The 59,834-nt window shown below is 48.0% G+C and overlaps 4 protein-coding genes across 5 annotated transcripts; 1 reads left to right on the top strand and 3 right to left on the bottom strand.

The window, feature by feature from the left end:
• Positions 1-1,930: 1,930 nt before the first annotated feature.
• LOC120686862 (cyclin-dependent kinase inhibitor 3-like) lies at positions 1,931-3,259 on the bottom strand. The gene is made up of 3 exons (XM_039969056.1): positions 2,809-3,259; positions 2,538-2,672; positions 1,931-2,458 (listed from the first exon to the last, which is right to left on the bottom strand). Exons 1-3 carry the CDS (start codon positions 3,162-3,164, stop codon positions 2,389-2,391), a joined length of 561 nt encoding a protein of 186 aa, XP_039824990.1. The 5' UTR covers positions 3,165-3,259; the 3' UTR covers positions 1,931-2,388.
• Positions 3,260-12,117: 8,858 nt separating this feature from the next.
• On the bottom strand, positions 12,118-21,104 carry LOC120685957 (patatin-like protein 3). Of its 2 annotated transcripts, none has more exons than XM_039968107.1 (5): positions 20,955-21,104; positions 14,362-14,543; positions 13,522-14,162; positions 12,872-13,206; positions 12,118-12,561 (listed from the first exon to the last, which is right to left on the bottom strand). In XM_039968107.1, exons 1-5 carry the CDS (start codon positions 21,102-21,104, stop codon positions 12,325-12,327), a joined length of 1,545 nt encoding a protein of 514 aa, XP_039824041.1. In that variant the 3' UTR covers positions 12,118-12,324. The 2 variants fall into 2 exon arrangements, with proteins under 2 accessions (XP_039824041.1, XP_039824042.1); XM_039968108.1 differs by lacking the exon at positions 20,955-21,104 and adding an exon at positions 14,622-14,950.
• Positions 21,105-27,227: 6,123 nt separating this feature from the next.
• On the bottom strand, positions 27,228-29,439 carry LOC120684440 (L-type lectin-domain containing receptor kinase IX.1-like). The gene is made up of 2 exons (XM_039966302.1): positions 28,171-29,439; positions 27,228-28,056 (listed from the first exon to the last, which is right to left on the bottom strand). Exons 1-2 carry the CDS (start codon positions 29,331-29,333, stop codon positions 27,339-27,341), a joined length of 1,881 nt encoding a protein of 626 aa, XP_039822236.1. The 5' UTR covers positions 29,334-29,439; the 3' UTR covers positions 27,228-27,338.
• A 5,557-nt stretch (positions 29,440-34,996) lies between these two features.
• Positions 34,997-53,786, top strand: LOC120685122 (putative disease resistance RPP13-like protein 1). Its single transcript, XM_039966956.1, has 4 exons — positions 34,997-35,308; positions 35,460-37,354; positions 52,083-53,178; positions 53,267-53,786. The coding sequence occupies exons 2-3, from the start codon at positions 36,036-36,038 to the stop codon at positions 53,152-53,154; spliced, it is 2,391 nt and encodes a 796-aa protein (XP_039822890.1). The 5' UTR covers positions 34,997-35,308; positions 35,460-36,035; the 3' UTR covers positions 53,155-53,178; positions 53,267-53,786.
• Positions 53,787-59,834: the final 6,048 nt, after the last annotated feature.

Here is a 59,834-nt window from a genome sequence, read left to right as displayed (position 1 = left end):
AAAAAGGCGGCGGTGTAAAATTTTGGGCACATGTATTTTGTTGCGTGTCTTAGAGAAGAAGTGAAGAGTAGATGTGGATATTCCCTGTGCTTTTTTTTGAGCAAAGGATATTCCCTGTGTTAGGAAGCTGACATTCTTCCCCAAAGACTACACATCTGAGAATATACCATCACTTGATACCCCTGTCTTCTTGCTCCTACCAAACAAGCAAGCAAGCAACCAGGCACCAGCTGAGCTCCAGATCCAAAGCCTGCACCAACCCAACAACCAACAACCCTAGGCCAATCACCAGCACCACACCTGGGGTGGCTAATTGTTAAAAAATATAACTTTAAGCTCTTGTGTTGATCTTGCTTTTGTAGTACTCAAACGAGCTGGTTGATTTAAGTGTACTACTATATTGATCAGGCCGGGGAGGCAGGGCCCCACAGGTGCACCAAATGATTAGGGCCCGTTTAGTTCCCAAAATTTTTCATGCGCTACAGTAAATTCGAACGTTTGACCACTAATTAGGAATATTAAATATGAATAACTGACAAAACCCATTCCACAACCCCCAGGCAAAATCGCGAGACGAATCTAATGAACCTAATTATGCAATAATTAGACAATATTGTGCTACAGTAATCAATCTCTAATGACGGATTAATTAGACTTAATAGATTCGTCTCGCGATTTCCCATCCATCCGTGTAATTAGATTTACAATTAGATCATGGTTAGTCCTCCTAATCTTCGGTTGAAAATTGCTACAGTAATTTTTCACAAAAATTTTTGGAAACTAAACGCGCCCTAAGCACCAAGAAAAGTACAAAGGAAGGGCATATGCATCAAGATTCCATCTCCTTTGTGTTCTTGCTGCCTTTTGGAGGGTGTTTTTTTTTTCTTTTGGTTGCTGCTGCAATTATGAAGCCAACAACCAGCTGATGATGTGTGCCTTTTGACTTGTTTAACATGACTGTGCAAGTCATTGCAAATGGTCCATTTATTAGTCGCCCAAACCCAAATACTGGAATTTTCAAAGATAACACAATACCAAGGTCACAAATTCCATTACAAAAAATTTAAATATATGGTGCCTAATTTTTTAATTATTCCCCTTGGCTATGTAACATCCATTGTGAAATCTCGAGATGTGTAAAACTAAAAAGGGTGAAAATTGGCTAAGTTTGCACTACGCAGTTTCAAAAAGAAAAGAGATCGACAAAAGTAAAAAGGAAATATGAGCTCACAGGGTTTAGCGCCCTTATTAGATTCTAGAAACAAAGACTGCATGTGCCCTCAAAAAAAGAAAAAAGAAAGAAAGACTGCACGGAAAAGGACAGGACTGAGCACCGAGCAGGAAGGACATGGCAAATGTACCTTTGAGGTCGTCATAAATGAACTTTTGAACCTTTTCAACAAGCTAAGAAAATAGCATCTTTGACGGTACATGAAAGCGTACAAATCCTAAAAGCATCGCCAGGTTGAATACAAGGTGAAAAGGTTTGAATATCCTTGCAAAATTGGTAAGAAGGACAAAATTAAAGATCGATGAATGTTAATCAATAAAGAAATTGCCCCTGCAAAAATCCACTCACGTCTCACACATGTAAAATCCATAAAATTATCTTTAAAAGTAAAGATAAAGATAAAAACTTGATTTTTACACAGGTGAAAAAAGGGATAGGATCGGGTATGCATGCGCATGTGGCCTGTATGCGGATGAGGCAAGGTACCCTAGAACAAAAGCACTGGACCAGGCAATGCACGGCCGGCTTCAAGCCAAGGTACATTCACATGTCAGTGAGATTCCTGAGTTGGAAACGGCACGGCCGGTTTGGATCTTCCAGTTAACTCCAAAGCCAGTACTGTTGCTACATCACTAGCTTGAGAACAAAGTTAACCTGGAGCTATGTTTATATATATCTATAGCTCCCTGAGTAAGTAGCTTGCTTGTAATTAAAGTAAATTATGTATGAACAGAAGTCACAAATTATGCTGATTTAAAGATGCGAGACTAATGAGTTGAGTTGAAGTGAAAATGAGTAGAACAATGTCATGCTGGTTGAACGAAACTGATCAGCATGGGGAGCTCAGAAGCTTCCTCCAATGGATCACCTTATCCTATACACACTATATATGCATGGTTGTCAGAGACAGTACAGTGGTAGATCGATCGATGAACTGAACCATGGCGACTATTCCTAGCTACTAGTAGTAAGTAGCTAGTGACAGCTGATGACAAGAGGTACTGAAGCAGTGGAATTCTCTAAACGACATGAGTGATCAGTAGGAGAGTCAAGGACTAACTCCAATTTCCCAAGGTTGTAGCTAGAAGAAGAAGAAGAAGAAGAAGCATTCCTTGCGATCTACGGGTTGACAGTTTTGCCCCCCTTGCTCCGACCTCTCACGTGCTCACCGGCGTCCACTCGAACCGGCCTTCCAACGGGCGGTCGAGGGCGACGTCGTAATTGTACCTGCCAAAGCCAGCTTTTCTTCAGGCCCCGAATCGTGCGCAGGCCGGAAACCAACTGCGAGAGTGCGAGATGTGCTTACGTATCTGCGAATCGCCGGCGCTCGGCGAGCTCCGCCGCGGCGAAGAAGGCCTCCATCTCGGCCTCCAGCGGCCGTGACGGCGGCGGCGACGGCTGGCCTGCGACGCCGGCGGCCTTGCTCCCGGGCCGGCGGCGGCTGAATTTTATTTGAACAAAATTCAGAGGAAAGAAAGTAGTTAATTAACATTTGAGTCGCCGATGGCTTTTGTTTTTGCAACCTAGAAAATACCATTCTTTGTGCAGCAGTCAACAATTTTGAGTAGCTAACTTACTCGGAGCTGTCTCCACGGTCGCCGTCGACGCCGTCGCGGGCAACGGGGCTCGCCTGCGGCGGCGGCGGCGGCGGCGGCGGCGGCGGCAGCTTCTCCTCTGGCCGGGCGCCGCCGTTGAGCGCCGGCCTCGGCAGCCCCGCGCTCTTGCGCCGGCCGGGGCTGCCGCACGCGCGCTTAGCCGCGGGCTTGGCGCCGCACCCGCGGCGGCTGCTGCGGCGGCTGCCCGGCGGGCTGCACGCGGCGGCGCCCGCGGCCACCGCCACCGGCACGCGGCGGCCGCTCCGCAGCGTGAGGTACGCCGCCGCCTCGCCCGGCGACGGCGGCTTGCTGCCGCGGATCCTGACGCACTTGCCCATCGGCTGGCTGGCTGGTTGGCTGCTATGCTGGTGTGCACTCGGCTAGCTGCTGTGCGCTGTGTGCTAGTGAGAGCTACACTGAGAGAGTGAGTGAGATGGGCATGGGCGCATAAGAAGGCTTGCCACGTCACGGTAAAGTCAAGTTGGCGTGCAATGGTTGTCCGAAAAAAAAATCTTGAGCTGCAGTGATGCAGGTGAGAAGCGTAATTGGTGCCTGCAAAGGCTCGGGAGGTTTTGCAGCGACCTGATTAAACAGGCTTTAGAGCATCTCCATGAGCTCTTGTAAATCTATTTGAATTTGTAAAAATAAAAAATCATGAAAAAAACTCAATCCAACAGTATTTCCATCCACCTCTCCTCTGTATCTGATTTTGTATCCGCTCCTCTCCATTGGGCATTTTTGCAGTGGGGCACCCAAGCCATCTTCCTCATCGTGCATGCTCCTCTTTCCCCCTCCCGCGCGCCTGGGAGCGCCGACGCCGCGCCTTGGGGGGCACCGCGGCCGCGGGGCGAGTGCTGCCGCCACCCCAATTCGTGCGCAAGCGCTGAGCTGCGCTGGGGAGCACCGCTGCCGGGTGCGAGGGAGCTCAGTCGCCGCCTTGCTCTGAGGCCGCGAGCGAGCGCCGCCGTGGTCGCCCCTGGGGAGCTCTGCCGCCGGCCACATTCGTGGGCAGTGCTGGAGATGGAGTCCAGCTCGGCGCGGAGGTGTTGGGTGGCGGACGGTGTTGGAGGCGGAGCCGAGCTCGGCGCAGAGGTGCTGGAGGCGGGGACGAGCTCGTGTGACGGTGTTGGAGGTCGATTCGGCGGTGAAATCGCTCGATTTCGCCGGCGGGAGAGCTCGATTCGCTGCCGCTGCCCCTCACCTTGTCCACCACCGCCGGCTGCTGCTACTGCGGATGGGCGCGCCGTGAAGCAAGGGAAGGGGCGAGGCCGCGAGGGATTGGCCGGCCGCGGCTAGTGTTCCGCTCCCGGATGTCGTGGTGGCGCCGCCGGCTGTATCTGCTCCGGCTTCTGGTTCTGTCGTGGCATGCGACTGGTCGTCATCGGAGGCATGGGCAAGCGGAGGAGGAGGATGAAGCGAGGGGGCCATTTTACCTAGACTGTTGGATTACTCTTTAAAATTAGGTGCTTTTATACATTTACAAAGAGGTATAATTTGTAAATGTAGCTAACAAAATACAAGAACTCTTGGAGATGCTCTCATACCAGTATCTGGCTACCAAACTAGCTAGCCATTACCATTAGCTATTCTACCATCCAACCCCAATTTAAGACACTGTTTGTTTCGTGGCAAACCAATCGCGCGACCCACAAAATCGTGATGGAGATAAGCCTAGATTCCCACGCTTTTTGCATAAGCGGCATTCTAGTTAAAAAAATGAGCTGACGTCCGTGACTACTGCGATGGAGATGATGTGCTTGTCAAGGATGGATGGATCAACCCACTATTCCAGTCCTCAAACAAGCAAAAATGTGAGAGGCGAGGAGATGATGAATAAAACTTTGACCGAAGGGGTATGACGCCCCACCGTATTTGTTAAGAGGAAGCAACGGCCTTCTTGGTCGAGGACCCCCCCCCCCCCGCCCCCGAATGGTAGCCACGCCAGCAAGAGAGATTCTTTTAACCCCAACCTTTGCTCCCACATTGAGTCAAACCCAGAATCCAAGAAGTACTACTAGAGCCACCTAAATAATTCAACTAGACGTCCGTTCGCGAGCAGGAGATGATGAATTACCGTACCCTAACCAAACACCTGAATCCTCGCTCTTGTTATCTTTGGAGATCATGTAATTGTAGTTTGGAATTCATCTCTTGAGATAGCACAACTAGAAACTAAGAAGAAGATATTACCTAGAGGCGACACTGACAGCACAAACGTCATGTCAAACCGGATAGACCATCATGTGTGCAATGTACCACTAAGGTACGGTGTTGTTTGTTCCCTTTTAAATTTTCCTTCGGTACACGATGTGCAGACTTGGCAACAGTAGGAGCCACCAAGGCACCAACAGCAAACAAATGCGGGCACTCACATGCACAAAAGCCTTGGAACTCGCGACAAGTCCTAAGGAACGGACTCTGACGAGCGAACAGCACATGCTGCATTTGCAGAGGCCCGGGTTTTGTCTCCGTCCCCATCCAGGTTCATTTGATCGTTCCCGATCGACTCCAACTCCATGATGGGGCCGGCTGTTTGACGGTCACACTAGCTAGCAATCACCACTACTGAAACATCCAGAAACAATGGTGCCCCCATCTATCAGTAGGAACAATCTTTACCGAGGCACGTGAAAGCTAGCAGCAGTTCTGCCTGCCTGTTCATCATCGCGGTTCGATCACCAAGCAAAATCTGACCTTGTTGCCTGTGATCTCTCCAACGATCGACGACAATCCACGCTCGCTGTAGCAGCTTCAGATCATCTTCGTCGACCTCGATCGCCTTCAGAGACGCATGGGGGCCAGATGCAGGCGCCCCAGCGATGAGAACCCGTAGAAAGTAGCGGCAGCAATCATGGAGGAAGCAAACAGCAGCCGTGGGCCTGTCGCCTGTGGCAGGCATCCATGCATCAAAGTGTGGAGCTCTTACTGTGAGGCCAAGGTGCACTGGCAGCAAGCGTATGCAGTTTCAGTCATGGAGAGCAAAGCGGCGGCAGTAAAACTACTAAAGCACACACTGATGAACGATCATGAGGTGCCAATGCAAAGAGGCCGTTAACCTGATCAAAGCTAGCGTTATCATAAGCTTATTGGGGAATCTAAGGAGCTCCCAAAGCTTGTGTGCAAAAAGTGCATTTTGCCACCTACCTTGCTAGCCATTGGTGTCAGCAATGATCCATTTGTTCTTGTTCAGTACCCCAATGTTGGTACCAAACTAAAGCACTTTTGGATCAGGCGAGCGTAAGGTCTCTGGCTGCAGGCTGTAATTAGCATAGCAGGTGACGGTGAAACCTAGGATGGATCAAAGACCGGCCACTGAAGACTGATGAACCTCCATGCATGCATGGCCCAGTGGCCACTCTTCGTTCTGTTCCACTGATCGATCTGACCTGGTTCTGAACAAGATTCGATCAACCCCCGCATTGGGCCTGTTGCTGTGCAGGCTTTTCCGGACGACGCTCTTGGACGAGGTGGCTCTCATCAGCATGCATCAGTAGCAGCAACCGATGCTGTCACTTCCTAGCTAGCTAGCTCCTGCCCCTGCGGAACAGTGGAAAAACTTGCAGACGGATTGATGGATGTGACACTGGGTGGGGGCGGCTGCAGCTACCAGCTAGAGGTAGGTGCGGGAGAGCATCATGCCGCTGAAGAACGGATCTCACTTTCTTGTGTGGGGGACGACGTACGGCTTGGCGTACGAGAGGTGGAGGAGACGCGCGCGTGGGTATCTCGGAATGGCCGAAAGTCGGCTGTCGTCGAGCGAGCTCGATCGGTTCTGATTTTATTCAGCTGCGCAGCCAGGCGCATGGACATGTTCTTGTGAACCATGCACACTGATATCCTAGTATCCTGGCCCAGAAGTTCTTGCTGCTGCTGACACTGATTTGTTTATTGGTGAATATTCATGCCACATTCTGTGATGCAGCACAGATGTATATACTCTAATAAACTATGCATATATATATGTAATTGTAACCAACAGGCAGCACCGAAAGGAAGCAAATTTGCGCAAGCCAATAACCCTTAGAATCGGCCATTCTTGGATTTACTACAATGACAGGAAGCATCAGGAGCATGGAACTAGCTAGTTCCTAACTCTGTCCCTTGTTTCCCAATTCTAAGAGCCCCTTTGGTAGAGCTTTTGGAACGGCTCCTGCGATGGCTTCAAACAAAGATGTACCAAATAGGTATTTTGCACATACATATGAAGCATCTCGTGAAGCCCTTTCATTTATTTTGCACTGCGCCGGAGGAGCCCGAAATACCGGCTCCGACCGACTCCAAACCCAAGTCCATATGAACTGCTACACAAATACCCCAAACTTTGCAATGTGTACGCTAAAATTACCACCGCAGCCTAATCTTTTTCTCTAGATCATCATGAGAATATGTCTGCTTCGTGTAGTTAATAACGAATCTTCTGTTGGTTCCTATGGTACAATTAGTTAACAAATATTTTTATTTATTTTATATGATCTAAAATTGAAAACTGAGTTCAAACACACAATTCAGATGAACAAGCAAGTCAAATAGCTAGGGGCATATTGGATATATGACCTCTTCAATCCATTCATGGAAAATAGGAAGAAACTGTTTTGCCGAACGTTTATCAAAATGACTTCAGCTCTATCAGAGAAGTTGTTTCACCAAAGGGGCTGCAGGGCCTGTTTGGATGGGGTGGCTAAACTTTAGTCACCCTCTTTTAGTCCCTTTTTAGTCTCTAGGAAGCCGGACTAAGAGCACTTAAAGGTATTAGTCCTTTAGTCCCCAAGAGGGGGTGACTAAAGGGGACTAAAGTGATATTTTTCCACATCCTACCCCTCCACAACCCTATCCGAGACTGCCGATTCTATTTAATCCTAGATTGCTTATTCTATGCATTAAATAGAGGCAACATGGCCTTTGTATAGTTAATTTAATGATATTAGTCCCTAGGGACTAAAGGGATCCAAACAAGCTCTTAATCCTTTAGTCCCAAGGGGGTTGCTAAAGGGGACTAAAGTGATCTTTTTCCACCTGCAGCGGCCCCTCCCCAACCCTATCCGAGACTGCTGGCTCGGTGCATTAAAGAGGGGCAACATGGTCTTTATACAGTTGATTTAATAATCTTTAGTCCCTCAATCCAAACAGGATAGGGACTAAAGTTACTCTAGTAATAACTAAAGGGATCAAAACATGCCCTAAGTCCCAACTCCACGAGCCACGGGCCAGGCCGACTATCCTCGATCTCCTTGACATGGTTTGCTACTAGTCTACTGTACTACCGAATAATCTAAAAATATTGAACTACTGAAGGTCTAGAAACGATGCTGCCCTAGTTTCCGAGCCTCCAGCGAGAATCTTTATGAGACAAGAGAAAGCACTGTCTTTTCGACGATGTGTCGCCACTCACCAAGCAAAACCAGATCGATGCTGCTGCGGCATCATCTTCATCGATCTTGATAGTGGAGTGTACGGGACCAGCTACTAGAATCCACAGAAAGAGAGGAGCAAAACCTGCGGCGATGATGCAGGGGGCTAAATGTTTGTGGGGTGCTTCAATGCCTGAGCTTGAGATGCACTGAAAAGTATGAAGATACAGAGCAAAGTGACAGTAAACTAAAGCATGCGTTATTTAGGTACCAAAAAATTAATTAGCCTATCGAAAATGTTGCATGACATCCACAGTGTTAGATTGGTGGGCTAAAATGGTTAAACGAAATAGGTCTAGTGTACTTTAAAGGTAGAACCCCCTGCTTAACCAGCTTGTAGAAGTATGTTGGAGCCCTTTTCTGGCCTGTCTCTGCGTAATGGCATATGTGTGATCCTATTTGTCATGCATCCTGGTGATTTTTACCGTAACTATCCTTAGCCCCCGTCAGAAAAAAATTAAATGCCGGGTCATTGTACAAGCATGCACTACCTAGTCTCGATGACATATAGCATGCATCCACCCTTCAAGTACTGTGTGTGTTAACATGTTGGTGTGACCGTTACTTCCGGTGTACCGCAACTGACGACCTCGCAATATTCAGAACGAGTCTATGGTCCCATGGATTGCATGTATCTGTTAGCAATTGTGGGTGCTCTCACCACCGCTCATGTAAACATCGTATTGCCTATTTATAGGCTCATGTGAATTAATAAACATGAGAGTGCATTTGCTAGCAGCTTTCATGGTAACCAAAGCATCTCGACTCTAAATCTCTGATGATGGTGCAGTTATCTCCTGCAGCTTTTAATCCAGGCCACATCATCAGCCTCGTGCTCTTGATCAGCCTCGCCACACAATCTCACTGCTACATTACAAACCAGTGGAAGAAGATTCAAGACCTTCACCGACAACAAATTCAGCTCTGTTGTCTTCCTTGAAGCCGAGCTCCATATTCTTTGACATGGTGCTCTTAAAATAGCCGCACAGCCACCAGCGGCGGAGAGATCACCTTGTTGATCGAAGAGCGCGTAGCTCAGCTTCAAGGTGGACGGCACAGCTAGGTTTGTTGTCGGTGAAGAAGTCTTAAATCCTTTTTCAGATGCTACGGGCCGTTGTGTTCCTCCACACGACCATGTCATGAAGGTTTTAGGAGAGTAGCATAGAGACTAAATAGTTCCTCTTAGACCCAGATTGGATCGTCATGGGGAGGCCTGTTGCCATTGGTTGTAGATTGACATGGGCACAATCTTTAAGATCGCAACATAACAACAGATCATTTGGCTCCACAGCAAATAGTAAAACAAAAAAACAACACAATTAACCAAAAAGATCCTGACCACATTTTTTTAGATTAAGAAAAATATCCGGCCTCAGCTTTCACTGGGTGAGAGCTTGGAGCCAAGATCTTGACCACATAAGTTTGGGCATGGCAGTATCCCAACAAAAGAAAAACAGAATTGATGACAAAATAAAAATTCCAGCTAGCTAATATTTTGAAATTTCGTGTTTGCACCCTCCTTTTTTTCCCTTTTAAACCTTTGTTCTGCGTAATGGCATATGTGATCCTATTTGTCATGCATCCTGGTGATTTTTTTACTGTAACTACCCTTAGCCCATCAGGCGAAAAAATGACGGGTCAATGTACAAGCATGCACTACCTAGTCTCAATGACATATAGCATGCATCCACCCTTCAAGTACTGTGTGTGTTAACATGTTGGTGTGACCATTTCTCCCGATGTACCGCAAGTGACGACCTCTCAATGTTTAGAACGAGTCTATGGTCCCATGGATAGCATGCATGTCGTATCTGTTAGCAATTATGGGTGCTCTCACCACCGCTCATGTAAACATCGTATTGCCTATTTATAGGCTCATGTGAATCAATAAACATGAGTGCATTTGCTACCTTTCATGGTAACCAAAGCATCTCGACTCTGAATATCTGATGATGGTGCATTATCTCCTGCAGCTTTCAATCCAGCCCACATCATCAGCCTCGTGCTCTTGATCAGCCTCACCACACAATCTCACTGCTACATTACAAACCAGTGGAAGAAGATTCAAGACTTCTTCACCAACAACAAACCCAACTCTGCTGTCTTCCTTGAAGCCGAGCTCCACAGTCTTTGACATGGTGATCTTATAGTAGCCGCACTGCCACCAGCGGCAGAGAGATCACCTTGTTGATCGAAGAGCCTGTAGTTCAGCTTCAAGGTGGACGGCACGGCTAGGTTTGTTGTCGGTGAAGAAGTCTTAAATCCTTTTTCAGATGCTACGAGCTGTTGTGTTCCTCCACACAACCATGTCATGAAGGTCTTAGGGGAGAGTTTGGAGCTAAGGTTTTGACCACATAAGTTTGGGTGTAGGAGTATCCCAACAAAAGAAAAAACACAACTGATGACAAAATAAAAATTCCAGCTAGGTAATATTTTGAAATTTCGTATTCGCACCTCTTCTTTTTTTTTTCTTTTAAACCTTTGTCTCTCAGGCTCTTATCTATTTTGTGTGGAAGATGGTCAGCTTACATATCACACAACCTAATAGCCCACCAGGGTTAATTATTACATCTCATCAACAATAGAGCACAAAGGAGTAAGATATTATTTCCTTTTGTTTCATTGTTTTATCTTTTATTCCAATCTCTATATTTGACAATAATGTTTATTGGGTTTAATGTGGCTGATCTAGTACCCGAGTCTTATGGGTTTAATGTGGCTGATCTTTTCAGTGTAGGCCGATTGTTATTACCATAATAATATACCTAATGCGCTGTAACAACTATAATTAAAAATGTTTAAACGTAGGATGGAGGAAAAAGGCCACTAAAGGTTTCCTAAGGTCAGAGAAAAAGTAGGAAAAATTTGGGCCTGCGACACCGAAAGATGCGTGTTCTAGAAATTTCTCAACAAACTGTCTCAGTACACTTTAATGCCTATGAAAGATGTCGCTGTTCAGATATATACCATTCCGGCTTTTCAATGTATATGTCAAAAATTTTACACCAAAAAACATCACATCAAATGTATGGACACATGCATGGAGTACTAAATGAAATCTATTTACAAAACTTTTTGCACGGATGTGCTGTAAATCGCGAGACGAATTCAATGAGCCCACCTAATCTATGATTTGCAACAGTAACCATCCGCTAATTATATATTAATCATGGATTAATTACTATCATTAGATTCGTCTCGCGATTTACAACCCATCTGTGTAAAAAGTTTTATAAATAGACTTCATTTAGTACTTCAAATTAGTAAGATTCCGTTCCAAAAAAAATTTAGGAGAGACGGTGAACTGGTGATGAGTGAACTGGTGATGAGTGAACTCAGAATAAGTTTGTATAGTCCTAAGAAAGTTTTTTTTTTTGCGATAATCAGGCCCATTGTTCAGGAAGCCCCATGGATTGATAGTTTGCAAGGCTGAAATCAGGCCCATCCATGAATCCCCAGCCCAATACCACCTGCTTCCTTCCTGTTTCCTACTTCTCTCTCTGCATGATTGAACCTGCGATTCCATTTGTCTATCTTGGCGATTCTGTTTCATACTTTTTTAAATCTGCCCGTCAGTGTACAAGAATCCACAATGACTCTACCGTGCACAAGGCACAGTACACTCCTTCCACTCATGGCTGGGAGCTAGCCAGGGGCGGAGGCAGCACTGGGTGGTCTATCTAGAGGGGCTGGAGCCCCCAGACCCAAAAAAAAAATCATGGATCCCCTCCTAAGCCTCATCCCATTTTTTAGAAGAAAGGAGGAAGAAGAAGAGGAAGAAAAAAGAGCGAGGAAGAAGAAATCAGCCCCTCCCTTAATAAATTCTGGATCCGCCACTGCCTGTAGCTGAGATTGAGGTTGCATGCATGTACGCAAGTATCTGTGGCTTGGGCGCAATCTTTTAAGATCGAAACATAACACCGAAACATTTTTAGCCCAATAGCAAGCACAGGCAAAATTACAACTCCAGATACACATTATCAGTTCAGGTTTCTGATGAAAAGCAAGCAGAACTCTTTATTGATATGCACATAGTTTGCTGCTTTTGATCGAGGCCCACTCTGGTTGGCAATTAAGCAAGCAAGCTAAGCTAGTAGGAGTTGAAGTTTTTCTTGCGTAGCTTGAGCTCGTCGGAGAGCTTCCTAGCGAAGCGCTCGAGAGCCTGCTCGTTGGTGCCCTCGCCGGAGACAGGCTCGTAAACCCCCGTGTCGATGTTCACCCTCGCCACCGGCTTCTTGAGGAGCTCCCTTCCGATCCCGATCAGCGCCTCCATGTTCTTCTTGGTCGCGATGTCCACTGACGATGTGTGTCCTACTAGCGAATCATCCTACAAACAAACGTATGTCTATTAGATTAACCACAACCGCTGCTACGAAAACAACTTTTAGGGATGAGTAGAAACGTATTTTTAGAGGCGGACGCGATATCTGCTCCTAGTTTTCACCGCTACAAATACTATTTCCAGAAGTGGGTAATGCGACCGTCCCAAAAAAAAATGGATTTTGTAGAGACGGACAGCAGAGCAACCCGCCCCCTACAAATCAAATAAGAAACAAAAAAAATCTAGGGCCGTGTGCTTCGACGCCATGCCGTCGCGACGAAGGCCGGGCCCACGCCCCGCCGGCCGCCGCACGCACCGCTGCACTAGGCCGCGCCGCGCCAGGCCGCCGCCGTCGCCGCCATGCGAGCCAGAGGCCGGGACCGCGCACCGCGCCGCTGCCACCATGCGTGACGAAGGCCGGGTCCGCGCTCGCCATGCACCGCCACGCCCGGTCGTGCCGCGCCAGACCGCGGACCGCGCCGTTGCCATCGTGCGCGCATGAGGCCGGGCCCGCACTGCACCCCACCGGCGCCACAGGTCCTCCGTGCACTCCGCCTCCTCGCCACCTCCTGTAGCAGCGGACCGCAGCCCCCGCGCGCAAGTGCCGCTCGCAGGCGCCGCCGGAGGCCGGGCCCCTAGCTGCCAGGTGCTCTGGATAAGTGAGAGAGATAGAGGAGAAAGATGAGGGAGGATGCGTGAGAGACAGAGAAGAGAGATGGGAATAAGGGAGAGGTTGCCACCGAGCCAGAAGTAGATAAGGTGCCTTATGCCACCGCTTGAAATTTTTTTACCCCGCTCACACGTTTCAAATTTCACCCTGCTCTATTTGTAGCAACGGGTTACATTTTCGCCCGTCTCAGAAAAAATTGGGGTGTTGCTACTAATCGTTTTTTTAGTAGGAAACCTTGACTGTATGAGCTGAAAAGAAAAAACTTCAAGTTTTTGATATGGTTGCGAGTATTGTACCTGGATGCGGAGGTAGTTCTTCTCGCACCGAAGGGCCTCGAAGAGCACTTGGGATGTCGACCATGTCGGCGCTGGCATGAGTGAAGATGTCGATGAGCGGGGTGAAGCCACCGTTGTAGAGCCACCGGAGCAGGCCCCACTTGGCGCACTTGGGGGCGGTGTACTTCTCGGCCTGCTTGGGCGACCCGGTGCCGATGGAGACGATGAGGAAGTTGCCGTACTCCACGGGCCTGAAGGCCGGGTTGTGGCGGAGCACCTCCTTGGTGAGCATGGACATGGCGACCATGGTGGGGTTGTTGGCGGCGACGCCCCCGTCGACGAGGTGGAACTCCCGGCCGCCGGGCTTCTCGCCCTCGGTCCTGAAGAAGTGCGCCGGGAAGTAGGTCGGCGCCGCCGCCGTGCTGATGCAGATGTCGGAGAGGTGCGCGTTCTTGAGGGGCTCGTGCACCGCCTCATACGTCGAGAAGATGACCGGCTGCAGGGACTTGACGTCGAACGCCGGCACCACGACGTTGGTCACCGTGTCCGCGATCCTCACGTCGTGCGTCAGGCTCTTGATCTTGTCGTGCAGGAAGGCGCCGTCGTACTTGGGCCCTCTCATCAGGCTCAGCAGGTTCGCCGCCGGCTTCAGGAACCCGATCCTGCAGCACACAGTTGCTTCCATTATTACCATCATCAATGATACTTCTGATCAACCTTGCAGCAGCTGGTACGATTTCACTATCACTGTGTGATTCATGCAGCATGTGGCGCACCAGGACCAAAAGGCTAAAAGCAGCGTGTGGAAAGTGAAATGTTTGGTAGTGGCAGACACCAGATGGAGAATGGCATCATTCATACTTTCTTTGTGGGAAGATCTTGGGCCCGTTGTCGAGGTAGAACTGGCTGATGTCCCTGGCGGCGAAGAGCGGCCGCTTCTTCTCGTCCGGCGCCGCCAGCATCGCCGTGACCAGCGCGCCGGTGCTCGTCCCGGCGATCACGTCGAAGTAGTCGGCGATCCTGGCCTCTGGCCCGTCCAGCTCCTGCACCGCCCAACGGTAAGCAAGCGATGCTGCCACCAATCAATGGTAAGCAAAGCGTTGCTGCCACCAATCACGTACCTGGAGCTTGGCCTCAAGGCAGGCGATGATGGTGGCCGGGATGAGGCCGCGGATGCCGCCGCCGTCGATGCTCAGCACGGTGATCAGCCTCCCCTGCGACGGCGGCGGGGCCAGCACCGCCGTGCCATTGCTGTCCATGGTGAACTGATCTTGGTAGCAGCCTCTTACGTTGGATTGGAGTGAGCTGAAGTGGCAGTTGGGGTATTTTTGAGCCTGGGTAACCTTTCAAGAATATATGCACTAGTAGGCCAAAGATAAGGCTTGGCTTAGCTTGTATGATACATTTCCAGTGACGCCATTCGAGAGGGCCTACTTACTCGCCAAGATCCTGGAAGAACCTATTCCACTGGAATATAATGAGGTCAGATCCGGATACGGATAAGAAAAGCTGACACCAACAGCTTATGATGATCGCTTTTTGGTGCAGGGTGGTCTCCATTTTGCTTGGTAATTGTCGTTGCCTTTTGCCTTTAGAAATACTTATTTCATCTTCAGATTATGGGGCATGTGTTCAACCATTCAAGCTGGCTCCATTAAAAACACGAGGATCATACCAGAGATCCAATAGCTTTGGCAACGAGCACTACCGGAAACCGAGGGTATGCCGTATGCCACAGGGTTTGTCGAGTGCCAAACATCGGGCACTCGGCAAACAGGACCTTTACTGAGTGCCGGCTCTTAGGCACTCAGCAAACTAGGGGCACATGGTATATATCCTTTTTGCCATGTGCCGGCACTCAGCAAAGAGGTGCTACTCGGGATACCCCCTCTTTGCCGAGTGCCTTTTGCTAGTGCCAGACTTGCAGCACTCGGCAAAGCATGCCGGATTATACATGACCGTGTTACACTTCTAGGATCGACACAGTGCATAAATTGAGTGGGATTCCTTTTCTTTTCTTTACATCAAGTGCAAAAATCTCTAGTTCTATTGCATAAGCGGTATATAAAGGAACACAGTGAGAGAGTAGAGAGAGACCATCACCACCAGCGCTTGAGCTCGATCCGGCGGCCATCTCTGGTTCGCTGATGACGATCTGCTCTAGGGCAGCGACGAGTGGCGCAGTGGCGTCGTGAGCGTAACTTCGAAGTCGAGGGCGATGGCAGCGACGCCGGTGGATCAGCGTCGATGGCGGCGGCGGTGAGGCTTCCCGCTGCTCCAGCGCACCCTCTAGATCGGCTAGGGTTTAGAATGTGGGAGAGGGTACTGGCGGCGGGACGAACTTCGTTACCCGTGCACCGGCCCCTTCACCCCTCTTTATTTAGCGCTGTGCAGTGGGGGCCCACCAACCATTAAGGTTGGGCGCCCCCGATCAGGGCGCAAATCACTTATCAAGTTTCTTTGAAGCGAAGGAACAAATAAAACATCTTTTAATACAAGCATGAAACCATTAACTAGCTCGATGGAGACATCGCCAACAGCTTCAACATCTGCTTGTACTCTTTGCGTAGTCCTTGTCGAACGGAATCCCTGTAAAGAATTTGCAACATGCACAGTTGCACCAGAATCAATCCACCAAGTAGATTTAGAAAACTTTAAATACAGGGATTCATTAACAAATGAAATTACATTCTCACCATTCTTTGCCATTATCATCTTTAAATAAGCGGGACAATCTGCTTTACGATGCCCCTTGTCAAAGCAGTGGAAGCACTCATCTTGTGCTGGAGTGCGCTGTTGCTGACGCTGTTGCTGATACTTCTGTGGCATAGGGGCTTTGTCTTTAGCTTTAGAGGAGGAAGCAGCATGGAAAGGCCTTTTCTTGTTATTATGCACAAAATTGACAGACCCACCATTCTGTTTCTTGAGTCTATCTTCCTCTTGTGCACATATGGCAATTGCCTTTTCCATGTTCCACTTCTCTGGCTGTGAGTTATAGTTTACAACGAATGTTGCAAACTCTTTTGGCAGAGAGGCGAACACCAGGTGCACCATAAACTCTTCCTTGAGATCCAAGTTCATTGGTTTGAGCTTGGAGTTCAAGGCGCACATCCCCATGATATGATCTCTTATGGTACCGGCATTGCCATAGTACCTCTTTGTCACCAACTGCTCTATGATGTGTGTGGCATATGCCTTTGAAGAACCAGTAAACTGGTTCTTTATCTTTTCAAGGTACTCTGCAGCTGAATCACACTCTCCAATTGAACCCAGAATGTTAGGATCAATTGTGTTTTTTATCACTGCCACACATTTCTTGTTGGCATTATTCCACTTTATCTTTTGAAGATCATAATCCATCTTTATGGGAGCATAGTCCCTTTGCTTTTCCTGCCACTCAGCATCAGTGTCAGATTCCCCTCTCACTGGAGCCGGTGGCTCAGTGGGCTTTGGAGTGGTGATCATCTCATCCACCTCTCCACAGACGAAAGCAAGATCAACCTTCTTGATCCATTCGCCATAGTTGTCTCCTTTTAGAGTCAGGATGTGACTGATGAATCCCATCAAGTTCATCCCTGCTGAAAATTTCAAAAAAATAGTGAGAACATAATAACAACAATTGTATGTAATAATTCCAACGTTGGTCAAAAATAGAACATACAACTGTTTATGCAATTAAATCTTCTAGGATCGAAATTAAATTCTCCCCCTTGATCTCACTTTGTTCTTTTAACTTTATACTTTAACTTGAAACTTTTTCCTTTAGTTGTTCCATCACAGATTAATGAATAGAGCATGCTTTATCGTCACGGTCCAAGACCGATGGACTCAACAGCTACCATACACATCACTGTTTTGAAACAAATTCTTTATCTTTTGGGCCCTTTTGTTTTCTAGAAATCACAGGCTTTCCCTTAAACCCATGCCGGCTATGTGTTCCATGAACACATTGGGTGGTAAGCCTTTAGTGAGCGGATCCGCAAGCATTTTCATTGTACTTATATGCTCGAGTGTAATAGAGTGATTCTGGATTTTCTCCTTCACAACATAAAACTTTATGTCAATGTGTTTGGCAGCACCACTTGACTTATTGTTGTGAGCATAAAACACTGCTGGTTCATTATCGCAGTACATTCTGAGTGGTCTTTGAATGCTGTCTACCACTCTTAAACCGGGTATGAGTTTCTTTAACCATTCAACCTGCCCCGAGGCCTCATAACATGCCACAAATTCAGCGTACATCGTCGATGATGCAGTGACGCTTTGTTTGGAGCTTTTCCACGATATAGCTCCTCCTGCGAGTGTGAACACATAACCGGACGTGGACTTTCGGTCATCAATGTCCCCCGCAAAATCCGCATCTGAGTACCCTTCTATCTCTAGGGAATCGGATTTTCTGTATGTTAGCATGAGGCCTTTTGTGTCTTGCACATAACGTAATGCTTTCTTTACCATGATCCAGTGTGTCTGTCCTAGATTACTTTGATATCTGCAAAGTATCCCGGTAACAAATGCTAAGTCAGGGCGTGTACAAACTTGAGCATACTGTAGGCTTCCGACAGCTGAAGCATATGGAACCGCTTTCATTTGATCGATCTCATACTGGTTCCTGGGACATTGAAATTTCCCAAATCTATCACCCTTGACTATTGGAGCAGGTGAAGGCTTGCACATATGCATACTGTATTTTTTTAGAATCTTTTCTAAGTATGCCTTTTGTGACAGTCCTAATACCCCCTTTGTTCTATCTCGGTGAATTTCAATTCCCAAAACAAATGAAGCTTCACCGAGATCTTTCATATCAAAGTTTGAGGACAAGAATTTCTTTGTCTCCAGTAGCAGACCAACATCACTACTCGCAAGTAGAATGTCATCCACATATAGGATCAGGAAAATAAATTTTCCACTTCTGAGCTTTGCATAAATGCAATTGTCCTCCTCATTTTCTTTAAACCCAAATTTTCTTATGGTTTCATCAAACTTTAAATACCACTGCCTAGAGGCTTGCTTTAATCCATAAATGGATTTCTTTAAGCGACACCCCATATGTTCTTTTCCTTTCACGACAAAACCTTTTGGTTGTGCCATGTAAACATTTTCATACAAATCCCCGTTAAGGAATGCCGTCTTTACATCCATCTGATGTAACTCTAAGTCATAATGTGCCACCAATGCCATTATAATCCTGAATGAATCTTTACACGAAACCGGAGAAAAAGTTTCGTTATAGTCTATCCCTTCTCTTTGCGTAAAGCCTTTTGCCACGAGTCGTGCTTTGAACCTTTCTACATTCCCTTTGGAGTCATGTTTTATCTTGTAAACCCATTTACAGCCTACTGTTTTGGCTCCTTTAGGAATTTTCTCTAAGTCCCAAACACCATTGGAACTCATTGATTTCATCTCATCCTTCATAGCTTCCAGCCATTTAGATGAGTGAATACTTCTCATGGCTTTTTCATATGAAGTGGGATCACCCTCCATATGAACCTCTTCTGTATTATAAACTTCATAATCGCTAGAAATAGCCGACCTTCTTTCTCTTTGTGACCTTCTAAGGGCCACTGCTTGTGGCACATTATGTGCCTCAACTTCTAGCACATTTTCCATAGGGGGCTATAGCTCCTCCTCCTCATGTCCAATCGCGGGTCCAGGCGGTTCCTGGATGACAGGTTCCAAACCTTCGCTCACTGTTGGTATGGGTGGAGTTGCGACAGGTGTTGACACCGTAATAACTGGAATAGTTGGCGCAGCAACAACCGAAGAAGGTACTGGAGTCACTATTTCAGAAACTTTTGGTGCAGCATCAACATGTAGTGAGAAAAATGGCTCTTGAATAATAGGAGTAGGCACATACACCCGCTTCTCCTCAAGGTCTATTTCTCTAGGTACCATGCTCCCCCTGATCATTTCACTTTCTAGAAAGACAGCATGTCTCGTTTCTACAAACTTTGTATGTCTGTCTGGGCAGTAGAAACGAAAACCTTTCGACTTTTCAGGATAGCCTATAAAATGGCAGCTTACAGTTTTGGGATCCAGTTTTCCAAGATTTGGATTAAACACTTTAGCCTCAGCTGGGCTCCCCCATACCCGTAGGTGAGTCAGTGAGGGTTCTCTTCCTGTCCATAGCTCATACGGCGTTTTGGGCACCGATTTACTTGGCACTCTGTTGAGAATATGGATGACGGTTTTTAACGCCTCCATCCATAGACTCAATGGCAATGTGAAATAACTCATCATACTGCGCACCATATCCATTAGTGTACGGTTGCGCCTTTCAGCTACTCCATTTTGCTGAGGCTCCCCCGGTGTAGAGTATTGGGCAACTATACCATTTTTCTGTAAAAACCTCGCAAAAGGTCCAGGAACTTGTCCATAAGGGGTATGTCGACCGTAGTACTCCCCTCCACGGTCTGATCTTACTATTTTAATTCTTTTGTCAAGCTGATTTTCAACCTCAGCTTTGAATATTTTAAATTTATCCAATGCTTAAGACCTTTCTTTAATTGTATAAATGTAACCATAGCGGGAGTAATCGTCTGTGAATGTTATGAACGAATCATAGCCATCCACACTTTTCACAGGAAACGGTCCACATATATCAGTGTGAATTATTTCTAACGTTCCTGCACTTCGTTTGGCACCCTTTTTAATTTGCTTTACAAATTTTCCTTTAATGCATTCGACGCATTGTTCAAGATCAGAGAACTCTAATTGTGGAAGAATTTCACTCTTCACTAATCTTTCAATTCCCCCCTCGAAATATGGCCTAAACGACAGTGCCATAATTTCGATGAAGTATCTTGAGTTCTCTTTCTTTTCTTTGTTTCTTTCTCTGACAAGGATTCTTTCTCCGACGTGCTGATGCAGATGTCGGAGAGGTGCGCGTTCTTGAGCGGGTCGGCCTTGGCCTCGTAGGTGGTGAAGATCACCGGCTGCAGGTACTTGACGTCGAAGGCCGGCACCACGATGCTGGTCACCGTGTCCGCGACCCTCATGTCGCGCGTCAGGCTCTTGATCTTGTCGTGCAGGAAGGCGCCGTCGTACTTGGGGCCCCTCATCAGGCTCAGCAGGTTCGCCACCGGCTTCAGGAACCCCATCCTCCTGCAGCACATCGATCACTGTTGTTAATTTGGTAATGGCAGACACCACTGAAATAAACATGGCATGATGCATTCTTCAGACTTTCTCTGGGGGAAGATCTTGGGGCCGTTCTCCAGGTAGAAGGTGGTGAGGTCCTTGGCGGCGAAGATGGGGCGCTTGTTCTCGTCCGGCGCCGCCAGCATCGACGTGAGCAAGGCGCCAGCATCCGAGCGTCCGGGCCGTCCAGCTCCTGCAATGATCGATCAAATAACGACGTGCAACGACCAGAACTTTCAAAGACTTAATTATGAGCAAAAAACTTTTGAAGCAAAAAAGCTTTGTGCTTTACTGCTTATTATATATATGGTATGTACCTGGAGCTTGGCCTCGAGGCAGGCGATGATGGTGGCCGGGATGAGCCCCCGGATGCCGCCGCCGTCGATGCTGAGCACGGTGATGAGCCGCCCCTGGGACGGCGGTGGCTGCGGCACCTCGGCGGCGGCGTCCGTGCCGTTGCTGGCCATGGCGAGTAGCTAGCTCTAGCAGCCCGGCCCGGCCCTTGGATCTTGTGTGCCCAATCTGAAGGTAACGGCGATTTATAAACCCAGAGCGGGCCGCTTCTCGCAGCATCTATCACTGGATCTCAGCTTCTCTTTCTCTCTCCGATCCCTTGCACATGTTCATTCCAGGTTGGCCGTGATCCCGGAACAGATGAGTTGATTTCAGATAAAAATGTTAAGAGCTGTCTGAGCTTGATTGAATGGATCCAGGTGTGCATCACATGCTATTTTGAAAATATTTGCAGATACTTTGATGGAGACTGCAAATATTTTCACTTTGATAGAACCATTTGATGAATGGATCCAGGTGTGCATCACATGCTATGACGAACTTACGTGAAAACATGTGGAACTAGGTAGAGGGAGGTGAGAGTGAGTGTGTTGTGTCTTAGTTGTACCGTGTAATCGTTAAAAAAAACAAACCCGGATATCATTTTGTAAATAAATACTACTAAAAAATCGTTTTGCAGTAGTAACACCATATTTTTTTAGGAGTAGTTCAAAAAATAACACGTTCCTATAAATGGAGCGGGATTACTATAGCTTTTGACCCATCCTTGAAAATGTATTTTTACCCGCCCCTACAAATGAGCTCCATTTTCAGGGGCGGGTGATGGCGTTACCCGCCCTTAAAAAGTTTGAACTTTGGGATTATAGTTTTTTCTTGAAAACATAGTACAAGCGGAAAAGCGAAAATATTAGGGTTCATCCATGCGTCGGAACATTCCGCCAACCCACAGTACACAAGAAGAGTGAAAATGCTAAGATCTGACCATACGTTGGAAAATCCTCCTCTGGCCACATCCTTGCTCAAGCTCACAATACAGATGTAGAAGTAAAATGTTAGGATCCGAACATACGTCCGATAATCTTCCTTCGGTCACACCCGCCCTACACCGTTAAAACAACAGGGGTCAGGCACATGATTTTGCCACAGCAGAGGACCATTCAAACAATTCAGGCCCATAGCTGCTGCTAGTGCATTAGCCTTGGTGAAGTGGCGCCTCCTTTGGACTTGTCGGTGGAGTTGCTTGAGGTGAAGACGATGAACCGTCGGCTTCGACTTTTGGATCTACTAGTTCCGGCTTCCTTGATCATGCTTCTCGTCTCCTTTGCCTGTAATTTTTTTCTGGATCATCCACAAAATTTTCGGGTTTGTTGGAGAGGCTCCCGTCCATCTCTGGGTTAGTGAAAAGAAAAATATATACCAGATCTAAAAGATGAATATACAAGATCTAAAACATAAAAGAAAAATAAAGCAAACTCTAGATTAGATTGATTTTCGTGGAATAGACCCGTTTTTTTAGTTAGCTCAGAAAAATAAGAGATCTAAAAAGGTCAAAAAGAAAAATCAAGAAAAAGAAATATTTACGAATGCAGGTAAGATTGGATCTTAAATCGATGGTTTCCCGGCAACGGCGCCAGAAAAACTTGTTGACGCTCCTTAGCGCCCCCGATTTGTATACCGTAAGCGCACGGTTCGTGTAGCTTTTCCCTTAGAGTATTCCCCCAAGGTTTATCAATCCACAGAACCAAAGATACAAGAAACAATCTACTAGCATAGAGATTCCTTTGTGTTGAGATGGTGAAAACGAATCTAATCTACTAAAAATGACAAACACCGAAGGTAGCAAGAGAAAGTTAGAGATAACCAATCTAGATCACCTAGATCATGCATATGTTGTAGTTCCAGCTAGATGTAGTGAAGTAAGATAGATGTGAATCTCAATGAAAAGCATCTTTAAACTCAAAATCTCCAATCCGATCCCTCGATACCCCACCTACTCAGTGGCAACGCCCTGTCACGACGCCGCCCCTTTGGACGAAAGTACCCTGAAGCAAGTCGAACCCCCTTTGGTAGTTCCGCCATGAACCTCTAGCCACCATGACTACAAGATCATGCTAAGCGATCTATCTCGATAATAGATCTAGGATGAAGCAAACCCAAAGAAAAAAACGAAATCGAAAGAGAGAACATGGTCGCTAAACATTCGGAATCACAAATAACTTCACCATGAATGATTGTACATCACAAGATCACAACCGGGGCCCTACCTTGATCTTGATGATCCTAGCTCCAGAACTCCGACGTGGTCTTCCTTGCAAGGTTCCCACGTCGGTTAGGGCAAACCCTAGACAACTAGCACGACCCTCGGCTCTCCGAGAGGTGTCCCTCTATCTTCTATGCTCCTTGGCGTCGTCTCCCGAATTGATCTCTGTGTGAACCTTGGGGAGGGGTCTTTAAATAGCCTCAGGGAACCCTAGGTCCAAGGGGAGGCCGAACCACCTCAAAAAGGGGCTGAGCCGGCCGGCCTAATGGACCCAGGCCGGCCGGCCTGGCCCATTTCTTCGCCGCCTCGTGTCCTCCTTTCTCCCCAAGTCTCCTGGAGTCTTCTAGAGTTCATGCCTTTCACGATTGCACCCCATTAGACGTCGTTATCTTCGAGATTTCTTCGAGGAAAAGGATAGGATGAAAAATCCTTCCTTAAATCTCTCTTTGCTTTGCTTAGCCCCGAAGTATCTTGATCTTATCTTGTGGGCTTTGTCCTTTGAGCTTTATTGGAGGGTGGATGTGCACGAACGGACCTCTAATCATCATGGCCTTCGGTCCTTTGTTCGGGCTTTGGCCTTCGTTTTTCTTCGTGTCATCGTGTGATCGTGGGTCTCGTCATTTCATGCTCCAAAACTGGTCAAAAACCTGCAAAAACGAAGTACCTCCAAAATATAGGTGCAAACGTGAAAACGACCAATAATTGGGCCGAGGTTAGGATGGTTAGTGATTTTGATATTAAATTCATGCCATTATCAAAGTTAAACAGGGGATAAAATGGATACTTAAGGAGCGCCAACACACGCCACCGGTCAGACCGGTCACTCCGACCGGTCAGACCGGTCCCACCCAGACCAAAACCTAGACTTCCTTGGCGTGGCGAAAATCGCCCACAAATTCTTAAACCCTTATAGGCACTAGTCCAGGGATACATTTGGATGTTTTTGACCAGAGGGAACCACCTAAAAACATCTAGAACTAGAGATCGACCATCACAAGCTAAAATACCTTGGGTGAGTGTTTCCCCCGCGAAGAACTTGGATCCCCCGCTCCCCAGGGAGAGAATCGTGGAGAAGAAACTCCCCCACGCCGGTTTGATCCTTCCTTGGCCTTGGAATCAAGTGGAAAGGGAGGATTTGTGACTTAAGGTTTGGGTGAGAGGGGAGGGAGAGGGAGTTCGGGCTCGAGTTGGCTCTGGTGAGGGTGAGGGAGTTGGTGGGGAGGAAAAGAGAGAGTGATCTAAATGTTGTGGGCCCAACCAGTTGAACCCAGTTCAACCGGTCAGACCGGTAGCTCTGACCGGTCAGACCGGTCCGACCCAAACTGACAGGAAAAATTTTGGGTTTAGTGATTTGTCGTGTGAGTTGAACTAATGACCATGGTTAACTTAATTACCGAGGATTAAAACCTGGGTGTTACACTATTTTTGTCCTTCCGTTTGTCTCGATTTTTCTAGGATGGATGCAGTGCATTGTCTTTTATCCGTCTAGTATTTTCTAGACTGCTTCTCGTGAGATGTTAGGCGAGAGGACGTCGGTTGCAAGTTCCAATATTTTTATGATGAAATTTGATGCGTCGTTCATACTGTATCTATATAATCTAATGGATTAAGAGCATCTCGAAGAGTCTTTCGAAATTTCACACTCTAAATCATTATTTAGAGAGTCATGTACATAAAAATCGCTCTCTATACATCTTCACTCTCTAACAGCTTTTCTATATCTTGTTTACACTCTAGAGAGTCATTTTCGCTATCTATCTTTAGCTAGCGAGAAATCCTAAATAGGTTGGATAACCACTTAGAGAAGCTCTTGGAAGCTATTTTTCCATCAAAATCTCTATTTCTAATAATTAAGATTGATATAGAGAATCTCTTAGAATTGCTCTCAAGTTGGTGGCGCCGCGGCCCGCATGTTCCCCTGGGGCCTCCCCTTCGGCGCCGCTAGCGGACACTCCACCATGCAGCATAGCCCCGGTCCTCTTCCGCTGCTCTGCCCGCAGGTCTGCCGCTCCTCCACGGTGCAGCCCCTCCTTCGTCGCTCCTCGTGCGGGTCCGCCGCTCCTCCACAGTGCAGCCCCTCGGTCGCCGCTCCTACGCCGCGGGTGTGCCGCTCCGCCGCTTCTCGCGAAATGGATTTCAAAATGGAAACCACTAGATGCGGTTTGGGGTAGGATGGGATAACGGGCGGGAGGGAGGGAGCAGGAGACGCCCAGGTGTGTGCCTACTGGGCTAACCGGTCGTGCGGTCGCGCAGGAGCGCGGCCGGTTTGGGGATAGATTTAAAGAAATATATTGGGGGCTAAATGAGCTTTACGTTAAGTGGGCCATATTCCTGCGCAGCCGGTTTGGGGATAGATTTAAAGAAATGTATTGGGGGCTAAATGAGCCTTACGTTAAGTGGGCCATATTTATAATGTTAGGTGTTTCACCACGTCAACCGATTCAATCTAGCATACATGTTCATTTTGTACATCTCAATTTGATCTAAAATTATAATAGTACTAGCATAGTGCCCGTACGTTGCTCCGGATATTATAAATTTTACCCAAATCTACATGAGACCACCAATCTTTTGCTCTTTCACTTCATGTACAAGTCGTGCCGTGACCGCGCGAAGTATTGATTGTCTAGATTCCGATTGAGATTCAGATTAATTTGATGGGGTTCTGATTAGGATTCCAACTAATTTGTCCGAGTTCCCTTTAGGATTCTGATTGACTGATTAAGGAATCATTGCTTGCTTCAGAAATAGTACGGATAGTACTGATTTGATTTCTGTATGTGTTTAAAATTCAAATTTTGTATGTGTTTCAAATTCAAATCACAAATGAAATAAGGTTTTTTTATTTGTGAAAATATTAACAGAGGCAGTCAAACATAAAGCGACCGCCTCAGTTAAAAGAGTTAATAGAGGCGGTTGGATTATAGAAACCACCTTTTGTTAATCATTAACAGAGGTGGTTGCATTATGACAACTGCCTCTATTAATAGGCATTAACAGAGGTGGTTGCCCGACCGCCTCAGTAAATGCTCGATTAACAGTAACGATAAGTCTGAGACATTTGCTATGTCCGCCTCAGAAAATCAATTTTGACTGCTTCAGTTATGTTTACTATAGTAGTGTCATTTTATATATATCTACGCTCCATCATCCTAATTATTTAAGGATCATGTTCCACTCTTCGAACCAATTGTCTCAAAAAGGTATATCCTCCTCTGATCTGAGAACATAAAAAATGGAATTAGTCCCATCTCATTAAAGACCGAAGAAATTTTCTTGACTTTTGCATATAAGTAGTTTACCGGACAAATTGACAAGTCTGGCATTCCTAGCCAACCAAGCAAAGTTGGTGGTTTCTTGATCATGATTAGCTAAAATGAAAGTTCCACTAGAGTGTTTCCACGTGGTAGAACTTCCTCAGTTAACAAAAGATTTTCATGAGAATGATCCTGAGCTGCCATCCACGCACGAATACTCTCATTTAAAAGAATATTTTTGATGTTGAAAGTCTCAAATTCTAGATCTTCCGCTGCACGGATTAACTGGGAAATGAAGTCATAGGCACGTAGGTTCAGAGCCAGGCCAACTACGCCAATATCACTCGTCCATAAACCGGTGACAGGTACAAATAGCATCAAGAAATGTAACCAACGTTTATTGGAAAAATCAACACCAAAGATTTGGGACCAAAAGCGATCGACGTCCCACATTTCTCGTACCAATGTACCGAAAACTTTGTGATTATGCGTGCGCTGCTGGAATCCTGGGGCACTGGTTCACCGAGACGCTCCTGAAGCGAATGATAAGCCAACTATCTATCCTATGAAGCGTACAATTCTAGTCTTTTTCAAACAGATTAGTAGTGGTGTGAAAAGACTCCCATACCGTCATTTGTTTGTCATATGCGGTTAGCTTTTGTATGCAAATCAAATTTTACCACTTAATTAATTAAGCAGGTAGTTGAGATTGAGCCTCTAGAATTGCCATCTTTGCAGAAATACGCAGAAACGAACTTTTCATTGGACAGAGGGAGTAGTGTTTTCATCCTTTTTCCATGATTTTCATTGTGAACGGTTTTACCTAATAAAAGGCATGCAAGAGAGACATACATATACATGTTTCTTGTCTACTTAGTTAACCAAAACATTCATGTGCGTGTAGATATTTCGAGTCCTCGATCAAGAGAAAGAGAAAGGTATGTGGTGGAAGCAGATGAAATCGTCGACCCATCGTCCCCGTCCTCCGTCGACAAGTCGCCGTGGGCATGTTCCTCCAGGACACAGATCTCCCCACATCCACAGTGCGGACCAACCGCTGGTAGGACCGGCAGCTCCGATTTCGCGCCCCGCAAAACGTCCATGGCTTCCGAAATGGACGGCCGCTGGCTCCGGTCACGGTCCGCGCACCAGAGGCCAGTGACGAGCACCCGCTCCATCTGCCGCTCGACGAACGCGCCACCCAGCCTTCCGTCCGCCGCGTCGACGATAGCGTTGCCGTCATACATGCGGCGGACTTGGTTCAGCAGTTCTTTCCTTGGCTGCCCTGCCCCTGAAGAGGTCGGCTGGCGGCCGCTGGCGATCTCAAGGAGCACGACGCCGAAGCTGTAGACGTCCGACTCGGCGCCGCGCCTCTGGTCGCCGATGAACTCTGGGTCTATATATCCCAAGGTCCCCGCGACGACCTGTGTTGTGCGCGGCTCGGCTCCGTGATCGACGAGCCTCGCTAGGCCGAAGTCGCCGAGCTTGGCGTTGCCGGACGAGTCGAGCAGCACGTTGCTCGGCTTGATGTCACCGTGCACCACGCACTGGTCGGACCCCGTGTGGAGGTAGAGTACGGCGGCGCCCAGGTCAAGCGCGATCTTGTACCTGCCCAGGGAGCCAAATGAATCCCGCAGGTGCAGAATTTTGTAGATGAACAACGAATCACAAAATTTCACTCGAGGAAATGGTAAAAAAGTTAAACGGAGTTACTATTACTACCTCTCGGGCCATGTTAGAAGCCTGTCAGGATCATGAAGCTGCTTATGAAGGTTGCCACCTGGCACGAGCTCGTAGACAAGCAAGAGCCCTTTGTGGCCATCGGACCAGCCAACGAGCTGGACTACGTTGCGATGGTGGAGCTGGCTCATGACCAGGACCTCGGCCTCGAACTCCCTCCTCCCTTGCTCCGGCGATCCGGCCGCTGAGAACGTCTTGACCGCGACATGGCGGTCCTGGTCGCCGAGGTGCCCGCGGTACACCGAACCGAACCCGCCTCGCCCGATCCTCTTACGCTCCGCGAAATTGCTCGTCGCCGCGGCGAGCGTGCCGTAGCTGTACCGTCGAGGCCCAGCTGGTGGCCGGAGTAAGCCAGGTCGTCGGGCTGCTGGCCTGTCCAGATCCCTGTCGTCGTCATCCTCTGGATCCGCAGCTGCGCCGGAGATCTCACTCTCCCCTCGTCGCTTCCTGTGCACGCACCGCACGAGCAGTCCGGCAACTGCGACGGAGCAGAGCAAGACGAGCAGCGCGGCGCCGGCGACCACGACGATTACTGCACCACTACACTCAATCCGATCATGCAGCAAACTCGCCTTCCGACGGTAAAAACACAGTGGTTTCCTTGCTTTAGGCGAGGCGCTGCCGCTCTTGCTGTTCCTTCTAGGAGCGAGAGGTGGCTCCTGCTGGCGCTGACGCGTCGGCTCCGTGGCGTTCCCGTTAGAATCCACGGAAGCTCTGCCCTGTCTGTCCGCGTGGCTTGTGGGATTGTTGCTGGAAAGGTCCATGACAAAGAGGTCGCTGACGCCGCCGCTTTTGTTCTTAGGAAGCTTGCTCGGACTGAAGCTGCTTCCAGTGTCCGGCCAACTGAACTTGGCCTTGCTCCATGACGGGGGCGGTGATCGGTCGAAGAAGCTCACGGATGGGGCGGCGTCTTCTTTTGCGGTAGTGGACGTTGAGTTGACATTGACAACGCCGTCGTGATGGACATGAGATGCAGGGAGTGGCCGGCCGAGAGTGGCGTCGGAGGGCGCAGGTGTGCTGGGGGCGAGGAGGCCATGGTGTTGGCAGCAGGCGCTGAACAAGAAGAGGGCGACAAGACGGGCACCAAAGCTCGAGGCGGCCATGGCGCTGTTGGTTTGATTATATTGGAGGAGCTCAACTGACATATTTGTAGCGTGTAGAACCTGGAAGGAGGAGAAATAATAATAAAAAAAAGTGACTCGTCGGAGAAAGCAGACTTGGCTCCAAGTAAGGTGAGTCACTGCCGTATGAGAAGTGCAATGCAAGCTTCACCAATCACCACACGTCAAATTAAGACCATTTGCGCTTTGCGCGTTTTGCGAAGGGCGCGACACCAACTTGCACGTTCACACGATCACACCAGGCAGGGCATTCTAGAGTTCAAATTTTATACTCAAATGTAAGACATTCTAGATTCAAAGTGGATCAAATTATTTTAATTATACATCGTTTTCATGTCTTTCCCAATAGAAAAACATGCATGCAACTATGTAGGGGAAGGTACATGTGGAGAAGGTGCATTGGAAAGAGAATGATACTTTAATTAGTACATATTTAAGTACTTAAATAGAGTCCCAATGCTAAATAATTAGGGATAGGAGTGTCTTTTTTCAATCTTCATAATCTGTTGAAAATAATCCTAAAATAATTTATATTTCAGGACGGAGAGAGTACAACTTCCGGCTAAATCCTTGTGGACGTACTACAAGGGTTCCTGGAACCCACCCATTCAAATTTTTTATTTCTACTTCTCGAGACAGTTGTTGGCAACCAATTGTCATCGGCGTGTGAATCAGTGAGACTGATGTGCACAAACTGGTCAGTATTGTTGGTTCTTAAATAGTATAAACTATAAACTAGTGAGGTGATCCGTGCATTTGCGCGGCTAGTAGTGATATTTAAATATATCTTGCATTATTTTTCTAATTATTATTCATAAACTCAAATCTTTCTCATCACATGCAACTTGCTTCAGTAATCAAGAGTGCTTCTTCTCTGTTGCTAGTGCAGTATTGTCTCCTTTTGCCTACATATTTCTTTTGTCAGTGATATGGCCGCATGGCAAGTGCACAGTCCTAATTCTGTCACGACTGCTTATCTTCTCGATCTTAGCTACTACCATTCACTAGTAGTAGTAACATGTTTCTTATCTGACAGCCCATGCAGTAATGCTTCTCACTGCTCAGTTCAATTGACTCAGTTGTTATTTTGTTAGCTTTCCTATTTTATAATCCTCTAGGTCGTCTGTTGCTACTATGTTTAATTCTATCATCTGTTGCATGGCGTCTAGCCTCAATGGCCTAGTTTCTGTTGGGGAACAATCGATCCAAGCTTCTTGCTTTTTGGAAGCCAACAAATCTCCATAGTGTAGAGTATAAGATTCTGTTCAGAATTTCAGCAACCTATGTTCATGCTCAAGCCTGATGAACTTACTATACCGCTTATGGCCTTGTTTATTTTGACTAATCTTATTATAACTAATTGTAGGCTCTTTTGGAGCCTCCATATCAAACCACCTAGGATCCTAGGTGGATACTTTAAAATATAAAAAAATTCTATAAATTCTTACAAAAATTAGAACCATCTAGCCATTAATCCAACAACTCTAATTGTAATAACCATCGCATTTGTTATCTTTCCTAACAAATTACCCACCTCTGCCATTATAAAAATAGACTAAAGTAACCCCTAATCTTTATGTAAATTACCCATCTATGTCATTATAAAAATAATACAAATACCCTCCTAAATTTATATATTATTTTATATTATTATTTATATAAAAATATTATCCACGATAATTGTCACTATATATTCATATATGATGGAAGAGATAAAAATACTAATTAAAAAAAATAGTTCAACTAAATATATATCGAAAGTATATGGAGATGCGATGATAATGATAGAGGTCAAGGTCTTGGCTGGGTCAAGGTCAAGGTCTGGCCCATCGTCCTCCGTTCATTTGATTGCGACTGCTGCCGGTGGGAGGACCGGAGGACGGAGAGCCCGATGGTACGCAGGGGACGCAAATAATGGACGAGAGAGAGATACAGCCGTGATGGTACCAGGGTTTTATTTCCCAACCGGAAACCGGTTACCGCCGCCCTCCGATACCGGTTTACCGGACCGATTAGGCCGGTAACCGGTGGAAACCGGTTGAATTCAAATTCAAATTCAAATAAATTCAAATTTTCCCGTGCAACCGGTTCCGACCGGTTTACCGGCCGGTTTTACCGGTTTACCGGTCGGTTTGACCGGTTTGAAATTCAAACGCTCCCGTGCAACCGGTTTACCGGCCGGTTTTACCGGTTTACCGACCGGTTTGACCGGTTTACCGGCCGGTTTGACCGGTTTGATCGGTGGGCCTTCATGGGCCGGCCCATTTTTTTTCTTTTTCTTTTTTGATTTAACTTTAAATTCTCACAAACTATACTAAATGAATGAATTTTTGAGAAAATTTGACACCATTAGATTCATCACACCTTGAAGTATTTTTAAGAATTTTTTGAGAATTTTTCATTTTTTGAATTCAAATTTAAAATTTGAATTTTGGCCGGTTGGGTACCGGCCGGAACCGGAACCGGACCGGACCGGTTTGACCGGTAACCGGTCAAACCGGACCGGTTCCCACCGGTTAGGTTAACCTTGGATGGTACGCAGGGGACGCAAATAATGGACGAGAGAGAGATACAGCCATTGGATTCCTGCTGGTCCTGTCCTACACCTAAGGCAATTCCTGCAGGTCCAGGATGAATTCCGCGTCCTGTCGTGTGCCCGCTGGAGGTGAAGGGTGTGTTTACCTGGAGAGCGAGGTAGAATGGAATGGTTCTATTCTAGTAATTAGGAATGTGATGGTTCTATACTATGTGTTTGGTTAGAGAGATGGAACAGTTCCGTTTCTTGTTTGGTTAGAGGTATGAGCCTGAATCTGTTATTAGACCGTTAAAAACCGTTAGTGGGGCCCATCTGTCAGTCGCACTATTCCACTGCCTCTCTCTCCCTGATCCCCTCTTCTTCCTCTCTCCCTCTCTCGTCGATCCTCTGCGCCGCTGGTGTCGGCCGTGCCTCGCCCGAGCTCCGCTGGCGGCCGCCCTCACCCGGGCCCGAGCTCTGCCGGCGGACGCCCTTACCCCTCGCGCCGCCTGGCTCCGCCCCTAGCGCTGCCGGACCCCGCGCTTCGCCTCCGCCCTAGCTCCTCCATGGTCGCACTCCGCCCGCGCTCCTCGTCGGCCACGCTCCGCCCGAGCTCCGCCGGCGGCCACACCCCGCCCTAGCTCCGGCGGCGGACGCGCTCCCTCTGCCCAAGCTCGCGGGGAACAGAGGAATGCGGGGAGAAGAAGCGCCTCACCGTGTCAGCCACGCTCCGCCCGAGCACCGCTGGCGGCCGCACTCGCCCCGGCCTGAGCTCCGTCGGCGGACGCGCTCCACCTGAGCTCGTGGGGAGTAGAGGAACGCGGGAAAAAAGCGCCTCGCCGTGTCGGGAGCAACGGTGTTTACGGGAGCGAACTGGTTCGATGATTTTGGAGGAGCGGGCTCATCCCGCATATTGAGTGAATATTCGCTCGCGGGGTCTGCTCCGCTCATCCGTCCGCAAACCAAATTGAGGATGGAGCCGCTCCATCCCATCCGGCTCTCCAACCAGACACACCCCAAAGGTCTTGCCCGGGTACCCATGGATCTGACGGGGGCAACTTGCACGCGTCAGTAATAATGGAATAGAGAAGGATATAAGAGCGTTTGTATTTAGAAATATTTAATCTTACACCCCTAAATCTTTGTACCCCGGTTGGTGCAGTTCTGATCACATTTGAAAGGAATGAAAAGGGGGTAACTGGTGGAGCAGCAAAATACTCATGTGTTTTTTTTTCTTCAGGTTTAAGCATCACAATGAGGCAACAAGTATTTGATTTGCCAACTCCGTCAGTGGACAACCGGAGAAGAAAGGGATAGGAGAGGATGGCGTAGTTTTCTCAGTCTTGTCATGCTAAACAGAACCTGCAAGCTTGATGCGCCAAGCTATTGCAATTGCATTTTTATGTGGGCCAGTCCACGCGAACTGATGCCATTACATCGCAATCTCAATCCACAATCTAACAAAGATAGGAGATTAAGGGGAAGGAAATGATAACTTGGTGGAACAAGAAAGCAAGATATACTTACTCCTAAAGTAGCTAGCTCTGTTGATCTATGTACTAATTAATCCAAGTACCCGTACTTATAAAAGTCTTCTATTCTGCTTCTAATCTCACCAGTTTTACACGTACAGTTCTACGGAATTCGTGTTCTAGCAGTTAGCAGAGTGATATCTATCTTACTATTACTAATTGAAGGTTTTTATGGAGCCTTCACATGAAGCCACTTAGGATCCTACATGGACATTCTAAAAAATATATAGAAATCCTATAATTTTTCATAAAAATCAGAAATATCCAGCCATCAATCCAACAATTCTTATTATGATAACCATTAGATCTGTTATCTTCCCTAATAAATTACCCATCTCTACTATTACGAAAATAGACTAAAATGACCCTTTAAATATGTATCTCAATTACCGGACTCTGCCATTATAAAAAATCTAAAATGATCCCTTAATTTTTGTGTAAATTACCCTCTATACTATTATAAAAATAATACAAATACCCTCTAAATTTGCATATAAATTATCCAATTATGTCATTATTACTACAAATTAAATTCCTCTTAAATCTGAATCTAAATTATATAATTATAATAAAATATTAAAGTGTGCTAATATAAATTTTAAATTACTATTTCTATCATTATTAATATATTATTTATATTATTATTTATATAAAAATAATACTCACGATATATGTCACCATATATTCATTTATGATGGAAAATATAAGAATACCCATTCGCAAACAAATAGTTCAACTATATGGAGGCGTGATACAAAATGAAATTTATTGTAACTAGATAATGATAAATATATATTAGAGTATGTGTTAGAATATTTAATAGATGAGAAAATGTGTGAGATAGATAATTATAATTATTGACCTCATCATATATTGATTCTAATTAGCCAGCGCGGGAGCACTGATTGATTGACTAGTAGAATATTGAATTATGGCCCTGTTTGGGGGAGCTGTTGCTTCTCCAAAAGCGCTTTCCCAGGAAGCCCAACTTGCTTTTCGAGGAAGCAGCTTTTTGGAGAAGCAAAGCAGCCTGTTTGGCGTCCGCTCTTTTGGAGAAGCGAGGTCTCCTCCCTCCTTCCTTCTCGGCGGCCTCCGCCACCATCACTGTGCTCGCCCTCCTCCGTCGCCCTGCTTGCATCCCACCCGACATGCTCGCCGGCGCCCGAGCTCTACCTGATGCACGCTACCCCTACCGCGCCCTGGATCTGGAGGCGGGCGGTGACCTCGAGGGAGGGGGAGAGGAGGCCATCGACGGCTGATTTCCCCGGTCGCGCGGGTCGCCGGCGGTGGGGTGATGGGCGGCGACGGATTTGGGGGCGGCGACCTCGAGGGAGGCGGAGAGGAGGTCACCGGCGGTCGATTTTCCCGGCCACGCGGGTCGCCGGCGATGGGGCAGTGGGCGGCGACGGATCTGGGGACAGCGACCTTGAGGGAGGGGGAGAGGAGGCCACCGGCGGTCGATTTCCCCGACAGCGTGGGTTGCTGGCGGTGGGGCGGCGGGTGGCCGGCAGGAAGAAGGTGAGGGGCGGTGCGTGCATGCGGGCTGGAAGAGGATGGAGGGAAAAAGCTTGGGAAGCAGCGCGCGGCGTGCTTCTTGCTTTTCAGTGCAACCACGAGCTTCTAGAGCTTTTCGCCGCTGGGAGAAGCGACCCGGTTTGGGAGAGCTTATAGCTTTTGGAGCATCCTGGAGAAGCAAAAGCTGCTAAAAGCCCCCCACTCCGCTGCCGGCAGCCCCCGCGGCCGGCCCCAAGTCCGCGCCCGCGGTGCGCCTGCTCCGTCGCCGTGCTGGATCAGATCTGTAGTTGACTGGCTGTTCATTTTATTGAGTCCTGCGTCTCATTTCTCTTGCAGCACAGCGCTTGCTCCATAGTCCAGAGGCAAGGCAAGCCCACTGCTCCGGCGACCTCGCATCCCTGTTCGTTTCTGGCCCTGGCAACTCTGTTTCCGCCCGTGTAAGCTCTCCCATCTCTTCACTAACCTGTTAGCTATTTCTTCACTCTTCCTTCTGTGCATCCATTGACTGCTTGGTAGCTTGTAAGATCTGTTTCTTATCTCGGCTGTAATAATGCAATTCACTAATTTACCTCGTATTTACTCGAGCAGGTTTGTTTCTCCAGCCGCATCACTGTCGTTCGCTCTTCACTCACTTCCATTGCTCCTCTGCTCAACCACATATCCATCCATACTACTACAAAAAAGAATCCAAAAAAAACACACCATAAAAGAAAAAAAACAGTAGTCTTCTCTAGCTTCTTATTGTTTACCTAGTATTCCATTCCTTGTGTTTACTCTTACATTTTGCCCATTTTTTTCTGCCCCCTCCTTGTCGGTTCGCACCCTTCGTCATCATTCATTCATCGTCTTAATCCCCTACGAGGGCAAAGAGAAGTAGAAAACAAAAAAAAATATCTGAGTTTTTGCTTATTTCCCTTCATTTCCATATCTAGATCTCTGTAAACTTCCAGACATCTCGTGCCAGTACCAATTTATTTCATCTGTTCTTTTCATCTGCCACACTTTCATCATCCAACATCTCTTCACTTGCATAAGCGCGGGGCAACACAAATACTTCAGATCCATGGCGGATGTGCCACTGGCCGGCTTACGGTGGGTGGCTTCGCCGATCGTCAAGAAGCTCCTCGCTGAGGCTTCAACATACCTGGGCGTGGAGCCGTGGACATGGCGCGTGAGCTCCAAGAACTGGAGACCACCATCCTTCCACAGTTTGATCTGGTGATTGAAGCGGCCGAGAAGAGCCGCAACAGAGACAAGCTGAAGGCATGGCTCCAACAGCTCAAAAAAGCCTTCTATGACGCCGAAGACTTGTTGGACGAGCATGAGTACAACCTTCTCAAACGCAGGGCCAAGAGCGGGCAGGATTCCTCACTGGAGAAGAAATCAACTATTCTTCGTGCTACAATGAGCAGGGCACGGAACTTGCTCCCTGAGAACAGAAGGCTGATTAGTAAGCTGAAGGAACTCAAGGCCATCCTGGCGGAAGCCAAGCACTTCCGTGAACTTCTTGGCCTACCCGCTGGTACTACTGCAGGATGCTCCACCGTACCAACAACCGTTGTTACTCCTGCCCCAACGACATCACTTCCCCCTTCAGAGGTATTCGGTCGTGACACAGAACGCGATCTTATAGTGGATCTTCTCACCAAGACGCCTGCTGCAGAATCAAGTCAAGCTAGCTACTCGGGCTTGGCCATTATTGGGGTCGGAGGCATGGGGAAGTCAACCTTGGCACAGTATGTCTACAATGACAAGAGGATACAAGAACATTTTGATGTCAAGATGTGGGTCTGCATCTCGCGCAAGCTCGATCTACGTCGTCACACACGGGAGATCATCGAGTCTGCATCAAAAGAGGAGTGCCCACGTGTTGATAATCTTGACACTCTTCACTGCAAATTAAGGGACATACTGAAAATGTCAAAGAAATTCCTTCTCGTGCTGGATGACGTATGGTTCGAGGACTCTGACAATGTGACAGATTGGGAGCAGCTTCTAGCTCCTCTGATTTCCCAGCAGGCGGGGAGCAAAGTTTTGATAACTTCTCGACGAGACACATTTCCTGCTGCTCTTAGATGCAAACAAGTCATTCCCTTGGAAAATATGAAACATGCTGAGTTCCTGGCACTCTTGAAACATCATGCCTTCTCTGGAGCAGAAATCGAAGACCAGCTGTTGCGCATGAAGCTGGAACAAATCGCAGAGGATATTGCTAAAAGGCTTGGACAATCTCCTCTGGTAGCAAAAGTTATGGGTTCCCGGTTGAGCAGGAAAAAGGATGTTACTGAATGGAAAGCTGTTCTTAAGATCGGAGAGGATTTGAGTGAGCCCAGGAGAGCTCTGATGTGGAGTTTTGAGAAGTTAGATCCACCTGTGCAGAGGTGCTTTCTATATTGCAGCTTATTTCCAAAAGGTCACCAGTTTAGAATAGATGAGATGGTTCACCTTTGGGTGGCAGAGGGCCTTGTTGATTCGTGCAAGCTGTGGGACCGAAGCCGGCGACCAGAGGGGGGTGAATGGGAGCCGATCAAAATTTCTTCGAAATTCAAATCGTCGGCCTATGTCCCAAAATCACCGAAGCCCTCAAGCGTTCTGACCGAAGTTTTGGAGTAGCTATTGAAAAGCTAAACCAACACAGAAGGCCTCGAACGAGCGAGTGAAAACCCAAGGCAATTCGGAAGTGATTCGGGAAAATCAGCCAATCTGATCAGCCTGGACCGGTCTGACCGGTGCACTGGACTGGTCTGACCGGTCGGGGCTGTGCAAAAGAGAGCAGACCGGTCTGACCGGTCTTGCCTACCGGTCTGACCGGTGGCACCCAGAAAACCCCCGAAAACTTAGATTCAAACGGTGAATCTCAATCAAACGATCACAAAAACCGATGAAACTTGGGGGATTGCTTCGCCCCTACCCCGTGGACATATCCCTAAAAGATCTCGTCCCAAAGATCAACGAATATTGAGAATTATGGGGGAGATCAAAAGGGATTGGGGTTTTCTCGAACACTCAAGAACTCGAATTCGAACACGCCAGTGATTTCAGAGGGTTTAGGTCAGAGTTGTGAGCACGGGAATCACAGCAAAGAACTCATGGACTCCTCGCAATCAAGTGCACCAAAAACGAAATCGAAATTTCATCAAACAAGGCACAAAACGAGGAGATGGATTGATTCAAATCGCCCAGACGGCACGAGGAGGTTAGGGCCTCCTTTCCCAATCAAATCCACAAGAGTTCTCACACAAACAACATTCAAATCTACCCTAAAGAGATGAACTGAGGAAGAGGAACACAGGGGCGGCGGCCTGGGGAAACAGAGAATTCACGGACGAGTTACAAAAGCCGCCATTAACCTAACACAAGTGAAGGGGTATTTATACCCGCGGGACCGGTCAGACCGGTACGCTAGACCGGTCAGACCGGTTGGTTAGACCGGTCAGACCGGTGCCAGGGACCGGTCAGACCGGTTGGCCTGCAGCACCCCCTGTACAACGATCTCATCCGACGGCCGAGGTTCTTTCTTCGAAACGAAGTCTTCAAAGCGATGCCGCCGTCTTGATGAAGATCCAGTCCGCGGTTTTGGAGGGTCCACGAAACCCGGGTAGGTGGCCGGTTTTGAGAAAACCGCCAAAACCTCACGCGCGGTAAGATTCCTGCCTCCGCGCCGTGGCCCTAGACGTCGTTCCCGCCTCGGCCTTCTGACGGCCCTAGACGCCGCCCGACGCCCGTCACCTCCTCGCCCGCAGCGAGGCCCTAGACGCCGTCGACGCCCGTCGCCTCCGTCAGTCCCGAGACCGACGCCCGTGCCTCCACGACTCGGCGTCTTCAACCGCCGTCCGCCTCCTTGGTTTTGTGGCGCAAACCAAGAAACCTGCCTTCCGTCGCCGCTTGCGCCCTCGATCCAGGAGTGGACGCCACAGCTGCCGCCCGGTCCGAGCTCCGGTCCCGGCTGCCCTTCACCGCCGTCCACCGCACGGTCCATCGGCCACAGCACCTCCACGACAGCTCCCCGTCGACACTCGACGCCCGTGTACCTGCAATCCAAAGACCAAGCGCACGATCACACCGCACGGTTGACAATTCACTCATCACAAGCAGGATAGAGTACTCAACATTCCTCAATCTCCCCCTTGATGAGTGCATTGTCAACACACCACAAACGAACCAAGAGAAGTGAAACCAAAGAAGAACAAAGAAGCACGAAAGAGAAGAACTCAAGCAAGTGACAAAAAGCTCAGAAAGGCAAGAACAGTCACTTACTCAAGCAAAGATCGATCCCCTAAGACAAGGGCAACGGCTCGACGCAATCGATCAAAAGCCAAAACATGACTCCTCAAAGACAGAGGTAACGCTCGACGCAGTCATGCAAGCAGCAGAGGGAAAACGAGAAAACCAGGAGCCAAAACCAAAGCAGAAACTCCCCAAGCAAAGTTTTTCCCTCTCACAAGTGCAACTCTCCCAAAATGATGCACTCTCAAAGCCCTGTGCACAACAAGTTTTTCAAAAATCAAACAAGTCTCCCCCTTGTTCGATCACTTCTCTCAAAATTCTCCCCCTTGTTGGCACATGCACACATCAAGCCTAAAAAGACCTAAAGCTCCCCCTGAAGCAAAAACTCCCCCTGAACAGATGCTATGCCATGAATGCAATGCAGGAGGTGTAAGTGAAAGCATTCAGGGATACAAGGATATAAGCAACATCTAGTCACAAGCATGTGTGCATCCATAAACAGGACCTGCATCTAGCTCAACAGGGTATATCAAATCAGTCTAGAGCTAGGCAAGTTCAGTTTAGGAGAAATAAAAGCATCACCCATGATCTAGTACTAGCAAGTAGGAAATGGAAAGCAGTGCTACTCAAACTCATACAGGTGAGCCAAAACAGCCAAAATAAGTTGCCAACATTCCTTTTTCAATCAACTTTATCTCAATCAATTCTTAATGCCAGGGGTTGAAAGCTTGTCATGCTTCACTTAGCAACGAGGCCAAGCCTATGCCAAAAGACAATCAGAAGCTTAAAGCACTCGTTTCAGTCATGCACAGCCTTGCCCGGGTTCTCACAAGTGCAAAGTGAGCCGTCCCGAAAGCTCGATCAGTGCGACAAGCAATCCCACCTGGATCTTTTCAATCCATTTCAAGAACAGTTCAAGTAATTTTATCAGATTTAGATCATTTCAAGTGTGAATTGCTGAACAGAAGGCTATACTAGCATGAATAAGATAGCAAAGCACATCAACACGCCCTAACATGCTAGTAGCCAAAACAGGGTGATCATGTTTTCAGATTTTCAAAACAAAATAGCTTATCTCAGATGATGTCATATACACAATGGAGCAAGCTATACATGATCAAGTTTATCAACTCACACTAGCAGGCACTAGAAGATCATAGCAATGTATTCAAGAATGCTAGTGCAAGTGAGACAATGCAAAATGCAAACATGTACAATACATATGCACAATGCAACTACCAAACCTACAAAGCGAAGAGAAGCAACACAAAGACCTACCAAGCTAACCAAAACAAAAGTCAGCGATCAAAAGGGGTAGCAAACCCCAAGCTCCCCTCGCAAGCGAGCAAAGGTGTCCTGCTCTAGCGGTTTGGTGAGGATATCTGCAGTTTGCCTCTCTGAAGGGACATGGATCAAGTCTATGTGTCCTCTCTCATGGTTGTCTCGCAGGAAATGGAATCGGATGTCTATGTGCTTGGTTCTGGAGTGTAGGACAGGGTTCTTTGCAATGCTAATGGCTGACATGTTGTCTACAAAGATGGGAACCCTACCGAAACTCAAGCCATAATCCTGCAAGGTTTGTTTCATCCAAAGTATCTGGGAGCAGCAGCTAGCAGCGGCAACATACTCAGTTTCTGTGGAAGAAAGCCCTACGCTAGCCTGCTTGCGAGAGGACCAAGACACCAAAGATGTACCGAGAAATTGACAAGTGCCGGATGTCGACTTGCGATCCAACCAACACCCACCGAAATCGGCATCAGAAAAGCCCACCAAAACCAGAGAAGAATCCGCAGAATACCAAAGACCAAATTCAGGGGTGAATTTCAGATACCTGAAAATGCGTTTCACCACCTGCCTGTGGGAGGTGCGCGGCGAAGCCTGATACCGCGCGCAGAGGCAGACGCCGAACTGGATGTCCGGTCGCGTCGTCGTCAGGTACAGGAGCGAGCCGATCATGCTCCTGTACTCCTTCTGGTCCACCGCCTCACCGTCCAAGTCCTCATCAAGCGCCGTAGCTGTGCTGATCGGAGTCGGCTGAGGAGACAAGTCACTCATGTCGAACTTCCGCAGCAAGTCTCTAGTGTACTTGGCTTGATGGACAAAAGTGCCCTGAGGAGTTTGCTTGATCTGTAGCCCGAGGAAGAACTGCAACTCACCCATCATGCTCATCTCGAACTCCCTGGACATCTGCTCAGAAAACTTGGAGACAAGAGCGTGAGAAGAGCCACCAAAGATAATATCATCCACGTATATCTGAACCAAAAGGAAATCAGTACCAGATCGCATGAGGAACAAAGTTTTATCCACACATTCCATTTTAAAACCCTGAGCCAGCAAAAAGATTTTCAATCTATCATACCAAGCTCTAGGTGCCTGTTTCAAACCGTAAAGAGCTTTCTGGAGTTTATAAACACGGTTTGGAAACTTTGGATTTTTGAAACCAGGGGGTTGCTTCACATAAACCTCTTCTTCGATAAAACCATTCAAGAAGGCAGATTTAACATCCATTTGGAAAACCTTAAAACCCTTGGAAGCAGCAAATGCAAAAAAGATTCGAATAGCCTCCAAACGAGCAACATGAGCAAAGGTTTCCTCAAAATCAATACCCTCTTTTTGGCAAAACCCCTGGGCAACAAGACGAGCCTTGTTTCGAACAACCAAACCATCCTCACCCTGCTTGTTTTTGAAAACCCACTTCGTTCCGATGGGATTACAAGCAGGTGGAGGCTCGATTAAGACCCAAACTTGGTTTCTTTCAAAATTTTCAAGTTCCTCATGCATGGCATTGACCCAATTAGAATCAGAAAGAGCGTGTCCAATATCTTTGGGCTCAAAAGAAGCAACAAACGTTGAATGAGCAAAGCCAGCGATACTTGTTACCTTGGACCTGGTGACTCGCTCGTTGAGATCACCTAGCATCTGTTGAGGTGGATGGCGACGCTGAATATGTCGCGGTGCTTCCCGTGTCGAAGTCGCCTCCTCCTCAACCAAAGCTGGTGCCTCCTCAGGTGCAGCTAGTGTAGCCTGAGTCACCTCCTCGAACAGCCCCCGGGAAGTAGATGTAGTCGGATCGGGGCCGTCGTCGTCGTCCGAGCTCGTAGCAGAGATAGCTGGGTCCACAACACGCGTGGTAGCCTCAGCCTCGCCATCTGCAGCTTCTTCCTCCTCATCTTCAAAGATGGAGGTGCTGAGCTCATCATCTCCTGCAACTTCAAAGACAGAAGAATTGCACGGTGCAGTCTCGTCGAAGGTGACTTCACAAGTCTCTCTGACGATGTTAGTATCAATAATCAGCACACGATACGCTCTAGAGTGAGAAGCATAACCGAGAAAAATACCGTCAGACGAGCGAGACTCAAATTTATCAAGATTTCCATCTTTCAGCACAAAGCACCGGCAACCGAAAACTCTGAGATGGTCAACACAGGGCTGGCGTCCAAACCGCAACTCATAAGAAGTCCTGTGCATGAAAGCACGCAAGAAAATGTGGTTGGACACGTAACAAGCGGTGTTAACCGCCTCAGCCCAGTATTTGCGAGGAGTCCTATGCTCATCGAGCATCGTCCTCGCCATCTCAACCAGCGTCCGATTCTTCCGCTCTACAACTCCATTCTGCTGTGGAGTGTAGGGAGAAGAATACTGGTGTTCAAGACCTTGATCACTGCAAAAAGCGTCAAAACGAGCGTTTTTGAATTCTGTGCCATTATCACTGCGAATCGCTCGCATGGCCTGTGGTAGCTCGTTTTTCAACCTCAAGATTAAGTCTGGAACAAACTCAAAAGCCTCATCCTCGGATCTCATGAAAAAGACCCAAGAATAGCGAGAAAAGTCGTCCACAATCACAAGCACGTACCACTACCCACCAACAGACATCACCCTAGAAGGACCAACTGTGTCCATGTGTAGCAACTCTCCAGGGTGAGCGGTCATCACCTGATTAACAGGCGGATGAGAAGCGGCAATCATCTTCCCGTGGCGACACGGATGGCAAACAAGGTCCTTTTCAAACTTCAATTTGGGCAAGCCTCGGATCAGGCCAAGTGAGCTCAGTCTCGACAACAAATCGAAGCTCAAATGTCCTAGTCTCCTATGCCACTTCCACAAATCAGAAGAAGGACCAGCCATCAAGCAATGAGAAGGGCCAAAAGGAGTTCCAGAGAAGTCAACCAAGAAAACTCGATCGCGAGGTGTAATAAGGCAAACCAAATCTCCCCTGGAATCCAAAACATGCGAACAGCCCTCCTTGAAGCGAACCTCAAACCCCTCATCAAGAAGTTGCGAGACAGAGAGCAAATTAAAACCAAGATTCGAAACCAAAGCAACTTCTCTCAGGGTAAAACGATCAGAAACTCGAACAGCGCCAAGTCCACATACCTTTCCTCTTCCATTATCCCCGAACACAATGTACTCCTTTGAGCGCATCGGGGTGAGGCTGGAGAACCATTTGTCATTTCCGGTCATGTGGCGCGAACAACCGGAGTCCATGATCCACCTGTTCTCCAAGCCTCCGACCTGCACATCAGTAGTGAGACAAAGGGTGAGCAAATGTCTCAACATTGGGGTTAGCAAAGTGAGAAGCAAACCAGTGTCGAGCCATTTGCTCTACAGAAGGGTTAGCAAAACCAGACAAAGCGTATCCCTCGTCCCGTCTACCGCGTGACTGACGAACACCACCGCGAGGAAAGCGTGGAGCCTCAAAACCTCCTCCAAAGCCTCGGTCCCGTAGTCCATAGCCGTACTGAAAATGACCAGGAGCACGGCCGGCATAGCGACCACCCGCTGGAGCACGGTAACCACCACCGTCTCCCTGACCTCCACCTACACGGCGCGCCCTAGCAACTCGCCTATCACCACGCCGAGAAGGACCATGCACCCGAGCAGAGTACATGTCCGCGTTCCGTCTCTCCTGCTCTCGCCTCACAGCCCGCTTCCTCCTGAAGCAAAACTCCTCCAGGTGACCTTCCCTGTCACAGAACTCGCAGTGGTACCTCACCTCACGCTTGGGAGGTGGAGGCCTAGCCTGCGGACGGGGAGGAGCGGCCCTCTTCTTCTGGGCAACCTGGGCTGTGGCAGCAGGGAGCGTGTCGAGGGGGTTCCTCAGCACATTGGGCTTTGGAACCCAAACCTGCTTCTGCGGAGGTGCTTTCGGTGGTTCTTTAAGCACACCATCCGCGGGGTCAACAAGCGAAGGCTGCGTGCTCGTGCTAGCAGTGTTTCCAGCAGCCTTGCCAATCTTACCGTACAACCTGTCAAAGTGTGACTTCGTGTACGTGTAACCGACCCCAAACCCATCACCACGCTTGAACTGCTTGATCATCATGCCCAACTGTGGCTCACTAGCAGAAACCCAACTAAGAATCGCCCTAAGATAGGTATTCTCATTCTCCAGGTTGGCTTTCTCTACCGCAAGATTATCCAAATCAGAAATTAAACCAGGGCAAACAGAGCAGTCAATAGGTGGGCTAGACTCTATGACCTTAGTCTTTCCAAAAGACTTGATCAAAGCGTTCTTCTCCTCTAGCTCCAACCTAAGCGTGGGACAAAGCTTACAAGCACCAAGCAAAACTGGCCTAGACTTCATCTCCTCTAGCTCGCACACAACAATAGCAAACTTAGACTGCAATGAAGCTAGATCAGACTTAAAGATAGGACACTCCTCGCATTCAAGCACATCGCTAACAATAGGAGCATCCTTAACCAGTTCTAGTTCATGCTTGGCCTTAGCGAGCTCATGAGACACGTCAGCAAGCAAAATCTTAGCAACATCTAAGTTCGCGACGTTCTCATCATGCTTGGCACGGAGAGCAACAAGATCATTCATGTGAGATATGTAGCTAGCGCACTCATCCTCACTAGACTTCTCCCTAGCACAAGCCAGCTCAGCCCTAAGCTTTCTACGCTCTCTAGCTGCTTCCTTAAGCAGCCTTTTCTGGTTGTCGAGAGCGGTGTACAACTCCCTAACCTCTGTATCAAGCAGGTCGATCATGGAGTTTACCTCTGAATCGCTCTCGGATCCAGGAGAAGAGCCGGAGTGCGTCGGTGTAGCATGTCCACCCGAAGACGCACGAGCACCATTGGCTTCGCCCGCCATGGTGCAGAAGCTCTTGCGTCGACCGGCCGCCAAGCAAAGGCCGATGAAGCCGGTGGCTTCCTTGTCCCGCTTCTTCTTGTTATTGTCATCATCATCGGAGGTCGGTGAAGAAGAGCGGTCGGTGTCGGAGCTCTTGTCGAGGTCGCTGAGCTGCACCAGGAAGGTCTTCTCCTGCTTCTTGGCCTTGTACTGGAAGCGCTTCTTGAGTGACTCCTTGTCGAAGCGTCCTCCCCGGTCACGACTGCGGTGCTTGTGGCGCCGACGCTCCTTGTTGGAGCCTCCCTCGTCGCGGTCGCGGTGGCGGTAGTTGTCGAAGGAGTTGTTCTGGCCACCGCCGGACTTCTTGGGGCAATCGGCGATGAAGTGGTTCAGATCGCCGCAGTTGTAGCACCCGGGGTTCTTCTTCCTCTGCCTGTTGTGGTAGACATGCTGGAACTTGCTGATGAGAAGGCACAAGTCGTCGTCGCCCAGCGTCTCCAGCTGCTCTTCTGAAACAGAAGGCAAAGAGGCAAGAGAAAAGCCAAGAGCAGAGTTAGCGTAAGAGCTCGATCCACCTGGGCCAGTCACAAGAGCGACGCTCTGTAAGGATCGATGGACCAAGAGGGGGGGTGAATTGGGCCTTTTTCAAATTTCTAAGATAGTTAAAACAACCTTAACCTATGCAAAGCTAGTAAGGCTCAATTCACCAACCGGCTAAACAAAGCAAACTACACAAGCTAACTAAGAAAAGAAACTAAGCAAGGTAGAGCTAAGCTATGATCTCTAAGGTCAAGCACATGAAAGATTGCATGAAAGTAAGTGCTTGAAATGTGAGAGAGTGCAAGAGACAACCGGATTTTTTCCCGTGGTGTCGATGTGTTGGCACACACCCCTAGTCCACGTTGTGACACTCACTAAGAGTCTTGTCACCTCCCATGTCACCGAGACTTGGGCGCTCACTAAGAGTCTCCGTTCACCATCCCGGCGTGGTGGAGCTCAAGCCACGTACAATCTTCTTCTCCGGGCTCCTACAATCCTTGGCAAGCTCCGTGAGAAACACCCCGATCACCAAGATCGCCTAGGTGATGCCAATCACCAAGAGTAACAAGCTAAGGCCTTCACTTGAGCAAGAACCGATCACCAAGAACGGAAGCACACAAGCTTCTCTCTACTCAAGTCCTTAATCTTGCTTCTTGATTGATTGAATGAACAAATATGTGAAGGATGAAGCTCAAGGTGGCTCTTGACTATAGTATGAGTGTTTGGATGTTGCCTGGTGTCAAGAGTAGCAAAATGACCCATTGGAGGGGTATATATAGGCAGCTCACACGAATAGAGCCGTTGGAGAAAAGCTGCCAGAAAACTGCGTAGCGCCGGTTAATCCGACGTACCTCCAATAGTCAACGTCGGTTTAACCGGCGAATGTAAACTGCCCCTTCTGAAAACTAGCCGTTACAACTTGGGCAGATTAACCGACGTATCATCGGTTTAACCGGTGAGTGCAGTTGTCAACTGATCAACTTAAAAACCAAGTCTCTGGACAACTGCACCGACGTTAACTCAAACCTATTGTCGGTTTAACCGGTGAGTACAACTTCTGAAGTCCTTTGAAAAATCATCTCACTGGTCAATTGCACCGACGTCTTGATTCAAACAGCGTCGGTTAATCCGGTGTATAGAACTTGAATTGCCCTGGAAAAACCAACTCTGGACTAATCCACCGACGTTAATTTCAAACACGTCAGTTTAACTGGTGTATTGAATTGTCCAGACTCTGCTGACTTTGTTTAACCGACGTATAGAAAATTGAGAGCGTCGGTTAAACCGGTGTATAGACTTTTTCTGATTTTGTCTTTTCTGTTTTGAGTCTTGAATGAAATCCAAATATTCTTGAGATATAGTTTGAGAACCACTTATTTGAACTTCTAGAAACCTGAGTGACCATAGTGTGCATCCATTTTCAAATGACCATGTCCATGCTCAAGTTACTTAGCCTTAACCCCTCTTAATAGTGTGATCACTACAAAACTATAAAACCTATACTAACCTAAGTGTCCTTCTCAACCTTGTGACACTTAGGACTAGAAAGATCCTTAGCCTTGACATATATATTTGGATTGGATACCGAGATCGCCTTTTTGGATAACGAAATTAGGGGGCCTCTTTTGACATATGACCAAATGAGCGATAATGATCTATTAAGCTGCATAAACTCATTAGTCACAATAATGGTTGTCATTAATCACTGAAACATACCTTGAGGGCCTAGATGCTTACACGCTCTTGGAAGGAGGGGCACCATTGAGCTTGGCTCGTGTCTGGTTATCCACCTCCGTGGCCTTGAGCTTGCTAAAAAGCTCATTCACCGTCAGAGTCTCATAGCCAGCAGACTCAATGATGGTGTTCACCTTGAGATCCCACACAGAGCGATCAAGTGCGTAAAGCAACTTGAGGGCCTTCTCGTGCTCTGTGTACTCAAGGGCACCAGCAGATCTGTTCGCATTGACCTTGTTCACAATCGACTGAAAACGACTGAACATCAGGTCAATGCTCTCACTCGGCTCCTGTGTGAAGTTCTCGTACTCACGCCGGTGAGTCTCGAACAGTCTGGCCTTCACCTGAGGTGTACCCTCGTGGTAGTTCTCAAGGCACGTCCAAATTTTGTGGGCTTCCTGAAAACCCTGGACGCGTGAGAACTCTGCACGAGAAACGTCAGCGAACAAGGCATTGACGGCCTTGGTGTTAGCCTCGTGCTGGGTCACCTGAAGAGGCGTGGTCCGAACAGCCAGCACCTCGTAAAGCTGGTTCTTGGTAATCTCCCAGACCTCGGCTCCCATGCTCTGCAAGAAGGCTCTCATGCGAACCTTCCAGTAGGCATAGTCCTCGCCGGAAAACACCGGGATCTTACCAAGACTCGCCATGGTCGCCGAGTGGTTTTCGAACCGGTTAAGGTACTGAAACCCTCAACCAAGCTCTGATACCAATTGTGGGACTGAAACCGGCGACCAGAGGGGGGGGGGGGTGAATGGGAGCCGATCAAAATTTCTTCGAAATTCAAATCGTCGGCCTATGTCCCAAAATCACCGAAGCCCTCAAGCGTTCTGACCGAAGTTTTGGAGTAGCTATTGAAAAGCTAAACCAACACAGAAGGCCTCGAACGAGCGAGTGAAAACCCAAAGCAATTCGGAAGTGATTCGGGAAAATCAGCCAATCTGATCAGCCTGGACCGGTCTGACCGGTGCACTGGACTGGTCTGACCGGTCGGGGCTGTGCAAAAGAGAGCAGACCGGTCTGACCGGTCTTGCCTACCGGTCTGACCGGTGGCACTCAGAAAACCCCCGAAAACTTAGATTCAAACGGTGAATCTCGATCAAACGACCACGAAAACCGATGAAACTTGGGGGATTGCTTCGCCCCTACCCCGTGGACATATCCCCAAAAGATCTCGTCCCAAAGATCAACGAATCGTGAGAATTATGGGGGAGATCAAAAGGGATTGGGGTTTTCTCGAACACTCAAGAACTCGAATTCGAACACGCCAGTGATTCCAGAGGGTTTAGGTCAGAGTTGTGAGCACGGGAATCACAGTAAAGAACTCATGGACTCCTCGCAATCAAGTGCACCAAAAACGAAATCGAAATTTCATCAAACAAGGCACAAAACGAGGAGATGGATTGATTCAAATCGCCCAGTGGGCACGAGGAGGTTAGGGCCTCCTTTCCCAATCAAATCCACAAGAGTTCTCACACTAACAACATTCAAATCTACCCTAAAGAGATGAACTGAGGAAGAGGAACACAGGGGCGGCGGCCTGGGGAAACAGAGAATTCACGGACGAGTTACAAAAGCCGCCATTAACCTAACACAAGTGAAGGGGTATTTATACCCGCAGGACTGGTCAGACCGGTACGCTGGACCGGTCAGACCAGTTGGTTAGACCGGTCAGACCGGTGCCAGGGACCGGTCAGACCGGTTGGCCTGCAGCACCCCCTGTACAACGATCTCATCCGACGACCGAGGTTCTTTCTTCGAAACGAAGTCTTCTCCGCGATGCCGCCGTCTTGATGAAGATCCAGTCCGCGGTTTTGGAGGGTCTGCGAAACCCGGGTAGGTGGCCGGTTTTGAGAAAACCGCCAAAACCTCACGCGCGGGAAGATTCCCGCCTCCGCGCCGTGGCCCTAGACGCCGTTCCCACCTCGGCCTTCTGACGGCCCTAGACGCCGCCCGACGCCCATCACCTCCTCGCCCGCAGCGAGGCCCTAGACGCCGTCGACGCCCGTCGCCTCCGTCAGTCCCGAGACCGACGCCCGTGCCTCCACGACTCGGCGTCATCAACCGCCGTCCGCCTCCTTGGTTTTGTGGCGCAAACGAAGAAACCCGCCTTCCGTCGCCGCTTGCGCCCTCGATCCAGGAGTGGACGCCACAGCTGCCGCCCGGTCCGAGCTCCGGTCCCGGCTGCCCTTCACCGCCGTCCACCGCACGGTCCATCGGCCACAGCACCTCCACGACAGCTCCCCATCGACACTCGACGCCCGTGTACCTGCAATCCAAAGACCAAGCGCACGATCACACCGCACGGTTGACAATTCACTCATCACAAGCAGAATAGAGTACTCAACATTCCTCACAAGCCAAGGACAATGGAAGATATGGGGACTGATTACTTCAATGAGATGGTCTCTGTATCATTCTTTCAATTGGTTTCTAACAGATATTATGGTCCATGCTATATCTTGCATGATCTCCTTCATGATTTGGCAGAGTCACTCTCTAGAGAAGATTGCTTTAGATTGGAGGATGATGATGTGACAGAAATACCATGCACTGTTCGGCAACTATCTGTTCGAGTTGAGAGTATGGAAAAGCACAAGCAAATTATCTGCAAGCTACATCATTTACGCACTGTTATCTGCACCCACCCACTAATGGATGAAGCACACATTCTTTTTGATCAGATATTGCAAAACTGTGAGAAGTTGCGTGTACTATATTTGTCATTTTACAACAGCAACAAATTGCCTGAATCTGTTGGTAAGCTGAAGCACCTTCGATATTTGAACCTCATCAAAACTTCAGTTTCGGAATTGCCTAGATCAGTATGTACTCTTTACCACTTACAGTTACTTCAGTTAAATTGTGGAGTCAAGAGTTTGCCTGACAAACTCTGCAATTTAAGTAAGTTACGGCATCTTGAAGGGTACTATGATGATACAACACTTGAAGGGCCTCTTCCGCAAATTACCAACATGGGAAAGCTAACTTCACTCCAACACATTATTGAAGTTTCTGTGCAAAAGAAGGGATATGAGTTGCGACAATTGAGGGACTTGAATGAACTCGGTGGCAGTTTGCGTATCAGAAATATTGAGAATGTGACCACAAGGGATGAAGCTTCAGAGTCAAAGCTAGATCAGAAAAGTCGTCTTAAACGTTTGCAGCTTGTATGGAGTTGTGAGAATGACATGGATGCAGAGGATAGTTCACATTTGGATATCTTGGAAGGTCTCAAGCCACCGTGTCAACTGAATGGCCTCGAAATCAATGGTTACAAGTCTTTGTCATATCCGAGGTGGTTACAGGATGGTTCCTATTTTGAGAATTTGGAATCTTTTCGTCTTGCTGATTGCAGTGTTTTAGAAGGCCTACCACCTGAGCTCCTTTGGCATTGCTCTGAGCTGGACCTTACTGGTCTTCCGAAACTTAAGACATTATCTTGTCTGCCAGCGTGCCTAACAAGCTTATCAATTGTAAGGTGCCCACTGCTTATGTCATTATCTTGTCTGCCAGCGTGCCTAACAAGCTTATCAATTGTAAGGTGCCCACTGCTTATGTCATTATCTTGTCTGCCAGCGTGCCTAACAAGCTTATCAATTCGAAGGTGCCCACTGCTTATGTTCATCACAAAAAATGAGCTGGAACAGCCTGATCTGAGGGAAAACATAATGACCGAGCACCTGTCATCTAAACTTGCATGGATGTGGGAGTTGTATTCAGGACCAGATCTTAGAAGCACACTATCAGAAGAACACTCATCTCTAAAGCAGTTGGCGACAATGATGGATGATGATATATCAAATCATCTTCAAATTATTGAAGGTCCGCTAAATGATATATCAAATCATCTTCAAATGATGATATATCAAGTCATCGAGGCATGGCTATGTTGCCATGAGCAGAGGCAGGGCTGGCCCTGACTTTTTGGTGGCCCAGTGCGAAAAAAATAATGGAGGCCCCCATTAACTATAAAAATATAAAAAATCAAATTGGTAATCGGCATAACAAGTAGGTAGCAAATCGGCGATCTGTAGACAGCGGCGGCGTCTCGCGAGGATGTCAAGGAGGCACTGAAGCGTGTAGTTGGGCAGATGTTGGAGAAGTTGTCCATTGATTTTCCTCTATCAAATCAGGGCGCGGCTTTATTCCTCCAACTGGACAGAGATGCCACGCACAACAATATAGGTTACAAAATTTATGAGGGGGTCATGAGTCTGTTTGATACATAGACATAATAGTTATCCCTCACTTTTTAGCTCCAAATTATCCCACCTGTTTGGATGTATGAGGGATAATTTTAAGTTAAAGTGGATTATCTCTCCCAAAATTCTTAGCCCCTTCAAGAGGTGATAATGAGGCTAATTTAGTATGAACCCCACAAAAAATGTGAGTATACACACACACCTAGATATGGGAGTGAGAGAGAGGGTGGGCATTAGCCCATGGATCCAAACAACCTACCTTGAGCTAATGCTTAGCCTACCAATTTAAGACTAAATATTAGCTCTCAAAATTAGTCCTGGGCTAATGTTCCAAAGCCCATGCCAAATACTTAGATGATCCGAGTCTCTTTCAATATCTAAATGAGCTGGCTTATAAGCAAAGATGTTACTTATAACTTAACATGCCTCGTAACATAGAAATTTTTGGAGGCCCCTAATTTTTGGAGGCCCGGTGCGGTCGCACCGTCCGCACCCCCTCAGGGCCGGCCCCGAGCAGAGGATAAGACTCACCTACAGTAGGAATGTCGAGCTGCCACTGGTTCTACCATCAGGACTTTGTAAACTTGAGCTTTCTTCTTGCGTTGTTACAGATGGAGCTTTAGCTATTTGCCTTGGTGGCCTCACTTCACTGAGAAAGTTGTCACTAGATAATATTATGACTTTGACTGCGCTTCCGTCAGAAGAGGTGTTTCAGCATTTGACAAAGCTTGACTCTTTGTCCATCATAGACTGCTGGTGTCTCAGATCATTAGGGGGCTTAAGAGTTGCTACGTCTCTTTCCGATCTAAGATTATCTTGCTGCCCTTCTTTGGAGCTGGCACGTGGAGCAGAATTTTTGCCGTCCACACTTGGGAGAATCTACATATATAAATGTATGCTTGCGGCTGACACATTCATTAATGGCTTGCCACACCTGAAAGATCTTTTCATTCATAAGTGCAGAAGCTCCGCATCCTTATCGATTGGACATCTGACCTCACTCGAATCATTATCACTACAAGAGGTCCCTGATCTGTGCTTTCTCAAAGGTTCGTCTTCCCTGGAACTTGAGAGCTTAACTTTGTCGGATGTCCCAAAACTCTCTGCCGTCTCACAGTTCCGTGTCAAGGAAAAACTCACCATTAGTAGCTCCGTATTGCTCAACCAGATGGTCAAGGTTGAAGGTTTTACAGTCCCACCGTTTCTTTCTCTTCGCTTCTGCAAGGAGCCATCGGTTTCATTTGAAGAATCTGCAGATTTCTCGTCTGTCAAGATCCTGCAGTTATGGTTCTGTGAAATGAAGTCCCTGCCTAGAAATATGGAATGCTTCTCCAGTCTGGAGTGGCTCGGTTTCGATTCCTGTCCCAACATATCATCTTTACCAGACCTTCCATCCTCCCTCCAGCGCATAACCATATGGTTCTGTAAATTCTTGAAGGAGAGCTATCGAGAACCTGATGGAGAAAGCTGGCCAAAGATTGCCCATATCTGCCGGCGGAAGGATATCTGATGGAGAACTAAATATGGTGGAAAGGTAAAGGGTTAATGCTCCATCAAAGCATTCCCAATTTTTTTGTGACACATACTTTTCTGATATTTCAATACGTTGTTTTTCTAAACAGCAATCCGGAGGTATATTTCTCTTCTGTGCCGTATGTTACCCGTTCAAGCTCATCATCACCCAGTTCAAGTCAGAAGTCCGCCTGTGGCTGGTGCCGTTCTCTTAGTTCCCTGCCTCCCCGAATACCTCTTGCGTTGCCCTGCCACCCTCCGCAGCTCTTATTAAGGAGGAAATCGGCTTGAGGGAAGCAGCGTTGAGAGTGCCAAGTGCATCTTAGTTCTCATGTTTAGTTTCTTCTGCTCAGAGAGAGAGAGAGAGTCCTTTTGTTTTATGTAATATCAAACCTTTTGTTTTGGCAGTGCTCCTGCCGGTGTTAAAAAAAAAAACCCTCCGCAGCTCATGAGCAGCTGAGCGAGGGTCCAGTCCACTGATGGCTCATGAATGAGTCATGAGCCAGGGTCCTGTGACTCGTGTTGATTCTCTGTCTCCTCTCTCTTTTTCTGTTGCTCCTTCCCTACGAACAATTGCTGAGATGTGTCTGTAAGTCTGCAACTTGTTCTAGTATTGCTTTTGACTGCTCCTGTGATTGGTGTTTGGTACTTTCTGCGATCGTTCTGTCTGTATGGTATTTTTCACTTGGCCTTGAGCTCCACAAAATTTACTTTTTTTTTTCCTTTGAAAGTACGTCAGGCGCTTGTAGTCTAGTCTGTAGAAGATGGTGAGTACCGAGTTGAATAGGGTTGAAAACGGGACGGGAAAATTCCGTCCCGACCGGCACTGTTTACCGTCTAAATTAACCGTAAATCGTTCTCGTTGAAAAAACCGGAAAATAGGTGGGAACCGGAACGAATTCGGTTGGGTGTTTTTTCGACCGTATTCGCGGTTTCCGTTTTCATACGGGATAATTCCCGAATTTGTGTAACTGAATCTCCAATTCAGCTCACGGCCCATTATCCTCTGTTCCGCCTTCGGAGACCCCCACACCGTGCCTCTCCCATTCCCGATCCGATCCCTAGCCCCCGCCCGGCCACCCCTAGCTGCCGCCGCCGCCACACCCCGCCCTTGCTGCCGCCGGCCTCGTCGGCGCCGTCCGCCAGTCCGGCCCCGTCCATCGGCCTCGTCGGCGCCGTCCGCCGGTCCGGCGACGTCCGTCGGCCTCGGACCTCCCGCCATCCGCTGCCGTCGGCCTCGTCGCTCGTCGGCCCGCGCCCCAACTCCCAGTTCGCAGCTGCCAGGCGCCAGGCGGCCAGGTGCCAGCGCACTGGACTTCCACCTACCTCGCGCGGCCACGCCCCCTCCCTCCAAATCTCAAATCTGCTATAGTGCTATCTGCCTCACGGCCTCACCCACCCAGAATCTACGTTGCTGCCTGTTGGCGCCGCCCGTCGCCCGCCGACCGGCGAGGGGCCCAGCCCCCAAGCCAGCTGCAAAGCCGTTGCCTGGCCAGCCTGCCGCCGCTGGCCGCCGCCCGTCCTCCCTCAGGCCTGCTGCCGGTAGTGAATAAGCATGATTAGTATAGAATTTGGAGTTGCCGAGGTGGTCTGCTGCCCGATGTTGTTCTGTTGACTTGGATGTTGCTACCTTGCTGCCCTCAGGCCTGTCGCTCTGTCTGTGTGCATGTGTTGGCATGTTGCTGTGTGAATTGTGGATTTGTGATTTGCTATTACGCTTGACTTATCTGTATTGAACTGTTGAAGTGGGTACATGTATTTTTCCGTTTTGAGTTACCGATTACCGATCGTAATCGGTACGTTCCCGATCGAACTATTTCATGTTCGATATCCCGTAATACCGATTTTATTTTTTCGTCCGGCTTTTCCGTTCCCGCTTCCGTTCCAGATCAAAAAATGTGGTTGCGGGAATGGTTAAGGAATTTTCCCGACTGTTCCCGACCGTTTTCATCCCTAGAGTTGAAGCCTGGTGAGCATTTGTTATTGCTGGACTAAAAAAATATCTGAATCAAGTGAAATTGGTCAGATCGCACTGGTGGGCCAGTATGTAGTTGTTTCAACTGCTATTGTTCCAATTTTGGAATATTAATTATTTTTACAGGGGGAGTGTTTCAATTTTCCGCTGACAATAGAATGGGACTAGTTAAAGAGTTTGAAAAAGCTGCGTGCACTATATCTTGTCATGTTACAAAAGCAACAAGCGTGTATAGAGACATGGCGGATGTGATGTTTCTCCTGAAATTTGTACTGCGGAGTGTATCTTTTCTCGTCCAGAACCTCTCATGGTCAGCGGCGCTATCGGCCGACGGATTCACAGCCTCCGCGTTTCTCTGTTTTGAAAAATTCAAAGGAGCCATCTGTCTCACCCCAAATTATTACTGCAAGTTTGTGACTTGCAGTCGGCCCGTCGCCAAGGAGAACTAGTAAGTTGCAATTGCAAATGGGATAATTTTGCTTCTGGACACTCTACAATGTTGATTTTTGTTGCAGGACACTACTCAATCTAATCTTTGCTGCTGGACACTCTTCAAATATACATATTTGCTACAAGACATTTTAGATAATATAATAATCATTTTTAGAAAAAAAGAGGGAGAAAAGTTTCAAAATGACCAAATTACTCCTGACTTCTAACACTAACCTGTCCAATCCAGCACAGGGTTAAATAAAACCGACCGGTCCGGTCAAACCGGCGCGGTGCGGTAGCGGTTTACCGGACCGGTTTGACCGGAAACTGGTAGAAACCGGTCAAAATCAAAATCAAATTCAAAATCGCATGCTCAACCGGTGCCGACCAGCTTACCAGTCGGTTTGACTGGTAACCGGCCAAATTCAATTTTTTTTCTTTTTTGGTTTAAATTCAAATGCCCGCAAAGTATACTAAATAAATATTTGTATAACATATTTTCGCCTAAATGAACCCTGCAACACTCTTTTGTACTACTTTTACATTGTATTTGTATACTTTTATATGCACGCTTTTTTATTTAACTTCAAATCCCCGCAAACTATAGTAAATGGACGAATTTTTGAGAAAATTTGACACCATTAGATTTGTCACACCTTGAATTATTTTTAGAAATTTTTTGTAAATTTTTCATTTTTTAAATTCAAATTTGAATTTTGAATTTGGACCGGTTGGGTATCGGACCAAACCGAAACAGGTAACCGGTCAAACCGAACCGGTTGCCACCGATTTGATTAACCTGACCCCACACCCCCGCCAGCCCCGTCCGGCGCCCGCAGATCAAAGTATCGAACCAGGGGCCGACCCCCGGCCGCCGCTGCCAGCAGACCGCCGGCCTCCTCCTACAGAAGCCGACACCTCCGACCGGCCCCTGCACAAGTCGCCCCCGACTGGTCCCTACACTCGCTTGGTGACCGGCCCCTGCACAAGTCGCCGCCGACTGGCCCCTGCAGGTGAGTGCCAAGGAAGGGACGGGGTTCCATGTCACCCTGCCATCCACCCTACCCATCCGTGGTGCCCGGTGGGACTTAGCTGCAGCTGCGGGGCGACCGGGCGAGCGCGGCCGGCCCCGGCTAGGTGAAGCGCGTGGCGTCCTAAGGCGGCCGGCACCAGCTGGCCGGGGCATGCAGGTTGCAGGGGCCAGCCAAAGAAAGAAAAAAGGGAGGTGAGCTAAAGCGGGTGGCGCTTGGCCTGCTGCGGCGGAAACAAAAGGTGGCGCTTGACCTCTTTGCTCCCCAGCGTCCGCCTGGCAAAGCGACGCCGGCGGCCGGCGTGGCCGTGCCACCGGTCGTGTTGGTCGCAAAAAAAATCCAGATAGCAGTGGTGTGCTAGAACATTTTGGGACGTTTCTTGACCTTATCAAGGCTGCCATATTGGCCTGTTCAAATGTTTATTTATGTCTGTTTATTGCCTTTGAACAATGCTTGTAAGCAAGCTAGCATTACGGGGGTATTTTGGTCACATTACTTATATTCTCTATCCTTTCAACAAAAAAATAATTATTATATTATCTGAAATGTCTTGTAGCAAATATGCATACTTGAAAAGTGTCTAGCAGCAAAGACAAGATTGAGTAGTGTCATCCAACAAAAACCAACATTGAAGAGTGTCCAGGAACAAAATTACCCTTGCAAATGCTACTGTACGATTTTACAATGAAAACTCGCACTTCCTAATCTCCTCTCCCGTCCCCCTTTTCCCGAAAATCTCGCGCGCAACATAACCCTAGCCACTGCCCTGTCACAGCCCAGAAAAAAAAGAAAAGAAAAGAAAAATCCCACGTCGGGCCCGCTTGTCAGCCTCCCCTTCCCTCCCTCTCTCTGTTTTGCCTCGCCTCGAGCCGCACGCGTCGCCGGCGTCCATCCTCGCGAGTCGCGCCACGTGCCGGCCATCCTCGTGTTCCGTGCCAATCTCTCCCTCTTCTCATCACCTCAAGACCCAGCCCCGGCCACGTTCCCCTCAAACCCTAACCCTACCCGTTCTCCAATCCTCCATTACCGCCACCCCCGAGCTCCTTGCCGCCGCCGATTCGCCGCCCTCGGTGAGCCTCTCGCCGATTCCTTGCACGGGGAGCTCTTTCTCACCCTCCTCCTCCAATTCCGGCGCTCACCCGGCCTCCTCGTTCGTTGCGCAGGGCCGCCGCCGCTCGCCTCCGCCCGCAGCCACCTAGCGCCGTCGCGCCGCCCCCTCATCGTCGTTCCCCGCCGTCCAACCCGCCGGTGAGGGTCGCTACCTCCTTCTCCCCGTGCGCGCCTCCCCTGGCCGCTCCGGCCCTGCCTCCGCCATGCCGCCGTTCGCCGGCGCCGCCGCGTCGCGCGCGTCGCGCCACACGCGCGGGCCACACCGTGGGCGCGCGCACGCCCCGGGTCAAGGCCGCCCGGCCTGCCTTGACTTGGCCCGGGGGCGCCTGCCCGTGGGACCCACCTGTCGGCCTCTGGCTGGCGGGTGTGGCCGGATCTGGGTGCACCTAGCGTTTAAGGGTATTGTGTTTGAGCAGCAATCTTGTAAAATGTGTAGAAATTCGTGTATAACTCCAAAAATTATAAAACTTGTTTTGTTAGATTACTCTAGATTAGATCTACTCAAGAAAAATATTGTTTTGCATGTTACTTTGCTGTAGATTTATCTATAGTTTTATCTTGAAAAAGTTAGTTTAATGCTTAGTTATTTGTATACTGCTCGAAAAATGCCAAACCAAATTTTGTTAGACTCCTTGTGAGGTGTAGTTTTCAGTGGTGCAACTTGTTCACATGTTTCCTTGCTGTTTATCAAAGTTTTAGTTTGTTTTCTTATACTTTGTCTGAAAATGGTTTAATATAGAACTTTTTGCTGGAAAGTGATAAATAGTAAAACCAGTTTTGTTAGCTTTGTTTTCATGCCTAGTATCTAAGATAATTCTCTTGGATTTGTTTAGTTAAGTTTTCATGCCTTTTCTGATTTACTTTGTTTAGAGTGGCTGGAAATTAAAATATTTATGATTACTTATAGGAAAATGCTTTTGCTGCAAAACCAATTTTCATGAGTTCCTTGCAATGCTCTCGGCATGCTCAAATTATTTCATGATTTATGCTTGTTGTTTAGTTCATTTCTTAATTCTTGCATCGCATTCATGCATTATAGTGACCGAACCGTCGGAGGTCGAACCCGTGGAGCCCGCCGAGTCCGTTGAGCCTGAACCCGGAGTCCCGTTCGTGGTCGAACCCGAAGTTAACCAAGGCAAGCAGCTAAGCATGAATCTTTGCTCCTATTTAACCTGATTTAATTAGTTATCTCACCGGGTAATGTTGGGTTATATATAGTATGTATGTATTGCATTTTTATACTGAAAGTGATCTAGGCCCCTAAGTGGGTTTTGGTGGTTAATGACAAAACACATGTGCATTTAATCGTGTAATTGAGCATGTGTGCAGGTGGTGAACATGTATAGGTGAATCAAGTGACGATATACGACCCTCAAAAAGGAAATGAAAAGGCGGAGCTCAAGTTTACTCAAGAAATTAGGTTTTGAATTTGAAATTTGAGTATAGGAACGCCGTACTATCAAGAGGGACTTGGTTCAAGGGTTTCGATTTAGATCTTGTGCTCAAGAGAACCTATACAAACACTTGTGTGCCACAAAACACCTCAAAAGAACCATAAACTGAAAGTTTATCCCTGCCTTACCTGGATACTCCGGGTATAGGGCCGGATACTCCGGACCCCATTGCCCGGAGTGTCCGGGTGCTGTTTTCGGGCTGAAAAATCAGGGTTGCCCAGAGTCTCCGGGCATATACCCGGAGTCTCCGGGTACCCTTTGGCCCAACGGCTATTTTTGGGCTGAAGACTATAAATACCCCCTCCATACCCTTCAGCTCTCTCTCTTGCCACTCTTGACGAACAGAACTCAAAGCTAAGCCAAAAAGAGCTCTCTCACTCTCCCTTCTCCATTCTTGAGTGATTCCCTTGAGGGATTTGAGTGAGAAGCAAGCAAGAGCAAGGATTAGTGCTAGTGAGCCTCATTTCCATCTCTTGAGCACTTGTTTTTGGTCAAGCCCGCGGATTCAAGTTTGTTACTCTTGGAGCCTTGTGCTCTTAGACGGCTAGGCGTGCTTGCGATTGCTCAATCAAGATTGTGAGCTGCACAAGAAGTTTGTAAGCTTCATTCCTCACCGAGGAATCCATAGTAAGTAACCTTGGGCTTGAGAGGTGATCTCGCCCTTGGAAGAGGAGCA

This window comes from Panicum virgatum, chromosome 8N, assembly GCF_016808335.1.
Source record: "Panicum virgatum strain AP13 chromosome 8N, P.virgatum_v5, whole genome shotgun sequence".
Taxonomy (NCBI): Eukaryota; Viridiplantae; Streptophyta; class Magnoliopsida; order Poales; family Poaceae; genus Panicum; species Panicum virgatum.
The sequence above is the reverse complement of the archived record's forward strand: the minus strand, read 5'-3'. Positions and strand labels throughout refer to the sequence as shown.

What these genes read in the sequence shown, in the direction of transcription:
- LOC120686862 (XM_039969056.1), bottom strand. Translation starts at nt 3,164, where the DNA reads ATGGGCAAGTGCGTCAGGATCCGCGGCAGCAAGCCGCCGTCGCCGGGC. An exon ending in GACCGTGGAGACAGCTCCGA is followed by an intron (nt 2,673 to 2,808) that starts GTAAGTTAGCTA and finishes AATAAAATTCAG; the next exon opens with CCGCCGCCGGCCCGGGAGCA. An exon ending in CGCCGGCGATTCGCAGATAC is followed by an intron (nt 2,459 to 2,537) that starts GTAAGCACATCT and finishes TGGCTTTGGCAG; the next exon opens with GTACAATTACGACGTCGCCC.
- LOC120685957 (XM_039968107.1), bottom strand. Translation starts at nt 21,104, where the DNA reads ATGGCCAGCAACGGCACGGACGCCGCCGCCGAGGTGCCGCAGCCACCG. An exon ending in AAGATCTTCCCACAAAGAAA is followed by an intron (nt 14,163 to 14,361) that starts GTATGAATGATG and finishes TGTGTGCTGCAG; the next exon opens with GATCGGGTTCCTGAAGCCGG. An exon ending in CGGCGCGGCCTAGTGCAGCG is followed by an intron (nt 12,562 to 12,871) that starts GTGCGTGCGGCG and finishes GTTTGTTTGTAG; the next exon opens with GATGATTCGCTAGTAGGACA.
- LOC120684440 (XM_039966302.1), bottom strand. Translation starts at nt 29,333, where the DNA reads ATGTCAGTTGAGCTCCTCCAATATAATCAAACCAACAGCGCCATGGCC. An exon ending in CTTCTAACATGGCCCGAGAG is followed by an intron (nt 28,057 to 28,170) that starts GTAGTAATAGTA and finishes CTCCCTGGGCAG; the next exon opens with GTACAAGATCGCGCTTGACC.
- LOC120685122 (XM_039966956.1), top strand. Translation starts at nt 36,036, where the DNA reads ATGGCGCGTGAGCTCCAAGAACTGGAGACCACCATCCTTCCACAGTTT. An exon ending in CTTGTTGATTCGTGCAAGCT is followed by an intron (nt 37,355 to 52,082) that starts GTGGGACCGAAG and finishes CTCGTAACATAG; the next exon opens with AAATTTTTGGAGGCCCCTAA.